At 43.3% G+C, this 71,709-nt stretch overlaps 4 protein-coding genes across 11 annotated transcripts in view; all 4 read left to right on the forward strand.

Moving 5' to 3' along the window:
• The first annotated feature begins 13,939 nt into the window (after window positions 1-13,939).
• Window positions 13,940-48,714, forward strand: LOC137604275 (high-affinity choline transporter 1-like). Of its 7 annotated transcripts, none has more exons than XM_068328318.1 (8): window positions 13,940-14,857; window positions 15,234-15,350; window positions 15,713-15,868; window positions 16,675-16,823; window positions 16,949-17,092; window positions 17,217-17,370; window positions 17,600-17,817; window positions 47,996-48,713. In XM_068328318.1, the coding sequence occupies exons 1-8, from the start codon at window positions 14,674-14,676 to the stop codon at window positions 48,533-48,535; spliced, it is 1,662 nt and encodes a 553-aa protein (XP_068184419.1). In that variant the 5' UTR covers window positions 13,940-14,673; the 3' UTR covers window positions 48,536-48,713. The 7 variants fall into 7 exon arrangements, with proteins under 7 accessions (XP_068184419.1, XP_068184425.1, XP_068184423.1 ...); XM_068328324.1 differs by having other exon boundaries at window positions 13,940-14,164; window positions 47,996-48,712; XM_068328322.1 differs by lacking the exon at window positions 47,996-48,713 and adding an exon at window positions 18,683-20,084 and having other exon boundaries at window positions 13,950-14,857.
• LOC137604012 (high-affinity choline transporter 1-like) lies at window positions 22,911-32,795 on the forward strand. Its single transcript, XM_068327925.1, has 8 exons — window positions 22,911-26,797; window positions 28,697-28,813; window positions 30,281-30,436; window positions 30,559-30,707; window positions 30,803-30,946; window positions 31,054-31,207; window positions 31,601-31,818; window positions 32,268-32,795. Exons 1-8 carry the CDS (start codon window positions 26,614-26,616, stop codon window positions 32,793-32,795), a joined length of 1,650 nt encoding a protein of 549 aa, XP_068184026.1. The 5' UTR covers window positions 22,911-26,613.
• On the forward strand, window positions 34,546-43,416 carry LOC137604014 (high-affinity choline transporter 1-like). Its single transcript, XM_068327927.1, has 9 exons — window positions 34,546-34,729; window positions 35,257-35,373; window positions 36,392-36,547; window positions 36,674-36,822; window positions 36,916-37,059; window positions 37,167-37,320; window positions 39,309-39,526; window positions 40,731-41,174; window positions 43,408-43,416. Exons 1-9 carry the CDS (start codon window positions 34,546-34,548, stop codon window positions 43,414-43,416), a joined length of 1,575 nt encoding a protein of 524 aa, XP_068184028.1.
• A 21,721-nt stretch (window positions 48,715-70,435) lies between the features above and the next one.
• Window positions 70,436-71,709, forward strand: part of LOC137603738 (serine/threonine-protein kinase VRK1-like) — a 10,206-nt gene continuing 8,932 nt past the window's right edge. Inside the window, exons 1-3 of one of the 2 annotated variants that reach the window (XM_068327477.1) lie at window positions 70,436-70,446; window positions 71,110-71,244; window positions 71,483-71,538. In XM_068327477.1, coding sequence (XP_068183578.1) covers window positions 71,115-71,244; window positions 71,483-71,538 — 186 coding nt within the window. In that variant the 5' untranslated portion in view covers window positions 70,436-70,446; window positions 71,110-71,114. Of the gene's footprint in view, window positions 70,581-71,109; window positions 71,245-71,482; window positions 71,539-71,709 lie in introns of both variants that reach the window. The other variant, XM_068327475.1, reaches the window with a different exon arrangement.

Raw genomic sequence — 71,709 nt, forward strand, 5'->3', positions numbered from 1 at the left:
TAAGGAAGATTAAAAAAGGGAGAAGCGGGAAGAGAAATAAAAAACTGGACCAGAAATGATCAGCAATGGCCTGAAGGATTGTCAGTTACTTATTCTGTGGTGAATATAGATTAAATCTGGATTAAACCAGATTGAAAATGTGTGGCGTTGAGGTGAAACTGGGATTAAACCAGATGTCAATCTGGTTTGAAATGTATGGAAGACATGTTTAGATCAGAGACGGATTTAAATGTGGATTAAACCAAAGTGAAGGTGAAGGAGAAGAACTGATGTAAATGCTGAGGGTGAAATGTGGAATAAATGTAGTTCTGGATTTATTCCAGATTAATTAATCCAGAGAAAGGAAGGAACGAGACGGGAGGGAAATAGCAGAGAGAAAATGTGTTTGATCAAACAACCTGTCACACACACACACACACACACACACACACACACACACACACACACACACACACACACACACACACACACACACACACACACACACAGTGTGATCAATACGTCAGCTGAACAAACAGACTTCGCCGCCAGAGGAATCCAAACGCACCTCCAGGCGGATCATAGATATCTCTGTCTGAATCCATCTCATATGAACCAGCCACACGTCACATGACCATGTCACATGACCACGTCACATGACTTGTCACACATGTTCCTTTATATATCACACAACCTGCACACAAAGATTTTGCAAAAGATTGTTTACGCTTAAACTTTGCCCTTCAACCCGCCGATCAGACGGGACAGCAGTCCCCGAGATGTTAGCAGCCGCTAACAGTTAGCATCCGTTTTACAACATTTAAAAAATGTCAAAATCATTGCTAATTTGATAACTAATCGCTATTGATCTGTTCCGTTTAAGGTCCTCGTCCTGCAGCCTGAACTGAATTCTAAACTCGAGATCAGAGGCAAATTATTTTTTGGTCAAAGTTAAAATGGGTTTAAATACTGCATTCTGGGAAATGTAGTTTTTGGGCAAAGCATGCCTTTGACCTCTTTATGGTCTCGCGGGCCACATAAAATGATGTGGACGGCCACATTTGGCCCCCGCGCCTTGAGTTTGACACATGTGTGTTAAACGGTTACTATGGGAAACACTTCCAGTCTTGGCATATCTTTAAATTCTGATATTTTAATGATATAAAGACATGACTCAGAGCTCCGCCTCTTTTTTTCCTCGTCTTTATTGCTGACTCAATTTGTTTGTATGTTTGATCGATCGATGGATTAAAACACTTTGCGTTCGATCCGATCTGCCCCCCCCCCCACCACCACCACCCTCGGCGCTGAGACGGCGTCGATCCACTTTTGTACGACGAACGTTCACCTGATTGATTTTTCTTATTTCCAAAGGACACAAGAAGATTAATTACCGTTGCCGTGGCCACGAGGAGCCCAGCCTCCGGGGAACACACCCATACATCTTTCTGCTGCCCCGCGTCCACCTAAAGGCCGGTAGCCTGTCAGTTACCATGGCAACTGATTCTCCATCCATTACTTAAACACAGCGGTCTGAGGAAAAGGCCGGTTTTGTGTACGGATTGATTTTCCAGAAGTGGATTAGACTAAAAAAAAATTTTTTAAATTTGAAAAACAAAAATAATTTTATTAAAAAAATAGATTTGATTGATGAAGAGGAGGAGGAGGAAGATGAAATCATTCCTACCCGAGTCGTCAGAAGACCTCCAATCGTTCCCTCAGAGCCCTGATGAGTAGGGCGGTGACGACGGCCTATGTCCGTACGCGTGGGACAGTCAGGTGATTAATGCCCCGCCCCTTCCATTGTGGCGTTAACCTCTGACTCCGACGCCGCTAATCTGTCAGGTGATCGCGGCTCCATTGGCGGCCTTATCCATCAGGCTCCTCCCCCCACGACCTTAATGGATGTTAGAAGTAAAAGTTGTAGAATTGAAACCCCCAAAAAGTTTAATATCAAGAGGAACAGGGGGGAGGAGCCAATGAGAAACAGCCAATCACAGCTCAGGGAAAATGTAGAGGTCGAATAATAAATGAACTTTCAGACAAGGCAAACTAAAACTAGATTATTTACACCAGCTGGAGAGTCAGACCATAATAAAACACGGGAAATTCAATGAACCTTTCAAAATAAAAGCTTTTCCTTCTCTCTCTTTTCACTTTGGCTTAAAGATTTATCGTTTTTTAGGACCTGACTGTCGCCTCAGAATCCATCACAACGTCAATGAGGAACGAGGGATTCGCAGTAATGAGGGAATTTGAAACTGAAGAGGCTTCAGAACTAATTGAGACTGGTGACCTTTGCCCTTTCACCTCATTGATTGATATTGATGATCATGATGTTTTGTTACAGCATTGTCAATAGCGTGCAGCAGATGGTACTTAGTGCTTCACTTTTCATTTTTCTCTTCTTTGTTCTCCAGCGATGACGCCCGAAAAAACGAAAACCTGATACAGGACAACCTGGAAATACGTATCCATCCGCCAACACGTGGTAAAGAACGAGATCCGGTCTCGCTGATGTTGTATCCATCCGCCAACACGTGGTAAAGAACGAGATCCGGTCTCACTGATGTATTCATCCGCCAACACGTGGTAAAGAACGAGATCCGGTCTCACTGATGTTGTATTCATCCGCCAGCGATGATTCTTATCTCAAATGACTCGTATGTCAAGCAGCTCGTATCTCGAGGTTCTACTTTATTCTGGATCACCGGCTCCGAAAGTGTTTCTGCAGATGAACCCGTTCTGCTGTTTAACAACCAGAGGGGGTAATAGAACACCTGACAATCTGATGGAGGGGAGAAGCAAAACAGGTGGCGAGAACATCTCACTGCGAAGACGTGGTGGAGGATCAACCGGCGCCAGACGAGGAAAAACTCCAGAGGTGAGAAGGTGGGGGAAGGGAGGGAGGACGATGTGTAAAAACAGTTAGATGAAGACTGATGAAGACGAGGATGGATTCTCAACCACACTCCTGTCTTTAAACACACATGCTCTGCTAACGTTAGCCATCAAGCATCTGACTGGTACAGGTTGTAACGTGTAGGGGCCTGGACCGCTAACAAGCTAAATATTCCGTTGGGGAGCCATATTTATCGATGATGCAATCTAACACGACCAATCAGATCAGCTCTGTTCCGTACCAGCTATTTTTATTCCGGTTGATAAAAATAGATCCACATTAAACCGGCACTTCTGTCCCAGAATTCCATTCTGGCGCCCGTCAGGGAGGCGGTCCAGTTGGCTCCAGATACGTTGCTGTTAGTAAATTTGGGTTTTATCACTGGCGGTTGTCGCGGTTGGCAGGTGAGCGGCGTCTCGTGTCAGCGAGTCGGCCGAAAAACAAACACTGACAATTCCAAGAATGGCAGACAAGATAAAGGGAATAGAGATGGACTCAAAGGCGCCGGAACCAGTGTTCACATCGCCACGGCGACAGGATCTTATCATCTGTCGATTAAACGCTAATTAAAAAAAGGGAATCAACCAGGACCGACAAATGGGAGGGCGAAACTAGAACGCAAGACGAGGAAGAAGAAAAACAAGCCAACGAAGAAGAGGAGGGTGTTGGGGGGTGAGGAGGAAGGGTGAGGAGGGGGGAGAGTAATGGAATGACGTGAGGAGAAACAATCAAGATGAGACGAATGGAAGGGAGTCGAGTTTCTCCCGGCAAATTGTGATGAATCGTCTCGACGTAGACGAGCAAATGAGGCTGGGTGACATTTCAAAGGATTGGTGGGACGAGGCGGACCTCCACCTCCCCTCAGATCTCCCGCTTCTCTCCATCATCCTGGATTCCTTCTCGCTCTCTTTCATCTCGAATCCCTTCTTCTCTCTGACATCCCTCGCTCTCTTCGGAAGCTTCTCGCCGGCTTTCATCTGCGGAAGCGAAGCGAGAATAACCTCTTCACCTAACAGACAACCTGCAGGGTTTACCTCCCCCCACATGTGTAGGAATCTACTGACGCTAAAAACGCTAATCCGTTCCCGGTAAATGACACACGTGTGTTCTTCACGTCTTCACATCAAGCTGTCACGAGAAGATCCCGGAGGTTTGAAGCTTCATGAACGACGACTGAGAAGAGATGCATCATGGGATTCATTGGGTGTGTGAAACCAATACTGATCGATTAGTTTAAATTGATGGGATTTATATCAATTCATCAGGTTGGGAACAGGAGTGAGGATGAAGTCGACCAATCAGAGGCCTTCGGTAACTTCAGGAAGACGCGTACGACCGTCACAGACGCCATCTTTATTTCACAACGTTCTCCACGTCTCCCCTGGGAAATTGCTAAAACGTCAACTCAGCATTTTCTGCAAGCTTTGACCAATTAGGCTTGATCGATGCACCAGCGATTACTGCTCTAACCGTTGAGGTGGGTTTATAGGGAACTGGGATCACGCCCCCCCCCCCAATCTCCTCTCGCCGCCTGGCCCCTCCCATCTCCATCCTGCGGGCGAGTAGCGGCGTGTAATGGATGATGGCATCTATTTGCAGGCGGGTGCCGGTGGGAAGGAGGGAGCGAACGAGAGATTTCGTGAGCGTAGTTTGTGGAGGAAAAGGGTTTAAAATTAGATTAATCAAAAAATTAAGTCCTAAAAGTCTTTAGATGAAGATAATGCTGGATGCGCTGCCCTGATCCCACCAGCAGGTGGCGCCTACTGGTTAAAATTGAGGTTACAGTTGACTTTAAAAGTTTTCCTTTTCGTCGCGCTGCTGCAGAATCCTCCACACCACCGGGGGGCGCCACTCAAAGGCTTGCCGCCCAAAAAGGCTCAAAACCAAATGCGTTTTCTTATTCTGATAAAAGCCCCGCCTCCCCAACTCGACGCCGTTCGTCCCGTGAATCCGGTTCGGATATTTTTGGAAAACAAACACATAAATAAAGCTTTACTTGTTGGTATAAACATCTCTTCCATCGTGACGGAGCCAGACTAGCATCATGCTAAGCTAATCTCTTAAAATGATTTTTTATAATTAAAAAAAAAAGTAAAAAGTGTTTCAAACAGCATCTTGAATTAATCTATAAAAGAAAAATAAACATCATAGACGCTGGAGGAGATTTAGTTTGACGAGAAAACATTCTTCCCGTTCAATCGGAACGACTTCAGACACGATGGAAACGGCGATGGAACGCCTGACGACTGCAACCCAGATGAAGTCGGATATTTTTAACCTCATCCTTCGCCCATATGTTCGCAACCCCGTTCCCCAGCATTCCCAAACTACGGTGGCCCTGATGGATCATGGGAATTTAATTAAGATTTTCAACGCGGCTGGAGCGACGCCTCCCATCCTCCCTCCGTCAGCATCCGTCCTCCATGATCAAGCAGCTGTTTGTCAACAGGAAAGTGCTCCTGGGTTGGGTTTCCATGGTGACCAGCCTCAACTTCTGTCAAGCTTAGATCGCACACACACACACACACACACACACACACACACACACACACACAAACACAACCACATAACCACACACACACACATGTCAATGCATTGCTAAGTGAAAGCAAAGGCAAATGGTATTGATTTGCCCCCCCCCCCACCATCCAAGATGAGGTAGAGGAGTAGCCCGGAACAATTACCACTCCATTACGCCGGGGACGAAGAGCGATAGTGACCTGGATCACACTTGACGCTGGCTCGCCGCCATTCATTGGTCACCATCAACACACACACGCTCCACGTTTGTGGTTGGGGGGGGGGGGTTGTGATAATTTATTACCACTGGGTTACACAGGTGGGAGTTGGTATTAAATTGCAAGCCGATTTATTTAATCAGAATTATAAGTGATCACGTGACGATGTGGCCCCCGGGTCCCCCAGATACCCTTGATCTCCAGGCAGGAGTCCCCCCTTTCCTTTAACTGATGACGTCATCGACCTGGAGGAGAAACAGCCCCTGTGGCCCTGACGCCATTTATCTCCTACACTCTGCTGCCCTCTTGTGGCGCCTTGTGGTATTACAGGAGGGGAACTCCACTCCCTCTCGCGAGTGGCCCCTCATGACGTCATCACACCCACACGTCACCCCTCAGATATCATGGTTTTGATCGTTTCAGATCATAACGTGCAGCTGATTAACACCGGATCAGGATCAGGAAATCCTTATTTGGGCATCGGTGGAACCCGGAAGTCTCACCTGGTTGGTGCTGGTAGGGATGTTCCCTTTGCCATGGCAACAGATCATCCGCAGAAGAAGAAGTCCTAACTTCTTCACACCTTCATCAGGAGCTGTCAGATAAACCGGAACCTGCGTGTCAAACAGTCACACATGAATCCAGGTGTTTGTTGGTTTGAATCCCACTTTGGGTTTTTTTTATTATTATTTATGTCTCGGAATCACAACCAGGATGTTAAAATCACCTTTATAACCTACATTTTATTTAAAATAACAAGACAAATCAATCATAATGGGAACATTTCTGTCCAAACAAGCAAAAATTGATCATCTGGACCTGCTATTATGGTTTACTGAGGACCCCTAGTGGCCACCTTCAGAGTGCCTGAACAAAAACGCTTATTTGTCACATTGACCACAGGCCTTGTTTTAGTCCAGGCACTGTGAAAGCCACATAAGTGGGTCCTGAGTGGAATAAATCTGGAGATAATAGCCTGTTATCAGAGAAACGGTCACCTTTGTGTCAGAAACTCAACCAGGTGAGCATTTAATCCCAGAAATTCGGTCCATTTCATTAAAAAAACAGAACTTCCACTTCAACTTTGATTGATTTTGTGAAAAAGAAGTTCAAACAACTGATTTTATTGTTCAGCTGCAGGTTTTGGAGATTTTAGTTTATGTTTAGGAGGAAGTAGTTTAATGTTAAACTGTTAGAGAGTTTAAGAATCTGTATCATAACCCTGCGTATAGGTTGTTAATGAACTACATTATTATAGTATCATGAAAACTGATGTTTGTGAGTGGTTTTTGTTTTATTTTGTAAATTTAAGCCCTCTTCCTCCTCCAGTAATCACATCATCAGTTACAGTTGGAATCAAACTGCGTATAAATAGCTTTTTAAAGGTAATTTTAATGTTATTTTGACGATAATTTATCCCTTGTTATTATTAGGATGGAAAGAAAAGCCAAAACCTCTGGATCATACTTCTTTTTTTCCCTCCTCTTCATCCTGAATGAATCTGTCTCCTCTTTCGCCGCTCTGTTCTTCATCTTCCCTCATTACGTTTTCTCAATTTCTCATGCAGGCATCCCCCATTTCTCTTAATATCCCGTCCCGGCCGTCACCTTCCCTGCTGTCCCTCAATCACGCCGCTGATTGATCTTACGATTGCGAGTCTGCAGCCATTAAAGGCTGGCGATACAAAGGGGCTAATTTATGTAGCCAATCTAACGTTCATTTGTCGAGCATCACTCATCGTTTGCGGCGCCTGCTAGACACGCCGCTGCCGGCCTCTGACGGCCTGACATATGGCGTTGTGTTGTTTTGATTGCAATTAGGGGGATGTGTCTGGTATCAGAGGAGCGCTGGATTGTGGTCACCGCAGGACGGCTACGCCTAGATGCTAACACAGAGAGAGCTTCATTGAAAGTGTGCTCTTAAAAGATATTAGTGAATTATAGTTTTATTAGGTGGGTCCTTATCACTGCTCTACTTTCATTCCGCTGGTTTGTCCCCCAACCCCCATCACCGCCCAGTTTCGAAAGATCCACCAGTGTTAGCATTCATCGGGTTCGCCAGATTCATCGGCCGCCGCCACCACTGCCAGGAGAACGAAGGAGAAGGGGGGTGGGTTATCTTTCTCATTATAGATGACTTTTGATCACTTTAGAACATGGTCCTGAGCAGCAGCCGGACATTTTTGGAGCCCAGATGTTGGTGGTGGCGGTGGCGGCTGATGGCCCCGTTGAACCTGATGAATGATAAAATTAGTGAATCTTTGTCAACTGGGTAAACAGAGATATTAAGATCAGGCATGTCAGAGGTTTATTTCCAAATGGAGGACTAAGTCGACAGCCACCCACATGATGGGTATCGGCTTCTTTATGCTAACATGCTACGCTAAATAGCAACAAAGACATCACCCTACCACCTCTTTCGTCCCGTGTTCCTCCGCCGCTCACCTCAGCATCTGTAACCACCGACACCGAAAATGAGTCCATCAGAATCCGAGACAGATTGGCCACCCCCAAGTCCCAGGCGCCCGTGACCCCCCCCCCTCCCTGTGTCACCCCCACCCCCTGAAAGACAGACTCATTGTGATTAAAAGATGATTGGCGGCTGTGGTTATTAATTCTAATCTCGGGCACATATGCAGGGTGGCGGACAGAGGGCAGCGGCGTGCGCCAGGCGGACGCCACGCGGAGGCTAATTCACTTTGACACGCTATCAGAACGCGGTCACACACACACACACACACACACACCCTCCCGACACACACCTTCTGTAAGCCTCACACACTTTCCCTTTTAATGCGCAGGAGAAGGCGAGGAGAGAAGGTTATCCTTTGACAAGACGTGCACTTACACACGGATTTCACAACACTCCGACAAAAAAAAAGTGGCATTTCCTGAAAACCATTAAGGCGCTCGCTGCCTTAAAGTACATCATTTGAAAGCAGAAGCAGCATGTGTTAAGCAAATCAAAGGGCCTACATTTACCACTTAGAGGCAGAAAAACTCAAGTGATGGGTTATTTTTGAAGACATATTTTCCTCCCTCCAGGTAAAAGCCTGGAAGCAAACGATTTCTCGTTTGTCTTAATAAGTCTCTCCTCAGGTGAAGATGTCTCCTCGGAGGACGGGGGAATTACAGCGGCAATATTACAGCGGGGATGGACCGAGTCCGATCGGTCGTTAAGATGATGTCAGAGTGGAAATAACGTCGGTTTAAAAGCACGCACTTTGGATGGCCGCCATAAAAATTTCGACATTTGCTCGATAATTGATCGAAAAGTGCGCTGATGAGTCCGTGAGTCCGTCCGTACTGGACGTGGAAGTCTGGACGCGTGTTTTTGCTGCATCCCACAAACATTCCTACCTTTTATTAGCCCCAACATTCAAATTCAGCACTTGCGGATAATTCAACGTCGGTTCTTCGCCGATTCTCCACGTTGGCGCCCCTGTTCCGCCTGCAGAGGGCGTTGCTATATCATGCAATCGAGGGTGCGCTAGTTTTTGATGACTTGAAACATGCGAGTGTAGTCTCACTTTATCCGGTCTCCTCTGAATGCACGCATGTCAGCCTGCAAGCACTTATCTAGCTCTGCGTCTGTGGAGCATGAACGTTCTTCTTGATGAGATGAAGACTCAGGAGAACCTCCTGACGGACTCTGAGAGGCCGGTACCACGCGGGTGTTGCCTGACCACGTCCAGAGGTGTTGGTTCCACATGGCAGGCCAAGGACAAAGGACTTCCTGCACACTTTAAATCCCGACAAGCTAACTTGTGAACAGAGACTCACTTCTGGATTGTTTGTCCTGGAAAGTTCCAGAACTTGTTGGACCTGTGAACACAGAACCCATTAAAGCGGCACCGTTGGCCCATCGGTTATTCTGTTGTCACCAAGCAGCTGTTCAATTTGGGTAGAGTTCAAATAGCGACTCAAAGCCGTCCCAGGGTATTGTCCTTTGTTACCTGCTGTCTTCTCATTGGTTAGGGGGTGCTGACATCACGCCTCAGTGTGGCGTGTTCTCTCCTTGTCTTCAGGTGTTACTGATTGGCACCAATGGAGAGAAGACAGCCAATCAGATGCCGGGCTTCTTATTAGCGATCGATACAAATACGCTGATACATCCGACCTTCTTGAACAGGAAATCTTTGCCTTAAACTCTTGTTCTGTGACTCATCGTCCTCACCCCCCTTCCTGCTGGTCTTCCTCACCCCGTCTTGGGGGTGGGGGGGGTGGTGGGGTGGGGAGGTTGTCGTACAGATCATCACAAACACGTCAACAACATAAAACAAATTCTAATTCAACCAGAACAAGCAAGGAACGACGGTGAAGACGGAGAGGAACATCAGGTGGAGAAAGCCGAAGCCGACGGGACACGCGATGCCCGAGGAGCAGAGAGCGATCCTTCATTTATTCGATTAGCTAACGAGGCGAGGGAGCCAGACGCAGACGGAGGATTGATGGCGGGGAAAAAGTTCCCTCAGCAGGCAGGCGGCGCTTACTCAGGACTTTTTACTCCGGTTTCTCGTCGTCTTTTGCCTTCTTTCTGGAGTGGAAAGAAAGGAACCGGAGGAGGTGGAGACCTTGAGACGATCCAGAGTTGGACACGGTCGCCGTTTAGGAGTTGTAAAAGTTTGAAGAACTTTTCTGACAAGCGGAACTTATTCTTTTCTGGAACTCTGGATGGATACTTCCCTGTTTCTCGATTCTGTATTTGAAGCTAAGCTAACCTCCACTTGTCTCCATTCACGTCGTTAGCATTCAGACGCGAACTAGCGCCATTTTTTGCATCGTCTCCCATAGCCGCAAACGCTGAGCAGTTGATGCTAAAGCAGCTAGCCGACTAGATGTCAAGACGTGTCAAAAGCAACTTTGGGGTGGGGGGTGGGTAGGGGGTGAAGCGTTGACCCTTGACCTGGGGTCAGACTTTGATATTTAACCTGACATTTCAAAAGAAACGTCGTCTCCTGCCGCCGATAAAGGTCGGCGCCGCCGTCCTGTCAGGGGGAGGCCGTGAACTCCGGCGCCAAAGACGGACGGGACGGAGGGAAAAGGACACACACACACACACACACACACACACACACACACACACACACACACACACACACACACACACACACACACACACACACACACACACACACACACACACACACACACACACACACACACACACACACACACACACACACACACACACACACAACCTTGAAGGGGCGTTCCATTTGGGCCAGTCTCTTGCAGCCCATCTGTGCTGGGAACTGGAAACAGTTCCAAAAGTTCCCAGGAGGGTTGTCTTGTCCCTCCAAGGACACCGTACCTGGACTGCGTCGTCGCTCTGACGACACTCCATCCTCTTCCTCACTCTTTCACCTTTATGTCGTCTCTTCTACCCTTTCACTCCCCTCCCTCACCTCCTCCTGTCTCTCTCTCCATCCTCCCTCTCTTTCTCACACTTCACCCACTTTCCATCTCTCCTGTTCCTCTTCATCACTCCCTCCTCCTCCTCCTCCTCCTCCTCCTCCTCCTCCTCCTGCTGTGTTCCCTCTTTATTTACCGCTGGACCCGCTGAGTTTTCCAACAGGCGTTGGCACTTTGGGCTCTGATGGATCGGACTGCCAGCGGACGAGTGTGATAAATGGCGAAGTGATGGATGGATGTGGCGGGGCAGAGGAGGAGACATCGCGAAGCAGTTTCGCGGCTCCTCGCCAGGCAGCGGGAGGGGCCCGCAGGCGGCCATTTTGTGCCCCTTGACGTGGAGTTGAAGTTTAATGAGGCCAGGTGATTAGACAGCAGAAAGACGGAGGAGGGAGGGGGGATGGAACGGCGGAACCGAGGCTCCCAAACAGCGTGGGTACGCAAACGGAATCCGTCCGGTTCAGGTGCGTATCGTAGTAAATGTGGCTCGTGGTTGTTTTTTTTTTTTCATAATTAGGTGAATAAAACTCCTTATTAACCCTCGCATATACCAAAACTAACTTCCTGTTTTATCTTGCATTGAGTTTGAGGCATTAAGAAGTCCCCTTCTGGCCCTGTAGCTGTAATAGCATTCATCATCCAGAAGAGATCTCTCTTGCACCGGTTGAGCGTTTTCTGCTCCGAGTTTTAATTTCTGATTTATGACAGACGGCGTGTGATCACATGACCGAAGCAGAGAAACCGGCGCCCTGTGCACACACCACCAGGGAAATGATCATTTAAATGCAGACCCTCGGAGCTGGTTAAAATACGACTCAGGCTCTTCTTAAATCACACCTACGGCTGTAGGATAAATATGAAATTGTTCCGTTCAAAGAGCAATCACATTACGGTTCGGCTGTAATGATGATCAATAAACAATTAAAATTTCAGTCGGGCCATGTTGGAAATGAATCCTCCGCCAATAAAACCTGGAATGCAGGAAAAGTGATGCGGCTGAAACGGCGGATCAGACGTCGGTATTAAAGTCATGCTGGGATAAACTTTAGAATAATTTAATGCTTAATAAACCTGGCTGCTCGCGTCTGATGATGAAGAGGAAGCAGGACGTGAGCTTCGTCACTCATCACCCAGCTTTGGCCTATAAAAACTCACTTCCCCCTAACGGTATGCTGATATCATGTGGATCACTTATGGGATTGAATGCTGGTCATACGTAGCAGCACTTGTTCCGCGCCACAGCCGTAAACGTGTCCGTCATCGGATAGTTTATATGACGACAGCTCGGATGCTGTAATGGGAGGCTTCCTTTAGCTGCTCTTATCTGGCCACTAAAGTAAATAAGCAAACATTAACGATGACAGAGATACCTCCCGATGTCGGCTTCCTCTTAAGTCACCGTTTAACTACAGTACAGACAAAATTTACGCAAAAAGATATCTCCGATGCCGTCGGGCATCCAAACATGACGGATACAGAGGTTTCTGGATGGGAGGCGACCAAATAAGTTGGTATACATGAATGTAAATACAGCATCACCGGGTCTGGGTAGGGGGCAGTGGTCCTATAATTCAAGTAAAGCATGACAGATTGGTATGAAACCAACAAAGAAGAAAAAAGACATCAAGAAAGGTGTGGACCCAAACTGATGATCATCAGATGACCGACTCGTGGAGAACAAACGGTCAACGGATTCAATTGGGTCATACTGTATATCGGTATGGCAATCGCACCAGGAGTTCCTGTCAGTTGTTGACGTTCATCCTGTACCTTTGTGCCAGGTCTTGAGGCACATTGTTTATCAGCTGTTGCAGGTCTTCTGTTGTCAGCATGTTTGGTATGGGGCAAATCAGGCAAACTACCTTGAGGAGTCAGCCAATGATGAAACCGGGATTCCCTCAAATGTGTAAACAAACCGTTATTTGAAATGAAACTGGTTTGTCCTCTGTCGACATTTGGAATGCTATCTCTATTTCATCATATTAACAAAACCAGTGAAGAAGTACATCATGGCAGTAAACATCTCAGGAGTGCTAGCAAGAGTGTTTTTTTTTCTCTCCACCTACTGGTTTTTGGAACCGGAACCTGGGCTTCTTTCAAGTCCAAAAGGAAGCAGAAGGAATTCAGTCCACTGGAATGGAGGTGGTCCTGCTGGGAAACCAGAGCATCAACTGTGTGGTGGGGAACTTCACCATGACAGGCTTGGGGAGAACAGCTGACAAAGACCAGGATGCATCACTACCTGGATCCTCTCAAACCCACCACAGCAGAAATTGTTAGAAAAAGAACAAACTGCATGAGTAAAACTGCCAAAGTCGGACATTTCTCTCCATATCCATAGAAAACAACTGTTTTAAAGACCTCAACATCTCCAATACCCAGCCATCACAATCAACAACTGATCAACAACGTACAACTTAGCAGAATAAGGCCATCACACATCAACACCATCTGTTCACGTTCACCCTTTGGGTATTTACATGATCTGGTTAATAAAGGGAAACACTAATATCTCAAGTATATCCAGACAAAGGAATCGATCAAAACAAAAATGGAAATAATTAATAACCCCCTCAATTATCTCCATTAATAAATTGCGAACATCGATAATGTGCGGAAACAACTTTCTAAATTTAATAAGATCTTTATTTGACTTCACAATAACCGTATGAGTAGAAAAACAGGGAAATTACCTCAATATAAACCCAGGAAGTTCTGTGCCAATCCACTTTCCAAATGACCCAAAACATCTGTTTGAATATAATTCACTATAAGACTCTAATAGGCCATAGAATGCACACAATGCAACCTCCCAAACATCACGACAACCTCCACACCCTCTAGTCCCGCTCCCCTATTCAAAACTTCTCTCAATTTGCCTGTGATCTAAAAGCCCCCTCATATCTTAAATCATGCCCGTGTTATAATCCCACCCCTTTCCTGCCTCCTATACCAGAAGTAGAGGTCTCGAGGTTGACTTTGTTCGCCCTCCTTGGATGAGGGACAAGTCTTCCCTTGTCTGTTGGTAGGTAGCCGCCAACATAGGGTGGATAGTTTGTATTTGTAGTGTTTCTCCTTACGTCTCGTCTGGATGTGGTGATCCACTCGGGAGGTCAGTTCAAGTGGTCTTCCCGGTGAGTAGGGAGATCATAGGAAACCAGGGAATCTTTAATGGCCAGACACTAATGACAGGTTTGTGGCAATCGGATCTAAGAGCAGCTCTCTCAGACAGGTAAGTCCAATCAATGTTTATTACCTACTCAGGTGGATCAGCTAGATGTTGCATGGAAGACAAGAAGACAGTATCCAATAAGGTACAGGCCAGGCTTGAGGTTGTGATTTGAAGTCTAGTCTTTTGGGACAGACAATCGTAACAGGACAGGGACAGAATGGAAAAGGCAAAAAACGCTGGAGAGTTTGCAGTTAGCCCTCTATTTATATCACTCCCTAACACACTGTCTCCCTCCAGCAACAAAACATTACTGGAGAGGTATAGTGTGTTAGGAAGTGATATAAATAGAGGGTTAGCTACAGACCTCAGGCAGCTCTGACATGGGGTGGGGCAAATTGGTGCTGATGAGCGACTGACGGGCAAGGTTGGGCAGGGCAGAGTGCAAATTGTGACGCAGTCAAGAAGTACAACATGACAGTAAACATCCCAGGAGTGTTAGCAATGGCATTTTTCTACCTGCTGGTTCTTGGAACCGGCATCTGGGCGTCTTTCAAATCCAGAAGAAAGCAGAAGGAATGTTCAGCCACTGGAGTGGACATGGCCCTGCTGGGAAACCGGAGCATTAACTGTGTGGTGGGGATCTTCACCATGACAGGTGAGGAGAACACATCTGACAAAGACCAGGATGCAGATTTGTCAGTTCTATTTCTGGTGTTACAGATTGGGAACTTTCCTATTGCTTCACATACTTTCAAATCCAGACCTGTAGTTCCCGCTCAGATACACAGACAGGAAGTAACAAAAAAACCCTTATCCTACTCTTTCCTTATATCTTGGAAGTTTTTCAACATTTAAATTCAACCCAATGCTCCTTTTTCACCATTTGCCGACAGACAAGAGCTTTTTAATCTGCTCACACAAGTACACCCTAACGCACATGCATAAACCTGTGTGGCCTCTCAAGGCCCCCTTACCTTTTTAATATCTCCCTGTTTATGTTAATGCCATCTTTCTGTTACTGCATTCTGTAGCAACATGGGTGGGAGGAGCTTTCATCACAGGTGCAGTTGAGATGATGTACACGCCGTCCATGGGCCTAATCTATGCATTGGTGCTGCTTTCGGGATACAGCTTAACGTTCATTACTGGTAGGTGTTTGGACATGTGACGGAATAACGTGTGTGTAAAAAAGCAATCATGACCTGAAAGTTTCAAAAATGGAAATTATTCATTTTCATATCCTTCGAAATGGGAAATACTCATATTTACAGGATATTGTTAGCTACTTTTGCTTACATGCTAAAATTCTCCAATAGGGAAGCTTTATTGAAGACTAAATTGAAGTAGATTAGATAAATGGATGGATAGATGTTAAGGGAGGCCAGTGCATTCTACTTTGCCCTTCATTGTACACACAGTCCAAGTTGGTTGACCAGATATACTTTGTTTATCCCAAACTGGGACGATCACTGTACCTCAAATTTCTTGTCTGTCTCTGGTTTAAATGAAGGTGCTCTGGTCCTTGCCAAGCCAATGAAGGAAAGAAACTTTGTGACGATGTTGGACCCTTTCCAAATCAAGTACGGAAAAGTGATAACAACTGGAATGAGCGTGGTATCACTTTTACTTGACTTGACCTCAGTGCCTGCAACACTGCTTAGTCTAGGTATATCATATATGTAAATACCTTACATGCATTTGTAACTTTGTGCTAATAATTATATTTTTAGTCTTAAGTGTGTAAAATTATACTATGTAGGTACAATGACAATAATTGAGTGTGCATGGAGTGGTCACGTTGATGCATAGACAGACATCACCTTCATCCAGCCACGCCTGCAAGTCTGAAGCTGGATTCCTGGTTGTACTGATGTGGTTTCATTCCTCAGGCAATGACTGGTTTGTCAAGTGGTTGATCGTATTTCAACCCTGCTCTCCGGGGGTAATCTCTTCTTTACACTACTCTGAGCCAGAGATTGATGATATCTATGCACCACCAGTTCAGGTTCCTCCCAAAATAAGTTGATTTTGGCAGATCTTTTGGCATCTTAACCGTGCACCAGTTGCCTTTCATAAATCTTATTCTTAGTTGCAGGTTGTGCAAGACTGTGGTCTTGGTTCTGCTGTCCTTGATTACTCAAGAACATACAACTGAGTGATATAGATACCAAGAATACCTTGTTGGGTCTCCCAGCTCAAGCTCCACCATGAAAATTCTGGAACTGCATTTAGATTTTGACTCTCTCTTTAAACATTGTTCTCAGACCGTCTACTTTCCCTTGTCTAGTATCTCAAGAATCAAGCAAATTCTGTCCCAAGCTCAATATTGTTGTTAAGTGCTTGTCCATTTGGGTTTGTTGGACCTGCTCCCCCTAGAAAGGGCCATGACACAACTTGTGATTTGGTGATTCATAAATACATGAAGTTGAATTTTTTCCCCACTCACAGATCTAATATATTGATTTGTAATAGGAGGAATCATGAGCGTGGTTCTGGATTTGTCCAGATCTGTTTGCATTTGGATCTCTGCTGCTGTCGTCATCACCTACACATTGATGGGAGGTCTTTACTCTGTGGCCTACACAGATATTATACAGCTGGTCCTCATAGCCACTAGTTTGGTGAGTTATTTCTACTTTTGCATGTTAATGAAATGAGTTTTAATTTTAAAGGAAAAAAAAAACACTTGCAACTATCACGTCTTTAACATGTTTAGTTTTCGTCTTTGACATTTGTGTCCCTGCAGTGTATCTGTGCTCCCTTCGTATTAATGAATCCTGCCACCATGGACATCAGTCAGACTCTCATGAACAACTCCTTACACGCTCCCTGGATTGGTCAACCAGACCTGAAAAAGACCTGGATCATAATTGATGACGTCTTATTTTTGGTAGGGAAGTATTGCAACAAATATCAAATAGAATTCCCTTGTACTACAGAATATCAATAAACACAATTTACCCTATGTCCTCACCACCTTTTAAACTAAGTTACCGACTTGTTTCCCTTTGAAGGCCCTAGGTGGCTTGGCATATCAGAGCTTCCACCAGAGGATTTTGTCAGCCTCCTCCTTATCCACAGCTAAGACTTCCTGCTTTGTTGCTAGCTTCTTGTTATTTGTATTTGGGATACCTTCTATCCTGCTCGGAGCAGCTGCTGCATCTACAGGTAATGATACTGGGGGTGGGTATCAGATAAAGTACAAGAAGATACAATCATCATACCCTTTTCCAACACTGAATTTTGATAACATGAGAGTTTGGTGCCCTCTGGTGGATGTTGTATATCTGTTGGCCCCTTGGTGAACACATGGAGTAGAAAGTAAAGAGCTGGCTGTATATTTGTGAAATCCATCTATCACTTTTTTTTTTTTTCCTAAATTGGGTCCTTACCTCAGACTGGAACCAGACCACCTATGGTTCTCCATCTCCATTTGAACGTGGAGAAGCAGCTATGATTCTACCCATCACCCTGCAGCACCTAACCCCGCCCTTCATTGCCATTATTGGCGTGGCATGTGTGGCTGCTGCTGTGATGTCATCAGGCGACTCCATTTTACTTTCTGCAGCTTCTGTCTTCACCTCCAACATCTACAAGAACGTCCTGAGACCTAAGGTGAGAAAATGTACCTGTCTGTCAAAATCCCAACATTCTAACAAAATAACTAGGTTGAAAGGAGGTATGAAGCCTTCATTCTTAGATGATAGAATATGAATGAATTTCCCATGAATCACTTTAATGTCTAACAGTTAGACCTCATCGTGGTGTCATTTTTGTTCAATAATTCGGAGGATAAAAACGCTTAAATGTTTTCATTCTACATTAGAAAGAATCCTTTAAAATGGTCTTGAAGTCTACCCTCACACTGCCCTGCCCTCCCCCCACCACCTGACTACCTATCTCTCCCTCCGTCAACTCAGGGACTACGCACACGTCACTTCCACTATGAGATTAGAGTGAGATGTTAACCATCCCTTGTGTTTCGTCTTATACTCCGTGCTGTACTGTCGGATGTACTGTCTGTTTTGTACTACTTGTTGCACTGCCTGTGTTGTACTGCCTGTGTTGCACTGCCTGTGTTGTACAGCCTGTGTTGTACTGTCTTTGTTGTCCCGTGTTGTACTGCCTGTGTTGTACTGCCTGTGTTGTACTGCCTGTGTTGTACTGCCTGTGTTGCACTGCCTGTGTTGCACTGCCTGTGTTGTACTGCCTGTGTTGTACTGCCTGTGTTGCACTGCCTGTGTTGCACTGCCTGTGTTGTACTGCCTGTGTTGTACTGCCTGTGTTGTACTGCCTGTGTTGTACTGCCTGTGTTGTACTGTCTGTGTTGTCCCGTGTTGTACTACCTGTGTTGTACTGCCTGTTGTACTGTCTACCGTGGGTCAGAGAGGACTGCAATTTCATCTGTGCTGTATGTCGTGCATGTATGGTACATTTGACAATAGAGCTGACTTTGACTTTTTTCCTTCCTATCCTTCAGGCATCAGACAGAGAGGGTCAGTGGGTGATCCGTATTTCTGTAGTGGTCGTGGGTGTGGTTGGTACATCACTCACCCATCTGAAAAACAGCATCATTGTATTCTGGTTCTTTAGCTTTGAAATGGCCTACATCATCATCTTTCCTGAACTTGTCTGTGTCCTCTTCTTTAACATTTCCAATGATTACGGGGCTGTTATGGGTTTACCAATGGGAATGCTGATAAGACTGCTCAGTGGAGACCCTTTATTAGGATTGGAACCAATTCTACATTTCCCAGGATGCACTCTGGAGAATGGTGTTTACGTCCAGTATGCTCCTGTCAAGACCATCTCAATGCTGACTGCCATTGCTGCCATCTTGTTGATCTCCCTCCTTGCGTCGGTCCTCTTCAACAGAGGTGTTTTACCTGAGAAATGGGATGTGTTTAAGGTGACAACTCAGAAGGTACCTGTACCACTGACACCACTGGGTGGTGCCAACGAAGAAGACCCTCAGTGTTCAACACCAATGATTAGCTCTAGTTGTTAGTGTTACGTTAAATAGTGTCTATTTTCTGTTTGACAAATATTGGAATATTGGATGGGTTAATGACATACAGTCAGTCAGTTGGGGAAAGTCTATTATTTAAAATTGACTAAGGAATATAAAACAACAACAATTCAATTTACCTTTGGTTAGATTTTTCAGTAGTTCATGTAAAATTTCTGAGATTTTTTCTATACACGTAAGAAGATTATCCCCCTCCATGTGTGAAAGAACAGACAAAAAATCTTCACACAAACATACATTTCTTGTGTGTTTATGCTAAACTCTGTCAGGATGCATAACGCTGGTGAAAGGAGACAATCTATCATCTCTCTGTCACTTTGAAATCATTCCCGATGATCTATTTCCACTTCCGGAATTGTTATTTTTATTTTGTTGTTCTTCTTATTTATTTATTTATTTAGTTTTTTTGGACATGTCATTACAACAGACTTCACCACCTTCGTCTCATTTACAACATCAACAACATCTGGAAAAACAGGGCTGGTGGGTAGAAGTCTTTTGGCTTGTGAAGTCCCGTCCCCAGAGTCAACCAAACACCCCATTACATGATGTTTTCTACCAATTAATACAATAAATACATTACATTTTGACAGTTATTGTGGCACATTGTTGTTTCAAACCGTCCATTCAGTTCTAATAGACATACGGTATGTGTCTTCACACGTCTTCATCAGTTCCTTTAGTGAACATACATTGTTTAGTGAAGTTGAGTAGCTCTGATGTGACCCAGAGCATGGTCACATGGTCACATTGGCATTCTTCGAAGGAACAACAAGTTCTGTCTATTATAGATGGTCAAAACATCTATAATAGACTTTTGGTTAACTATGTCAAGAGTTAACCAACATTTCTATGAGTCCTGTAACCTTGCAATATCAATTCTTTATATGCATTTTTAATGGCAGACAGGGTTCCTAGACTCCTAACTTCCTTGTCCAAATTGTTCTATAGATTGACACCAGTTGAAAAAATAGAGAATATTTTTAATGTAGTTCTTGATTCATTCTGTAAAATGTTGTGTTTCCTCTCAATTGATAGTTGGACTCACTATTCTGGAAGTGTTCAAGTAAATTTTGTGGTAAACATTTGTTGGCCACCTTGTACTTGCGTTGGGCAGTGTTATCGCTTATGAGTTCATGTAGCTTAAATAATTTGGATGTAATGAATAATTAATTTGTGTGTGCTTTATAATGGACATTGTGAAGAATTCTAATGGCTTTTTTCTGGAGTAAGAATAGATATACTCTACCATGTCCCAAGGTAGAGTTGACACATTTCAACGCAGCTCTGCTATGGATAGGTGAGGGGTGATACTGTTGTTTGGGAGGTGTAGGTCCACAGCAGATGGTCCACAGTGGATGGGTGGATGAGGGGTGGAACAGTATGGTGGCACGGAGGAAAAAGGAAGCTGGACCCCAGCCGATGATTGGGTTAGCGGTGGTACTGGTGGGATGGGAAGAGCAGGTCCACAGCAGATGGGTGGATGAGGGGTGAACCTGGGAAAAACCTGTGAGGACATAGAGTAGAGACTCCAGGGAAGAAGTTTAGTTAGTAGGGTGTGATTGGAGACTTGGAGAGTGAGATCAGAGAGGAGGAGGAGTAACAGAGATGGTTGGAGAGAAGGAGGAGAGAGGTACTCAGTGAGTCTGGATGCTAAGTCTCCAGCAGTGTAGGTCTATATGAAAAGAAAAACAAAAAAACAAAAACAAAAACAAAAACCCCCCAAAAACGTAGTAACCCAAGTTGCCTTAATTGTAAAATTTATGAAAAAGAAAAGTTTTAAGTCTAGTCTTAAATAGTGAGAGGGTGTCTGCCCCCCGAACTGAGGTAGGGAGGTGGTTCCACAATAGAGGGGCTTGATAGCAAAAGGCTCTAGCCCCCGTCCTACTTTTGTAAATTCTAGGAACCACCAGTAGGCCGGTATGTTGAGAGCGTAATGCTCTAGATGGAGCGTAATGCTCTATATGGTACTAAAAGTTCCTTCAGATAGGTCGGTGCCTGGCCACGAAGGGCTTTGTAAGTGAGGAGGAGTATTTTAAAATCTATCCTAGCTTTCAAAGGAAGCCAGTGCAGAGAAGCCTACACAGGAGAAATATGGTATCTGGTACTGGATCCTGTTCAGAGCCTGGTCTCTGGCACTGGTCCTGGTCAGAACACGGGCGGCAGCATTCTGAATTAGCTGAAGAGTCTTCAGCGACTTTTTGGGGCAGCCTGAAAAAAGTGCGTTACAGTAATCTAGTCTGGAAGTGATGAAAGCGTGGATTAATTTCTCTGCATCATTCCGTTTTAAAATATGTCTGATTTTAACAATGTTTGAGATGGAAAAAGGCCGTTCTAGAAACCTGCTTAATGTGTGTGTTAAACCAGAGATCCTGATCAAAGATGACACCTAGGTTCCTCGCAGTGGTTTTGGCCTCAAACGTGATGCCATCCAAGGTTATTACATCACTGGGCACTACATCCCTAACAGTTTTTGGGCCGAGCACAATGACCTGTTTTATCAGAATTGAGATGCAAAAACTTATTTGTCATCCAATCTTTAATCTCTTCGATACACGCCTGTAATTTTCACAACTGATTGAGTTCATCAGGTTTAATCGAGAGATATAATTGCGTATCATTGGCATAACAATGGAAATTGATGGAATGTTTCCTTATCAAATTACCCAGAGGAAGCCTGTATAAGATAAACAGTATTGGACCAAGAACCGAGCCTTGAGGAACTCCATAGCTAACTGTGGTCAACTGAGAGGAGTCGTTATGAACGTGCAAAAGCCTTCTTGTGCTGCTCTCATCTGGCCGCTTCAGTAAACATGCAAATATTAACTATCGCATAGATATCTCCTAATGTGGACTTCACCTCCATCTATCTCCCTCCTAGTCACCTCCTCTAAATGGTAAATAAATACAATGCAGATTGAGCAACAAAATCATGCAAAAAAATCTTTCTGGTGTCATCGGGCATCCAGACATGACAGATACAAAGGTTGATGGATGGGAAGCGACAAAAGTTAACATGCATGAATGTAAATGCAGTACCACCAGGTCTGGATGGGGGGGCAGTGGTGCTACAATACAAGCAAAGTACGAGAGATAGGTATGTATCCAACAACAAAAAAAGAAGATATTACAAAAAAGCACTGATTCAAAGTGATGATCGGAGGCGTTCAGAACGAGCCGTCAGGTACCATCTGATAGGCAACCCACCCATGGAGACCAAACAGTCTGGGACAGAAGGGCAGACAAGTCTCCAAAAATACATAAAGTAATTTGCCAAATGAGTCAGAGATGCCCAGTGTCCATCACACCAGTACCAGTAATTCATGTGTCATGTGTCAGTTGTTGACATTCCTCCTTCATGTTTATCCTGTTCCCTATCTGCTAGATCTCGAGGCACATTGTTCATCAGTCAGGCAATATTTTCTTGTCAGCATACTTGATTAGGATGAATCAGGCAAGCAACTCCAAGGAGTCATGCCATTATTTGAAATGAAACCAGTTTGTCCTCTGCCAACATTAGGGAAGGTATTTCTATTTCCTCATGTTCACATGTAGAGGAAGCCATTCAAGTAGTAGTACACCATGGCAGTAAGCATCCCAGGAGTGATAGCAATAATATTTTTCTACCTGCTGGTTCTTGGGACTGGAATCTGGGCTTCTTTCAAGTCCAGAAGGAAGCAGCAGGAATGTTCAGCCACTGGTGTGGACATGGCCCTGCCGGAGCATTAACTGTGTGGTGGGGATCTTCACCATGACAGGTGAGGAGAACACAGTCAACGATCAGAATGCGAGGTTTTGCCTTCTGGTTATGTTGTTATGATTTGGAAACTTTGAAATCATTACTTACTTTCAGTTTCATTCTCCTAGTTACTGCTCAGATTCTCGGATTGATCATAGAGCCCAGTGGACTTTCAAAGATGGGCTTCATTTTAGAGATGTGGAATGTGAGGTGGATTTGCATGGCCTAGGGTATTCTTAAACAACAGCTGCAAGGTTTTTGATTACCAGGATGTTGAAAGAACCGATAAACCTAAATACTAGCTTGGCATCCACTCGAAGAAGTGAGTCCGGGGTGAACAGAAGTTGGTTGACCAGTCCGGTCCGCAGTTGCAGCCTTAGGTACTTGTAATTACCTACCACCTCTATCTTCCTGCCTTTGATGACCAGACTGGGGTCTGTCTGTCAGGCAGCTGGTGATTCACCTTACTAGGTGGGGGTCCACAGTCATTGTGGCCAGTTTCTCCAGCAGCATCCAGGGCCAGATGGTGTTAAAGGCACCTGAGAAGTCAAAGAAAAGCATCCTAACAGCCCAGCCCCCAACCTCCAGGTAGGAGAGTGCATGGTGGAGGAGGTGCAGGACAGCAACCTGGGAGCTGGAGAGGGTCCATAACAACCCGCACCTGGGGACGCATGAGCTCCAGAACCAGATGCCCGAGTCTTTGTAATGCAGGAAGAGTGACTGGTCGGTAGTCTTTGAGCTCTGTGGGGCATCCCTTCATAGATATAAGAGCCTTCCTCATCTCTTCCTTGATCCCACTCCTGAATGCCTACATTTCCCCGCTCAGGACAGCCTTGACCTTCATGGTTACCCAGGGTTTTTGTCGGTGTAGCGCTTGACTGTCCTGATGGGGATCACTGTGCACACAGAAGTTCATGTAACCTGTTAACTCGTTGGCTGCCAGGGCTTTGTAGAAATTGCTCTTCTTTGTAGGACTTTCTCTGATGCTTCTGACATTTTCTTCCTGTTCTTGACCAATCGCAAGATGCTTTGCTCCGAGCAACACTGTATTCATTCACGGGTGAGTGCTGACATACACATATTTTGTTGAATCTTAGCTGCCGCAGGTTTTCCGTACTCTTCTGATTCACCATCCTTTGTAACTGGATTCATTGAAGTCTGATTGTCACTGACAAGCTCCGCCTATTGAAAAACATAACTGACATCACTAGACGTCACCAACTTTGTCACCAACTTAGTCTCTCAATCACCAGCTACCGAATCAGCGTTCAATGATCTAAAGAGCCCTCCACCTGACCCTCCTTTTGTTGCTTAAGTATTCGAACCCTGCCTTTCCAGTTGACTTTGTCAGACTTTCCATTTTTTTTACAACCAATTTTGTGATTAAGTCTTCTGCCTGTCAGTTTTGTATTATCTGCCCGTTTATGAACCCTACCTGTACCTGGACTTGCTTTTGTCTACTCAGCTGTCTTTAAGTGAATCTTTATTCTGATTCGTGATCTGAGTCAACACAAAAAGGTCAACACCAACTATGATTTCTTTATTCATTGCAAAGAAGAAAGTCAACATATGTTAATAGGAATGCAAACAAATAAAGAAAAAACCATGGCCTAAATTATTAACTTCACATTTAACTAGTCAAAACGTAGACCCCGTAGCTACATGGGTGGGAGGAGCCTTCATTGTTGGTACAGCTGAGATACTGTAAATACCCTCCATGGGCCTGACACAGGCTTTACCTCTGATGCTTTCATTGAGCTCAACTTTCATTTTTGGTAAGTGTGTGCACATCTATGTGAAGTGCATGGGTCAAACAAACAGCCTACACAAAACCAGTCTAAAGAGACAATCATCACTCCACATGTCTTTTGAACTTTAAAAAATAAATAAATTTGTTGCTAATTTAAACATTTGGAAAAGCTTCTTAATCTCAGTGGAGTAGGGATGCGGGCTTCTTGGTTAAATAAAGGTAAACAATAGGTCAACCTTCCCTTTCTTTGGGATAGAGACGGTAGACTGGCAGACAAGGCAAATGCACTTCAAAAATGTCATAGTGTCCCAATCCGTATGAAAGTGTTACGTTTTTGTTGTCTCACTTGGTCCAGCACTCCCACTCATTTTTATACTTTTTCCTCAGTTTAAGACAAAAAAAACAACAACCATGGGCGAAAAGTTATACGTAACTCACGAGCTGACTCCTTCTGTTTGAGTTTCTAGCTCTCGCACCGCTGTTTGTGCATGTGTGGTGACCTAAATTTAAGATATCTATGTTTTAAATGTCATGCAATCACCTCGCAATTGATGTGTTGAGCACCCCAGTTAACAGAAACCATGGTCATGCAACTAAATATTAGTTTGTGATTTTCAGGAAAAAAATCTTCGAGGATTTCTTAGTTTATACAAAAGATTTTTGATTCTGTACATTATATTTCTTGACTTTCTGTAAAATATCATCAAAGACAATGACTTTTTCCATTTTTCTTGATTTAAAATACGTATAATGTGAAGTGTCCCCAAGTCATTTGTGTCTATTCAAATAAAAAGTATTTCAGGAACTCTCATTTTTAGACACACTGCTATTTTTATGAGCATGACTACATATCCAAACATTCCAATCATAACCTGTCAGCATCACCAGTCATCTTCACTTGTGGTGTAACAACATATTTCTGGCAACAGGAAAAACTTCAAGCCGTTCCAATAAGTCCAGTTGACAGAATCTCCATAGACTGGGACTAAAATATTAGAGTTTAAGTTTTTTAGTTTAAGCCCTTTACTCCTCTAGGGTGCATAGGCCGTTGATAAACGCTCTTCATTTCACTCGGTTTGTAGCTGTACTTTCGAGGTCTCTCCAGTTGAGCCCACTCTCTACCATTTCTGCTTCAACGCTTCTTCCCCAACTGTTCCTGAGGTGACCTCATTTCCTTTTCCCTTGGGGGTTCCATTGCAGAGGTTGTTGGGCAATGTTTGTTGTGGGTTTTCGGAGGGTATAGCCGATCCAACTCCACTTTCTCTTCCGGATTTGTGTGCCAATGGGATCCTGGTTTGTTATTTTCCACAGTTACTTTGTCTTTCCACCAGATGTGAAGGATTCTTCTTAGGCAGGTATTGATGAACGTTTGCAGCTTTTGCGTTGAGAGTTTCACAACACATCACATGTTTCACACTGGAGTTAAAGATGCACAATTTGTGTTGATAGAGATGTTTTTTGAGCTGCAGATCTTTCTGAGCATGTTAAGCACTACTCTAGCCTTGTCAGTTCTGCTTCTTATGTCAGCATCAGTACCTGCGGTGGTGTCCACCACACTGCCTAGGTAGGTAAATGGTTCTACCTCTTCTAGGCCAGTGTTGTTAATGGAGATACGGTAGTTGGTTTTGGCATGGAGCTTGGATCACCTGTGAATTTGCTGTATTGGGAATGAGACCAAGTTTTATTGCAGCTTTTGCAAATCTGTCTTTTCTTGCATTTGTTCTTGTGTATGTGAATGGAGAGCTATGTCATTCGCAAACTCAACAACCAAAGAATAAAGGTTACAAAAAGGAAAAACTGTAAGACAAACCTTTTTGAGTAACTGTCGGAACATTTCTCTGTGTCAGTCTCTCAGACGTCTTTGTTAGATTGTCAGGTACAGGTTAGTCCACCATGGCTGTGAATGTTCCAGGATTGCTAGCAATAGCGTTTTTCTACCTGATGGTTCTTGGAACCAGCATTTGGGCATCCTTCAAGTCCAAAAGAAAGCAGAGGGAAAGTGCAGCCACTGGAATGGACATGGCCCTGCTGGGAAACCGGAGCATTAACTGTGTGGTGGGGATCTTCACCATGACAGGTGAGGAGAGCACAGCCGACAAATTCACAATTAGAACTTTAACCAAATCCTCCAATTTCCTCTTCACTAACACTCCTATTATTTCTGCCACTGGTTTGTCTTCCCATCTGTTAGCAGGATAACTGAACATGTATTGTAATGATATCTGTTGGGGTGGTAAATTCCAGCCTCAGCATCATCCTGATCAAGAATGTTTTCAATAAGAGGTTTTGGTACTGTAATAAGGTTACATTGACAAACAAATAAACTGACAAACAAATAAATAGAAATGAGTCTGGTTCTTGTTCCATAGATTGAATACATCACAAACGTAAAGGTACTCTTGCCTGAACGTTTGATTTCTGGTAATATGGAAGTATTACTGTTAAGATTGCTTTTCCAAATCAGTGCACTTAGTTTCCTTACCGAAACGGGGCGGAGCGGCAGTGGCTCAGCGGTAGAGCAGACGTCTTGAAGTCTTGGAGACCAGACATCGTCCAGCCATCGGTGGTTCGAGTCCCGCTCCCACCAGGACATCTCCGGAGTGTGAGCTGATGGTGGGAGGTGTCAGCTCACCTCCCAGCCGTCACTCTACCTACCCCTACTGTTTGTTGTGACTAATTGCATGCCTACAGGACCCAAGTGTGCTGTGTTTCAGGGGCCTTTATATAACCATATATATGCATGATTTAACATATGTAACTGCATGTCGTGTGTAGTGAGGAAGATAATTTCCCCCTTGAGGGACAAGAAAGTGGACTTTCTTCTTTCTTCTTCTTCTGAAATTACCCTCTGCCAAGGGATACAGCTAAGTTACTTGTACAGCACGTCTTCAGGCTACATGAAATCCCTGTGGATGTGGTGTCAGACAGAGGTCCCCAGTTCACCTCAAATTTTTGGCATGCTTTTTGTAATCTTCTAGGTGCCAAAGTAAGTCTGTCTTCAGGTTTTCATTCCCAGTCAAATGGCAAGTCACAGTGAGTCAGAACCAGCAGATGGAGACAGTGTTGTTGTGTCTGACATCACAGGACCCTATAGGCTGGAACCTCCAGCTGCCGTGGGTAGACTAATCCATGAACTCATCCTTTTGACTGGCCTGTCCCCATTCCAATGCTGCCTCAGCTATCAGCCTCCTTTGTTCCTGGTCAAAGAGGACAAGGTCAAGGTTCCCTTAGTCCATCTGATGCTGTTGCTGAACATGGTGGTGGACCTTGGGCGGCATTTTTTGCTCACAGACCAGAGCGAAGCATCAAACAGACCATTGCCACACCAGGGCTCCCTACTACTCCCAGGGGTAGTGGATGCAGCTTTCGACCTGTGACCTTCCTCTGAAGATGACTTCCCCAAAATTACTGTCAGGATTCTGGTCTTGACTGTTGTTTTTGTCTCCTGGGGTGGGGTAATTCTGGACTTGGTTTGTTTTGGAGCCAGGTATTTATCATGTGCCCAGAGACATGCTCATGTCTTTTACTGGGCAACTTCCTGCCTTTGTTTTTTTCCCTCCACCTGACCCTCCTTTTGTTGCTTAAGTATTTGAACCCTTCCTTTTCAGTTGACTTTGTCAGATCTTGACATTATGTCCCACTTGTTACCTGACTGCCAAGTGAGTAAAAGAATTACAGATTTATAATTTTTACCGGTTAAAACCTATTTTGTGATTAAGTCTTCTGCCTGTCGGTTTTGGGTTATTTGCCAGCACCTGTTTATCTGTATCTGCCCGTTTATGAACCCTACCTGTACCTGGACTTGATTCCCGTTTTGACTTATGACACAAAGGTTAACACTAAATATGATTTCTGTATTCATTGCAAAGTAGAAAGTCAGCCTGTGTTAATAGGAGTGCAAAGAAATAAAGAATAAACCATGGCCTAAATTATTGACTTCACATGTAACTGGTCGATGAAATGTCTTCTCCCGTAGCTACGTGGGTGGGAGGAGCCTTCATTGTTGGTACAGCTGAGATAGTGTACATGCCCTCCATGGGCCTGACACAGGCGGTGCCTCTGATGCTTTCATTGAGCTCAACTTTTATTTTTGGTAAGTGTGTGCACATCTACGTTAAGTGCATGAGTCAAACAAAAAGCCTACACAAAACCAGTCTAAAGAGACAATCATTACTTTTTTCATTTTATATTTGCTGCCAATTTAAACAATTGAAAAAGCTTATTAATCTCTGTGGAGAGGGGGTGGGGGCTTCTTGGTTAAATAAAGGTCCAATAGGTCCACCTTTCCCTTCTTTGGGATAGAGACAGGAGACTGGCAGACGAGGCATATGCACTTCAAAAATGTCATAGTGTCCCAATCCGTATGAAAGTGTTACGTTTGTGTTGTCTCACTTGGTCCAGCTCAGCCACTCATTTTTTATAGTTTTTCTTAAGTTTAAGACAAAAAAAAAACATGGTCTAAAAGTTATATGTAAGTTGCTAGCTGACTCCTTTTTGTTTGTGTTTCTAGCTCTAGCAATGCTGTTTGGGCATGTGTTGTGACCTAAATTTAAGATATCTATGTTTTAAATGCCATGCAATCACCCTGACTACCGTTGGGATCGACCGGTTGATCACAATTGATGTGTTGAGCACCCCTGATGTACACTGAAAAGCATTAGCCACTCTTGCTAAAGAATTCCAATGTGGTAGCTCTCCGAAAAAGACAGCGAATGGAACAATTGAGTAGCCTTTCATTACTGAGTGAAGTTGCCAGTGATAGATTGTATGTGAATTACATTTTGGCAACATCAAGTTGCGCTGTGCTGTACAATGTTGATTCTCAACATTGCAGACCAGGCCTATCTACTATTGACATCCCTCTGCCTGGGGCAAATAATTCTGTGGTAACAATGAGCGTTGGATTTTCTTCTAAAGTAGATGGAATGCAAAATCCATTATGTCTGCTGGTATGTCAGCTATCTTTTAATACCCTAGGTAAAGAACTCTGACTGGTTTATGTGCAAATCAGTGTCAAATCTCATGAAGGCCTGGGGAAATCCAAGACAACAACTACATGTTGGTCTGCTGAAGTCAATGATGTTCATCATTGAGAATAAATCTATAAATCACAGACTTGGAAGCCTAATTCAGACTTGTCCAGACTGTTTGCATGTGGGAGTTCCACGATGGAAGTCGATCTGTAACCTGGAACAGTGACTGAGCAAGACTATTTATATACTGTAAATGTAGACTAACAGCCTGAACCTACCATGTTGTGTAATCCGATATAATTTACGTAGTCAGATAAATGCCCTTATGCCACAGGCAACCTTCCAACTGAACTAAGTAATCGCAAGTATGAACAGGCCTTATTGATCAAGAATGTACCACCAATCACTATCCTTCTATGTCAATAAACCTGAAGTCAAGTTGATATACACGAAGAACTCAAACTTATCTTCTATGCCAGTTCAAAATCTACAATTTTACTATTTCTTCGTAAAGGAATCATATTATGATCATAATAAAGTCTTTCTTTTTGTCTAACTACAACGTTCTCTCTCCTTTTCAAATGAAGGAGCTCTTGTCTTGGCAAAGCCATTGAAGAAAGGGAACTTTGTGACAATGCTGGACCCATTTTATATGAAGTATGGAAACGGGATATCGACTGGACTGAGCCTGGTATCACTTGTAATTGATATGATCGTGTTTCCAGCAACACTGATGGGTTTAGGTACAGAATATGCAAGAAAATCCATTCTTACTGTGTGGATATAATGTCAATTCTACAGTGGATATAAGGGGATAAAAATTCACACAAAGACTTGATCGAAAGTTCATCTGATGCGTTTACAGGAGGAATTATGAGCTTGGTCCTGGATTTTAGCTTCTCTCTTTCCATCTGGATCTCTGCTGCTGTCGTCATCACCTACACAATGATGGGAGGTCTCTACTCTGTGGCATACACTGATATCATTCAATTGAACCTTATATTCATTGGTTTGGTGAGTCTGTTTAAAAAAAACTCCAAAGGATAGATAACTTGAGGTAACATGTTTGAAATGTCTCTTGTTCACCTTTGACATTTGTGTCTCTGCAGTGCATCTGTGTTCCCTTTGTTTTAATGAATCCTGCCGTCATGGACATCAGTCAGACTCTGATGAACAACACCTTCCATGCTCCCTGGATTGGTCAACCAGACATTAAAAGAATCGGGATTATAATTGATGACTTTTTATTCATGGTAAAGAAGTAATGGACGTTCAAACATAATTTAGTCTTGTCTTAATCTGAATGTTGATAAATGAGCAATGTTCCTGCCCTTAATCCACTAACTAGTTTACTTTTAAGGGTCTTGGAAATGCAGCATCCCAGACGTTTCAACAGAGGATCTTGTCAGCTTCCTCCTTAACCACAGCCAAGACCTCGTGCTTTGTTGCTTCCGTCTTAGTACTTGTATTTGGGATACCTCCTATCCTGCTTGGAGCAGCTGCTGCATCCACAGGTAAAAACGAGGTAAATGAGGGATGGCAATTAAAAACACCTTGAGAAGATACTCTCGTGATTTCTTTCTTTCCCCAAGGACGTATCTGAAGGAGTTCTTCACAGCTGTTCCCCCAAGTCTAGATTATTGGCAGAGAAATACTGCAAATTTTTCCTAGATGAACTACAGTATTTTGTCTAACTGGTATTTGGAACAGTCAACACTGTGGTACAGAAACATGGCAGCTGCCTCACAGATGACCAGTATGCACCACATCCTGATAGAAAATCAGTTTGAATAGTTAATTTAGAAATGAAAGACATCCTTAAATGAACTTAACACCTCAAGAGTAAAGAGATCACTCAAACAGATCAACCCGTCATTTTAGACTCTTCTTTTGGGTCCTTACCTCAGACTGGAACCAGACCACCTATGGTTCTCCATCTCCATTTGAACGTGGTGAAGCAGTTTTGGCTCTACCCATTGTCCTGCATCACCTCACCCCGCCCTTCATCTCCATTGTTTGTGTGGCGTGTGTGGCTGCTGCTGTGATGTCATCAGGCGACTCCATTTTGCTTTCTGCAGCTTCTGTTTTCACCTCCAACATTTACAAGAACGTCCTGAGGCCTAAGGTGAGAAACTTTACCTGTCCTGAGTTTGGTTTATCTGCCGTAACAATGGATCAAATATGTCCAAAGTGGAGGAAAATCTGAGGCTTGAAACAGTAGTCCTTGGTCCATCTTAATCATCATTTCCATTTGCATTGTTTGTGTCAGGTTGAATGATGGATAACTGTGTTCCAGTTTAATGTTAAATTAATCAGATGGCTTTACTTGGACCTAATATGTCTAAAACATGTACGTTACGCAGTTCAAAGTGGTTATCGGTTGGAATTCCTCAAGGTTCTGGACTGGTGCCACTTTAGTTCCTGGAACATATGAAATACGTGACAGTAGCAGTGAGGTATAGACTGCCAATATATGTGAATGATTCCACTTTGCTGGTTTCAGGAAGGGATATTTGGAGCTACAGTCTCAGTAATTTGACATTTATCCATTCATTCTCTTCCTCTTGTCCTCAGGCATCAGACAGAGAGGGTCAGTGGGTGATCCGTATTTCTGTGGTGGTCGTGGGTGTGGTTGGTACATCACTCACCCATCTGAAAAACAGCATCATGGTATTCTGGTTCTTTAGCTTTGAAATGGCCTACATCATCATCTTTCCTGAACTCGTCTGTGTCCTCTTCTTCAACATCTCCAATGGTTACGGGGCAGTTATGGGCTTACCAATGGGAATGCTGATAAGACTGCTCAGTGGAGACCCTTTATTAGGATTGGAACCAATCCTACATTTCCCAGGATGCACTCTGGAGAATGGTGTTTACGTCCAGTATGCTCCTGTCAAGACCATCTCAATGCTGACTACCTTTGCTGCCATCTTGTTGATCTCCCTCCTTGCGTCGGTCCTCTTCAACAGAGGTGTTTTACCTGAGAAATGGGATGTGTTTAAGGTGACAACTCAGAAGGTACCTGTACCACTGACACCACTGGGTGGTGCCAACGAAGAAGACCCTCAGTGTTCAACACCAATGATTAGCTCTAGTTGTTAGTGTTACGTTAAGTCATGTATATTTCCTGTTTCATAAATATTGTTGAAATATTGGATAATATCTTCTGGGTCAATGATGCACAGTCAGTCAGTTGGGGAAAGTACGTTATTTACAATTGGTCGAGGAATATACACAGTTTGACAAATACACCTCAAAAATAAAAACAAATCACTTCAACTTTGCTTTGATTTTTCATGTCTGTCTGTCTGTCTATCCAAAAGATGATCCCACTCTGACATGTCAGAGAAAAACATGCATTTCCAGTTTGTTTATGCTGTCAGGATACATAACACTGGTGAAAAGGAGGATCTATTGTCTCTGTCACTTTGAAATGATTCCCAAGGCAGTTAGGATGAATATTTTACTTACAGTTATGCTCAGAATTTTAGTCTAAGGGCCACAGACAGTTTGTCAGACAATCTCCAAACACTGAAATGAAGCCACAGGACAAAGTGAAGATGGTGATGCATGATTGTGCAAGCATCATGATATGGGATGTTTATCATACTATTTTATTGGTCCTATTTATCAATTACCGGGGATCATGGATCAGTTTGAGTCCGTCAGAACACTGGAAGTAGTCATGTTGGTGTATGCTGAAGAGGAAATGCCCTTTAAATGTGTGTTTCTACAAGAAAATGACCCCAAACGTACCCGCAAGCCAGCAAAATCATGGTTCCAGACAAACAAAATATTCAGACCTCAATCACATAGAAAAATTGTGGGCTGACATAAAAAATGCTTTGCATGAAGCAAAACCAAGAAATGCATGTTGTGTTGTGGGCTGGAGTATCTGTTGACTGGTGCCAGAAGTTGATCGACTCCATGCACCACAAATGTGAACCAGTTATCAGAAACCATGGTTATGCAACTAAATATTAGTTTGTGATTTTCAGGAAAAAATCTTCAAGCATTTCTTAGTTTATACAGATTATACGATTTTTGAGTCTGTAGACAACATTATATTTCTTGACTGTAAAATATTATCAAAGTCAATGACTTTTTCAATTTTTCTTGCTTTAAAATATAACATGAGGTGTCCCCAATGCATTTGTGTGCATTAAATTAAAAAGTATTTGAGGAACTCGTTTTTAGACACGCTGCTGTTTTTATGAGCATGACTATATATTCACACATCCTAATCATAACCTGTCATCATCATCATCAATCATCTTCACTTGTGGTGTAACAACATATCTCCTGCAACAGGAAAAACTTCAAGCCGTTCCAATAAGTCGAGTTGACAGAATCTCCATAGACTGGGACTAAAAAATTAAAAAAAGGAAAAAAAGAATAGATGTCTTCTTGTCATCGGAAATTTTCATGTTGAAATTCTCCGAGATAGTGCATCTGTGGGAAACAGTGGAGTATTAATGACAGCCTGACCAGGAGTGTTACTCATATAGTGGACTGCTGGTCACTGATCCTTGATCTCTATCTAAACTTGTCATTGGAATGGGCCTGAAAGGTGAGATTCCTGAACTGGTCTTACTGCTGTGAGGAACACACACTCAGAAGTGATATCTCTCCATGCCACATGTACTAAAGACATCAGAGTTATCACACCGAGTCTGGAATCCGTCAGAGAATTCACAGGTCTTGTGGAACGAAGAAGACCTTCCCTGTCAATTGTCGGCTCCAACTTTAAGACACGCCTTTTTGAGTCACTGTTGGAATATACTGTACTTTACGTGTCTGTGTCAGTCTCTCAGACGTCTTTGTTAGATTGTCAGGTACAGGTTAGTCCACCATGGCTGTGAATGTTCCAGGATTGCTAGCAATAGCGTTTTTCTACCTGATGGTTCTTGGAACCGGCATCTGGGCATCCTTCAAGTCCAAAAGAAAGCAGAGGGAAAGTGCAGCCACTGGAATGGACATGGCCCTGGTGGGAAACCGGAGCATTAACTGTGTGGTGGGGATCTTCACCATGACAGGTGAGGAGAGCACAGCCGACAAATTCACAATTAGAACTTTAACCAAATCCTCCAATTTCCTCTTCACTAACACTCCTATTATTTCTGCCACTGGTTTGTCTTCCCATCTGTTAGCAGGATAACTGAACATGTATTGACATGATATCTGTTGGGGTGGTAAATTCCAGCCTCAGTGTCATCCTGATTTAGAATGTTTTCAATAAGAGGTTTTGCTGCTGTAATAAAGGGACATTGACAAACAAATACATTTACAATTAAATAGAATAAATTGATTTCATTGATTATGTTTGGAAGAACCTTGGATTCCAGCCATGACACTGACAAGAAAAAAAAAAACACTTTAATGGTGCGATTTAGCAAAAATTAATTTACGAATTTTAATATGATTTCTATACTCATTGTTAAGTAGAAACTCAACATCTGTTAATAAGAATACCACCAAGTAAAGAAAAAAACAATGAATAACACAATGAGCGGAATTGTTGAGATCGCATTAACTGGATGGTGAAAATGTCTTCTCCCCGTAGCCACGTGGGTGGGAGGAGCCTTCATTGTTGGTACAGCTGAGATAATGTACACGCCCTCCATGGGACTGACACAGGCTGTGCCCCTCATGCTTTCAATGAGCTCTACATTTGTTTTTGGTAAGTTTTTGCATATCTGACAGTCGGGGCGGCACATGAGCTTCTACCAGCCTGACATTAATGAAGTCTATAACAGTCAAATAAAGAGTTTTCCTAAAATCAGTGTTTTTTAAGCAAGGCAAAAAGACTGAAATACCTGAGTCTGACCCGAGGGAAATTAACTGCATGGCGGATGAATTGCTGTCTTCGTGCAACAGCAAGTTGTGCTACCCTATACGGTTCTGAATTTCCACATTGCAGAACGCATCTCTCTGCCATTGACATCTCTCTGCCTGAAGCAAATCTGTGGTAGCCAATTGAATTGGGCATGCTGGTATGTCAACTTTCTCTTAACGCCTTAAGGTTAAGAAATGTGACCGGTTTATCAGCAAATAAAAATGTAAAATGTTGTAAAGACCTTGGGAACGTCCCAAATGACAACTACGTGTTGAGCTATTGAAGTCAGCGATGTTCATCATTGACAATAAATTCATAAATTACACTTTAACGTGTCAGACTCGTCCAGGCTGTTTGTTTCTCCTCGGGGAAATGTAATTTCCCCGAGGGGATCAATAAAATATATCTTTTTCTTCTTTTTCTTCTCAAAGTTCCACAATAATCTTGAAAGTCGACTAGAAACCTGTGACACTGCCTCAGCAAGACTATTTAGATGAATGTAGCCTGACAGTCTGAACCTACCATGTTGTGCAATCTGATAGAATTTGTGTAGTCAGAGAAATAGCTCGATAGCACAGTGTCAGGCAACCTTTGATCACCACTAAATACACGAAATAAGTACACTAAAAAGTATGATCTGGCCTCAATGATCACCAATCATTGTTTATGTATGTAAAAAAAACCTTGTCAAGCAACAGCCACTGCACAAGTTGATAGTCACCAATGAGTCAAACTTGTATTGTACTTATGTTATTTGAAATTCTAGAAGTAGGTTTTCTAGGTACATGAATGGTATTATGATCAGAATCTTAGAGCCTTTTTTTTGTCTAACTGTAACGTTCCCTATCCTTTTCAAATGAAGGAGCTCTGGTCTTGGTAAAGCCGTTGAAGGAAGGGAATTTTGTGACAATGCTGGACCCGTTCTACATCAAGTATGGAAAAGGGGTAGCAACCGGACTGAGCCTGGTATCAGTTGTAATTGATATGATCATGTTTCCAGCGACACTGATTGCTTTAGGTACAGAATATACAAGAAAATCCATTCTTACTATGTGGATATAATGACAATTCCATGATGGATATGAACTGAAAATATTGAAACAAAGACTGGATGCAATGTTTAGCTCATCTGATGCGTTTACAGGAGGAATCATGAGCTTGGTCCTGGATTTTAGCTTCTCTCTTTCCATCTGGATCTCTGCTGCTGTCGTCATCACCTACACAATGATGGGAGGTCTCTACTCTGTTGTCTACACTGATGTGATTCAATTATTCCTGATATTCATTGGTTTGGTGAGTCTGTTTAAAAACAAACAAGGGGTAAATAACTTCAGATAAAATGTTTGACATGTCTCTTGTTCACCTTCGACATTTGTGTCTCTGCAGTGCATCTGTGTTCCCTTTGTTTTAATGAATCCTGCCGTCATGGACATCAGTCAGACTCTGATGAACAACACCTTCCATGCTCCCTGGATTGGTCAACCAGACATTAACAGAATCTGGGTTATAATTGATGACTTTTTAGTCATGGTAAGGAAGCAATGGACACTCAAACAGTTTAGTTTTGTCTTGGTTAAAATATCAATAAATAAATATTGCTATCTTGAAATTAATCCCCTAACTGGTTTACTTTTAAGGGACTTGGATATGCAGCTTGCCAGTCCTTTCAACAGAGGATCTTTGCAGCTTCCTCCTTAACCGCAGCCAAGACCACGTGCTATGTTGCTTCAGTCTTAGTACTTATATTTGGGATACCTCCTATTCTGCTTGGTGCAGCGGCGGTGTCCACAGGTAAAAACAAAGTAAACTACAGGCCTTTTACGGCCTGTTAGGCTTATTAAACCAGCCTGCAAAACTTGTTTAAAGTGCACATAATCCTCAACATATGAACTTGCGAACATTCTGTGATAAGAACAAATGCGTGCCACCATATCGACCTACTGTAATTCCTCTCTCTGCCTCAACTGCACAGCTGCTAACACGCATCTCCAACACTCATTTCAATTATAAGGAGCAAAAGTTTACTGTAAACTAACCTGAATTCCAAATGATCACTAAATCACGAGTGATGATTAACGTACGTTCATAGTTTAGTATGATATTACATGTTTATGTGTTAATGCAGAATGTCATTGCCAAGTTACCCTGAGCCGTAAGCTCTCATTTGTTTTGGTTGTGGGAAGTTCGCAAGACCTGGGAAACGGGAAATCGAGTGTCTGCGAGTTAGTGATGAATGGGAGTTGTGTCTGTTTGGAGTTCTCCTGTAAATAGATGGATAAAGTCTGCAACTTCCATCTCAATCGCAATTGTAGTTAATACCCGAGGTATTAATACCAAGGGTACAATATTGTATGCTTTTAACAGTTTTCTAGTGATTTAATGAGTCCAATATTTGTGGTGGACAGACGTAAAGACGAGTAAAAATGACATAAACTTGAGTTTTATTTTACCATGTCTTTTTTAAAAACTGACGCATAATCGAAAACGACTTATCTCGAAATGACCTGTACCTATGTTTTATTTAAATATGTGTTGTTTATATGTCCAGTAGTTGTTCAAGTTTTGAGGAATAGTACTTTCATAGTTAGAGGAGTAATAGCATTTAAATTACAACAAATGTTGATTATGGATTGTAATGTATGTAATAAACAATCACTTACAATTCTTTTTGCTTTGACCTTATCGTCTCCTGGGGCAAGTTACTCTGTTGTTGGTTGAACAAATGAAACATCCCAGCCAAAGAAAACAGAGGAGACTGTGTTTGCCTTTAATTTTTCAAAACAAAGACGTGTTTGCTTCAGCAATGCGGCTCAGTCCAAAAAAGGCTTTGCCTTTGCCTGTTTCATGTTAAGCTTGGTTATCCCGCTAAATTTTCCGCAGGGGGACAAAGACTACCGATGCAGTCTACAGTTTCAGAAATTGGAGACTGTCTGGGAGACATTAGCTTTCGTTAGCTATTTTTAAATGGTTGTTTTGGAAAGTGGGATTACCTGTCTGTTTGTAACTAAAGAGTCAGTTTCCCACAGGTTTAACGAACTCTGGAACAGCCACTGTTCACGTCAGACACATTTTTCCATGCCGCCTCTATGCTATGTGTCTGAGTCAACAGGGAGTCCACAATTTACTAACACAATAGGCTCCAAGAGACTGTTCTGAAGCCGAATTGTTCGTAAATTGCTATATGTTAAATCTCAATCTGTAATTGTATGAACAAACTGGGCGAAAAGAGGGAGACAAGTGTTGGAGATGCTTGTATGGAGCGATGCTGCTTGGCGCGAGTTGTGGCAGAAAAGGGAACAAGTCAGAAGGGATGTGCGGTTCAAAACACGAACTTGTGAACACAATACGGCATTTTATGAACATTTAGACGTCGATCAGGTTGTTTTTAATCTATGAATGATTGCAGTTGGATGTTTGTACTCAGGGAATACCAGGTACATCCACCGTAAACAGCCAGAGATGGGCCTGTACAGGCGGTGACAAACGGAACTCATTACCTTTTAATGACTAGCCCAGAGATATAGCCCATTCTTAACAGAGCTCATTTGAGCAATTTTTAGACTGCCAAATTTCAGGATCAATTTGGGACAATTCTTTCCAAATACAGTGTAGTTGAACGTCTGACAACTGTGTGACAATGATGAAAAAGATTAAAATATGGGATCTTTAATTTAGAAAATAAAGACATCCTAAAATGAACTTAAAGTCTCAAGAGTAATGGGAACACTCAGACAGATCAACCCGTCATTTTTAACTCTTCTTTTGGGTCCTTACCTCAGACTGGAACCAGACCACCTATGGTTCTCCATCTCCATTTGAACGTGGTGAATCAGCTGTGGTTCTGCCCATTGTCCTGCATCACCTCACCCCGCCCTTCATCTCCGTTGTCTGTGTGGCGTGTGTGGCTGCTGCTGTGATGTCATCAGGCGACTCCATTTTGCTTTCTGCGAGTTCTGTCTTCACCTCCAACATCTACAAGAACATCCTGAGGCCTAAGGTGAGAAACTTTACCTGTCCCGAGTTTGGTTTATCAACCATAACAACGGATTAACTAAATTGAAAGGTGAGGAACTACAAAATTGTTAGAAACAACAGCCCTGTGTCCATCTTTGTCATTTCCAATTGGACTGTTTATGTGCAGTTGGATTTTTTTTTTGTCCTGGAAAGGAGAGGAATGAAGGTTAGCCGCAGTAAGACAGAGTACATGTGTGTGAATGAGAGGGACCCAAGTGGAAGAGTGAGGTTACAGGGAGAATAGATCAAGAAGGTGGAGGATTTGAAGTACTTAGGCTCAACAGTCCAGAGCAATGGAGAGTGTGGAAAAGAGGTGAAGAAGCGTGTCCAGGCCGGATGGAATGGGTGGAGGAAAGTGTCAGGTGTGATGTGTGATAGAAGAGTTTCAGCTAAAATGAAAGGAGAGGTGTACAAAACTGTGGTGAGACCAGCGATGTTGTTTGGTCTAGAGACAGTGTCACTGAGGAAAAGACAGGAGACAGAGCTGGAGGTAGCAGAGATGAAGATGCTGAGGTTCTCTCTGGGAGTGACCAGGAAGGATAGGATCAGGAATGAGTACATCAGAGGGACAGCACATGTTAGAGGTTCTGGAGATAAAGTCAGAGAGGCCAGACTGAGATGGTTTGGACATGTCCAGAGGAGAGATAGGAGAGATAGTGAATATATTGGTAGAAGGATGCTGAGTTTAGAACTGCCAGGCAGGAGGCCTAGAGGAAGACCAAAGAGGAGGTTTATGGATGTAGTGAAAGAGGACATGAAGGTAGTTGGTGTGAGAGAAGAGGATGAGAAGACAGGGTTAGATGGAGGACACTGATTGGCTGTGGAGACCCCTGAAGGGAAAAGCCGAAAAGAAAAGAAGATGTACTGTTGGATTTTTCTTATGTTAAACCCTATATAACTGCTTTAGATAACTGTGTCCAATTGTTTAATGATAACTCAGTCAGATGGTTTGAATCAGACACATGTCCTTTAGCCAGTTCAAAGTGGTTATTGGCTTGAGTTCATCAAGGTTCTAGACTGGTGCCACTTCTGTTCCTGGTACATATGAAATACCTGACAGTAGCAGTGAGGTATAGACTGCCAATCTATGTGGGTGATTCCACTTTGATGGTTTCAGGGAGGGATATTTTGGAGCTTGAGTCTGTCATTGACATCTATCCATTATTTCCCTTACTCTTCTTCCTCAGGCATCGGACAGAGAAGGTCAGTGGGTGATCCGTGTTTCTGTACTGGTCATGGGTGTGGTTAGTACATCACTTACCCACCTGAAAAACAGCATAATGGTATTCTGGTTCCTTTGTGTTGAAATGGCTTATATCATCATCTTTCCTGAACTCCTCTGTGTCCTCTTCTTCAACATCTCCAATGGTTACGGGGCAGTTATGGGCTTACCAATGGGATTTCTGATAAGACTTCTCAGTGGAGACCCTTTATTAGGATTAGAACCAATACTACGTTTCCCAGGATGCACTCTAGAGGATGGAGCTTACATCCAGTATGCTCCTGTCAAGACCATCTCAATGCTGACTACCTTTGCTGCCATCTTGTTGATCTCCCTTCTTGCTTCGGTCCTCTTCAACAGAGGTGTTCTACCTGAGAAATGGGATGTGTTTAAGGTGACAACTCAGAAGGTACCTGTACCACTGACACCACTGGGTGGTTCCAAAGAAGACAACTCTCAGTCCTCAACACCAATGATTAGCTCTAGTTCTTAGTGTTACGTTAAGTCATGTCTATTTTCTGTTTGACAAGTATTGTAGAAATATTGGATAATAGATTTTGGTGATTTGTATATAGTCAGTCTTATGCAGAAAGTGCATTTCAGTCGTACATTGAAATAAGCGCTACTTGACATACAAGTTTTTTGAGATATGAGTCGTCGCATTGTCCATATTTTTGTTTGACATGCAAGGGAAAATAAGCCATACGAGCCATGCTTCTGGACACCACCGCTAGTTGGAGAATGGATGCAATACCAGCTGAAGCCGGATCTCGTTTTCGTTGGTGGAATGACGATGTGGCTCGTGTTATACTTTTTTGTCATTGTTTAATCATGCGGAGAGGAAGTATGATGTCTGTTGGTTTCTAATAAATATTTTTTTTCATAATTAAAAGGGGTTTGGGATATCTTAAAAGACTGGAATGGATTAAAATGATTTTAGTCATTTTAAAAGCGTGTATTTCCACTCTGGAAATACTATTCCTAAGGTGTGGTTTGGAGGACCAATTTATTGTATATGCACACGACTCAAATAGTCAAGTATTAATGACAGCTTCACCTGGGGGGTTTTTCAAATAGTTGAGGGCCGGTAACTGACCCTAGATCTGTAACTAAATGTGTACATCAATTGTTGGAATGGGCCTGAAAAGGTATTAAAGCTGAAGTTGTCTTACTGTAATGACACACAAAAGTGATATCTGTCTATCAATAAGAATCTTAGCCATAATTTCCAAAGTAGCAGAGAAAGGGGTTACCGCAAAATTGAAAGAACGACTTTATTCACCACGACTTATTGCTAAATCACCTAATTTAAACTTTTCAAATAGCGCCCTCTGTTGGATGAAATCATAACTATCAACCAGAAAACAGGCGGTTGATTCACTATCTTCATATCTCACTTGTTCTGCTGCAATTCTGCAGGGCTCAATATTGGGCCGTCCATTTATTACGCCTGCATGTCACTAATCTACCACGTGTCTGCAGAAATATTAAAATGCAACTATATGCTGATGATGCTGTATTATACCGCCATGCCAGCTCAATCCAAGAAGTGCCAGTGTCCCATTGGCTCAAATACTGTTGTGTGTACCTGAATAGAAAAAACAACAACAAAAAACCCCAAAACTGTCTGTATGTTGTTCTCCTGACAGCCAGCGGAGGGACAGAAACCTTCAGTCGAGAGGGATGGAGAGAGACTTGAGGTGTTTTGAACATCAGGGTAATATTTGGTTCCAAGCCTAATTTTAAGCAGCATGTTTGGAAGGTTAAATACAGAACACACTTTAATTTATCACATTTCAATGTAAGACCCTCTGTGACTATGGAGACAGCAAAGACTTATATGCAGTGATGCAGACCCTAGACCTTTTGTGAGAGCCATTTTGTGAGAGCAAGTTAAGACAGATCAAGTCTCCTTTTCAAGAGAACACTTAGTATACAGGTTTTTTTTTTAAATTTAGTGCTCTATCATAACTAAAATTGTGAATAAGCGGAAAAACATCCAATGCATAGTTTTTAGCAGTTTTTGGAAGTTTGTCTCATATTTAATGTTCTGAATGGTCTAGACCCCCACTATTACAGAACTTCATGAAGAAACAAATCCTCTAGAATAAACACCAGAGCACCAACTAGACATGATTGTGAAATAAAATGATGCAAGACCAAATCTGATCTAATGGTGGGGTCCATCAGAGGAACGACCACTGAATGATAGAGACTGTTCCACTTACACTACTTCTATAAAAACCCTCAAATAATGCTAAGTAGAGACCAGACCTGGTACCATGCTTATTTTGTTGTCTTTTTATTTTATATATTTTAAACGTAAATTGGAACCTATTTTTGTGTAAAATCCTTTTCTGGGAATTTCACAAGCCCAATGGCGTCTACCCATCAGCCCTTTTATTTTCGATTGTTGTTGTTGATGTTGCAAACGTGACGAAGGTGTGAAGTCTGTTATTTTAGCATGTCCGAAAACCCCCCCCAAAAAAACAACAACAACTAAATAATTACATAATAACTTACAAGTCTTGTTGGAATAGGAAGGTGTATCCTTCGCTTGATTGCTCACTGTAAATCTCAGACACACCTTTTTCGTCACTCTTGGAATGTCCATATTTCTGTGTCACTTCTTTGTGTCTCAGTTGGACTGATAGGTACAGGGTAGTCCGCCATGGCTGTGAATGTTCCAGGAGTGATAGCAATAGGGTTTTTCTACCTGATGGTTCTTGGAACCGGCATCTGGGCATCCTTCAAGTCCAAAAGAAAGCAGAGGGAAAGTGCAGCCACTGGAATGGACATGGTCCTGCTGGGAAACCGGAGCATTAACTGTGTGGTGGGGATCTTCACCATGACAGGTGAGGAGAACACAGCCGACGAATTCAAGATGAACCAAATCTTCCAATTTCCTCTTCACCAACACTCCTATTTTTGCTGCCACTGGTTTGTCTTCCCATCTGTTAGCAGGATAACTGAACATGTATTTGAATGTATTATATTTTATAAAGTCCAGCTTAAGCGCCGTCTGGATCTAGAATGTATTCAATAGAGGTTTTACTATTGTATTATAAGAATGACAAGATTTGATCTTACAAATTCATGCATGACGCCGATGCTTGAAACGACAATGATGACACACAGTCTGTTTGGATTTAATAGAGACATTCTGTGAAGCTTTTATATAAATGTGAGTCAAATGTCAAGAGAGACGAAGATCAAAACATAAAGGATGCATTACAGTTAAATATATATGCTTAACCAGCATTAAAATATGTTCTTGCTTAAAATTCTTTATTGTCACACCTGCAAACCAGAAATTATCTGCAGGACAATCTGGCAGACTCTAGAACCGTGTACGACTTGACAGGCCATCAACAGCAAAGGGTATAATAGAGTTGGATACTTGTTCCACAGGTTGGAAGCAAGAAAAATGAAACACGTACTTCTGCATGTTTGAAATACCACTGTATGAAAGAAAGCCAAACCGCTGCATTAAATAATCATAGAAGTTCAAACGTACCTGAAAAACTAAAAATAAACTAAAGAAACTATTGATTAGACCAGGTGGGCAAACCTTGTGACTGGTGGGGCACACAAAGTTCCAAAATTTGACAAGGGGGCCAGCTGAGGAGCAGATGAATGGAGTTTTTATTTGTACGTTTGTAAAAACCATTATATAAAAGGTTTTGACCTTTAACAGGCAGCAAAGTATACATATGGAAGGCTTATGCAAGTTGATTTGATTTTTAAAAGCATGTTTATTCACATAAAAAAAACAAATTACAAAATAATCACATTCACACAAAATCCAAAAGAGATTCACGCGAAAAGGAATTCACATTCATAAACAATTAATCGTAGGAAAATGATAAACAAACTAAACAAAATTTATCATCTTTGCTTGAGCCGTTGCGGATGTTTGTAACGGTCTCATGGAGTCCCGCTCAAACACTGCAAGTCCGGGCCGCAGAGAGCCGTCATGTTCTCACTTATAATAAGGATAGATAATGATATCTATCCATCACAATAACTGGTCAATGAAAATGTCTTCTTCCTGTAGCTACATGTGTGGGAGGAGCCTTCATTGTTGGTACAACTGAGATAGTGTACCTGCCGTCCATTGGACTGACAGAGGCTGTGCCACTGATTCTTTCGTTGAGCTTTACTTTCATTTTTGGTAAGTGTGTGCATGTGATAGTCGGGGCTGGGGAATCTTTCGAACAACAACTACGTATTGAGGTACTGAAGTCAATGATGTTCACCATGAGAATAAATTAATGAATCAGAAACTTTAACACCTAATGCAGACTTGTCCAGGCTGTGTCTATCTAGAAGTTCCACAAATGGTCCTGTAACCTGGAACATTGCTGAGCCTCCCATGTTGTGTAATCTCGACTCTAGTCAATAGTCACAAATAACTCATATATACATTGTTGTTATGTTCTTTGAAACTCTACAAGTAGGTTTTCTTGGTAAGGAAATCATGTTATAATATAACGGTCTTTTCTTGTTTGTTTGTCTAACTACAGTGTTGTCTGTCTTTTTCAAATGAAGGAGCTCTGGTCATGATAAAGCCGTTAAGGGAAGGGAACTTTGTGACAATAGTGGACCCGTTCTACATCAAGTATGGAAAAGGGATATCATCCGGACTGAGCCTGGTATCAGTTCTAGTTGAAATGCTCATGTTTCCAGCGACACTGATGGGTTTAGGTACAGAATATGCAAAAAAACAAACAAACCATATTTTCTGTGTGGACATAATCACAATTCTATAGTGGATACGAACTGATAATATTCACACAAAAACAGGATATATATATAAGTCTTGCTCATCTAATCTGTTTACAGGAGGAATCATGAGCTTAGTCCTGGATTTTAACTTCTCTGTTTCCGTCTGGATCTCTGCTGCTGTCGTCATCACCTACACGGTGATGGGAGGTCTCTACTCTGTGGCATACACTGATGTCATTCAGTTGACCCTTACATTGGTTGGTTTGGTGAGTCTGTTAAAAAACAAACAAACAAGGGGTGAACAACTTGAGATAACATGTTTGAAATGTCTCTTTTGACATTTGTGTCTCTGCAGTGCATCTGTGTGCCTTTTGTTTTAATGAATCCTGCCGTCATGGACATCAGTCAGACTCTGATGAACAACACCTTCCATGCTCCCTGGATTGGTCAACCAGACATTAAAAGAATCGGGATTATAATTGATGATTTTTTATTCATGGTAAAGAAGTCTTATCTCAATCAGAATGTTGGTAAATAACAGACGTTATCGTCCTCTTGAAATCAATCCTGTATAACTGGTTTACTTTTAAGGGCCTTGGAAATGCGGCATTCCAGTCCTTTCAACAGAGGATCTTGTCAGCTTCCTCCTTAACCACAGCCAAGACCTCGTGCTATGTTGCTTCTGTCTTTGTACTAATATTTGGGATACCTCCTATCCTGCTTGGAGCAGCTGCTGCATCTACAGGTAACAACAGAGTAAACCAGGGGTGACAATGACCAAAGACCTTGAGAAGATACTCTCATGATTTCTTTCCTGCAGCAAGTACGTATCTGAAGATCTTCAGCACTGGACAAGTCTCAGCTGTTCATCTAAGTTTAGATCAATGATCATTCCAAGATTAATTATTTTGTCTAGCTGGTATTTGGAACAGTCTACACGAGCAGGCACGAGCTAACTATGGCCTGCGGGCCACGTACGGCCCCTTAGGGTCTGTAATCCGGCCCGCCAAATTTGTTTAAACTATAAACAGGTGTACCTCACCCTACGTCCTTAATTAGTTTCAGGAGACACGTGAAAAAATAGCTTGGCTCCAAGCTAAACTGAAATGAACCCTTCTCAGTTCTGTACTGTGGTTTATTCATGAAAGTGTTTTCAATAATATTTGAGTAATACAAATAAACGTTGTTTTTTAAAATACAGTACAGAAAATAATTGAACTTTGAAAATAAAATTTAACGATGTTTACCGTACATCATGGGTCCTTTATTCATGAACGAATGATAAAATAAAAGCCTTTTCAAGTTTTAAAGACATGTAATGGAATTATTATTATCAAGTAAAATAACATTAACTCGATTTTTATTTTTCCTTGCACTTTTTTAAAAACCGACGTTTAATCGAGAATGACATAACTCGAAATGATGTACGCCGAGGTACCTGTAATTAATGTTATGAAATAAGCACAATTGCAAAAGTAATTTTTTAAAATAAGAATTTCTTAGGCTATGCTGCCTGTGTTAAGTACAAGACCTTTTATAAAGTGGTCCAGGTGTCAGAATCTCTGCCCACCTCTGGTCAAGATTAGGGTACAAAAAATGTTAGTTGCCTCATAGACAACCAGTATGCAGCACATCCCTATGGAAAATCAGGTTGAATAGTTAATGTAGAAAATAAAGACATCCTTAAATAAACTTAAAATCTCAAGAGTAATGTGATCACCCAGACAGATCAACCCGTCATTTTTGACTCTTCTTTTGGGTCCTTACCTCAGACTGGAACCAGACCACCTATGGTTCGCCATCTCCATTTGAACGTGGGGAAGCAGCTTTGGCTCTCCCCATCATCGTGAATCACCTAACCCCGCCCTTCATCTCCATTGTTTGTGTGGCGTGTGTGGCTGCTGCTGTGATGTCATCAGGCGACTCCATTTTACTTTCTGCAGCTTCTGTTTTCACCACCAACATTTACAGGAACATCCTGAGGCCTAAGGTGAGAAACTTTACCTGTCCTCTGAGTTTGGTTTGTCAGCCGTAACAATGGATCAATTGCACGTAAACCTCGGCTTACGTCGTTGGTGTCAGGAGACACGACTTAAGTAAAGAACAATGTATATTGAATTTACTTCTTGAAACAGCAGTCCTCAGTCTAGCATGATTTCCATTTGGATTGTTTAGGTGCAGTTGAATGTTACTGTTTTTAACCCAACATGACTGGGTTGGATAACTGTGTCCAACTGTTTAATGGTAACTTAATCAGAAGGTTTGAATTATAGGTAATATTTCTGACACGTACATAATCTGGTTCAAAATGGTTACTGGTTGGCATTCCTCAAGGTTCTACATTGGTGCCACTTGTGTTCTTGGAATTTTTGACTGATATGACAGTAGCAGTGAGGTATAGACTGCTAATGTACGTGGATGACTCTCAGGGCGGGATGTTTCGGAGCTAGAGTCTCTGTCATTTCACATTAATATATTCTTTACCTTACTTTTCTTCCTCAGGCATCAGACAGAGAAGGTCAGTGGGTGATCCGTGTTTCTGTGGTGGTAATGGGTGTGGTTGGTGCGTCATTCACCTACCTGAAAAACAGCATCGTGGTATTCTGGTTCCTTTGTGTTGAACTGGCCTACATCATCATCTTTCCTGAACTCATCTGTGTCCTCTTCTTCAACATCTCCAATGGTTACGGGGCTGTTATGGGTTTACCAATGGGATTACTGTTGAGACTGCTCACTGGAGACCCTGTACTAGGCTTAGAACCAGTCCTACATTTCCCAGGAAGCACTTTGGAGGATGGGGTTTATGTCCAGTATGCTCCTGTGAAGACCATCTCCATGCTGACTACCTTTGTTGCCATTTTGTTCTTTTCCTACCTGGCTTCTGTCCTCTTCAACAAAAGTGTTCTACCTGAGAAGTGGGATGTGCTCAAAGTGAAAGCCCAGCACTCACCAGTACCACTGTCACCAGTAACTGAAAAGCAAGACAAGGAGAATGAGACATTTCTCTCTGAGAGGCATAACAGCAAATCAAATGATGGCTGAAGTTTTTGTTTTTAACATTTCATTTCACAAGTTGGAAGAAATTGTTGAAGTGCTTTTCTTGCCGTTGTGTTTATCTTTCTCAAAGGCAGATTAAGGGTTTGGTTTTCTCTGTCCTTTATTATTGTCGCCGCTACATTTTCCCCTTCGTTTCATCGTTTCTTGTTTTTTTTCTATTTCCAACCCCCTTACTCCACATGAACACACTCACACACACACACACACACACACACACACACACACACACACACACACACACACACACACACACACACACACACACACACACACACACACACACACACACACAGTGTGATGAGGATGTAACTTTTCGTGGCGGCTAGCTGTGAAGAGAGTCACCTAATTAAAAAGATCATGAATATTCATGAAACACTTGTACTGCTGCAGCTAATTACATATTCAGAGGTTCGGTCGCCAGAGCTGGTGTGAGCGGACTGATTCAACTCCGACACACTGAAAACTCAACAAAACACAAGCGTCGATGTTTCAGCTCGTTGCACCATCGGTGTCTAGACGTAAATTCCACTGACTCCTGGATGGATTATGAACTCGCTTGTCATGAAAGTGTGAGGAGGCGAAATCGTGGTACTTGAATTGTGGAAATCTTTCCGCACCAGGATTGCAAAGCAATCGGGTTTGATGACATATTTCTTTTATTTGACCAAGTAGCTGACACCTCTTGAGCATTACCAAAGTGCTCTTGAGCAAGCAGCTCGTTGTGTGCTGTGTGCATGCTTAAACCCCCTTTGTGTGCTCTGGACTGTGTGTGAAATATATACTGTATAATAATAAAGAATTTCCCCGTGGGGATCAATAAAGTGGCTTTTTTCATTTCTTTCAAACACGACATCATTCAAAGTCCGTAGATGAACTACAGCCAATCCTAAAGTTTATGCTACCCTATCGTGAGTTTAGAATACTTGAAAACATCCTCTTGCAGGCATCATTATATTTATACCTGCAAGTCATAAAAGTGGGAATCTTTACAACATGAGAAGCTAGTTGGGTAGGAGCACACCATGGTCAGTCATGATATCAGAGACTCTTGACTTGATAGGAACATCACGAAAGCCTTGAACACGCTTCTACTTCTTTAGCTCAAGCTACAAGCTACTTATGCTACATGGGCATTAGGCCATGCAAATCAGCATTGATGCTAATGCTGTACTCTGCAGTTCTTTGCAAAAGACACAAGATACGGTTCTCAAAATGTAGTTTACATATTCATCCTACATTATATTATGTATGCTCAGCCTCTTGGAGGTGGCTTCTGGGCCAGATGTGGCACGTGGGCTGACAACTGAATAGGACAGGGATTAGCTTACGGTGTTCTACCTCAAAGGTCAGCACTGTCAAGATAGTTAGGAATTTTTTAGTAACACTAATTCACAAGTTAAAGCTCTCCAAATTTGTACTTTTGTTTTGCAAAGATTTCACCCGTGAGAGAATTAATTTGCTGGGAAAAAATTTAAATGTGTGATTTGCTGTGGTCTAAGGTTGGTTCTTTTGTAGGGAGGAAACTTAAGGTGTTGAAGGAAACACAGTTATTATTTGTTATTCCTGTTTCAGACAAAGAGGAGAGAAAGAAGAACTGACTTTAAGCGGACAGAAAGACGTAGAGTAAAACGGAGAAGATGGAGCTGGTGGTGACGGGAATTACAGTGCAGAGTCTGATGGTTCGGCTAATCACCAATTTGCCCTGCTTAATGTGGAGCCCCCGTGGCAACAGGACATGTTTTATTCAGTAATTTATTACATCCCGATCCACGCTGTCTGATAGTTAGCACTTAGCACAAAGTAGCGCTGGTGCTAAGCTGGAATGTCTTCACAAGCTAATGGTTAAACATAGACTGGGAGAAGTTTTCGATGGTTATACCCTCGGGCCAACTTGTGATGTTACAAGTAAGAGTACATTCCAAACGACTGCTGTCATTCACCGATGGAATGTTGTTCACGCAAAACCGTTGGAACGAAAGTCAGGTTGGGAGATCAAAAGAGTAAGTTCACACTTCACAAAAGGATTACATGTACGGCTATGCATGACTAAAAGGTCACGTGTTATCGACAGCTCTGTCTCACATTGACTTCTCTTGATGAATTAAGCTAACCTGGCCAGACGTCAATGGAGCAGAAGTCAATCAAACCGAAGATCAAACCTTGTTTTTACGTCTGTCAAATGCAGAAATGACTTAGATTTTCCCTCTTGCATTGTTGAATCAGTCTCCCGTGAAGCAGTCGACACATAAAAAGACTATTTCGTGAAGCTTTATTTGGTTCTGATCCTCACTAGTTCTGTCTTCAGGATAAGTACTGGGTTTTATTTTTGCATTCATCAGCCGATTCCTTTAGATTGTCTCCACCTTTACAATGGGACACTTTCAAACAAAAAAAAAATGCAGATCTTCACCTGTAAGTGTGGAAAAAATATCTCATTTGCAGATGCAGAAAAGGTACGTGTGAAGACTTTAACACGTAGCAGAAACTGAAGTGAGCTAAAGGTTACCCTGGAATATGTTCACTTTTTAATTTCCTTTGCTCGAAAGTCCTTGAAAAAGCACAAACGTGTACGATGAGGGGGCGGGGGGCGGGGGAAGAAGAGGAAACGGGGAACTCTGGATTTAAGAAGAGTCCTTGCAGAGTGACTCGCATATCTGAGCACCAGGCCTAATTATTTTTTGCTGTTCGTGCTGATGTGTTGGTGTGTATGTGTCAGAGCGCGAATGTCTGTGTGCTCACTGGGCATTTTGAGGGGGACATGCTGGCCATATGGAAAAGACAATGAAGCAGAGTAATTAAAACAGAACAAAGAAGAGAAGCGCTGGCACCATAATTAGAACACTGATTAATCAGCTGATAATTTTATCTTGATTAATGTGACTGATTTTCTCTTCATTTTGACCCTAGCCAGTCAGGCCCGGTCCAATTAAATTTAAATTATGCGTCGGAATCTGTCCAGTCCAACCCCCCCCACCCCCCCACCCCCGCCTTTCCGTGTCCCACCAAATACACCACAAACACACCGCGCTGTGGTGCGTACACACACACACACACATTTCATGCGTACAAGCATGTACATACAAATGTTTACACACCAAGACGCTCGAATTTTATCAATTTATAATGTTGGAAAAAATGTGTTTCCGTCAATGTGGGAATACAGAATGCCGCTAGTACCTGTTAGCCGCTAGTAGCTGTTAGCAGATAAATGTTGCTGCATTTGGAGTCAATGATTTGTTGTGTTTTAACGTGCATGTCCGCGATGCAGTTCCTTCCCCGTTTTGGCGATGACCTTCCGGCGGGAATCGTTTCGATCCGGTTGGTCAGTACGTCGCCAGATTTTCCCGCCGCGTTTGAAGCAAAAAGCCCGGCGCTCGGAAATAAATCAGATTATTCTGCAGATCTTCCCAACTGACCGACAATCAGAGCGTCTTTGTCGGAGTTCTGATACAATCAAGTCACAGTGCTGATGAATCACTAATTTGGACTCGCGATTTGGACTTGTCAGTATTTCTCGAAAAGGTTTTTTTTTTTTTTTTGCAACTCCTTCAAATTTCAAACATTTTCACGGAAAACCCGATCATATCGTGAGCTAGTCGCACCCTTTCATTTAAAGTCAGTGCTGACTGAAGAAGCGATTCGGTTCGCAGAGTTGCGGACGTGGAAGTCGTGGACGAAGAGTCGACTAACTCTGGTGTCTGCAGGCGCCAAAACGCCTTCCTCTGATGCCCCCGCGGTGGCAGGTGCATTTATTCTATCAATTAGAAGAAGAGGGAGAAAACAGTTGGATGGCTAAATGAAAGAGAAACTGCCCCCCTACTTTTCCCTCTCTTCATCCATCCCTTGGCCCCTCCCCTCCTCTCTGGCTGTCTTTTTATTTCTGGCCACGACTCAACTGACTGGCCGCCTGCCAGGGCCTGCCGAGTGACTTTGGGCGCGGCTGCCAAGGCGTGCGAGCCCGAGCCACCCGGCCCCTCCTGCGCCAGCGTTGGCGGGGGCCGCCGCTGTCATCCGTGGCCCCCCCCCCACCCCACCCCCAACCCGTGGGAGAAGGCAACCCAGGGCGAGTGTGTTAATGCTTTCAGATCTGGTTAAGAGCAGGGTGACAGATCTTTTACCTGGATGGGAGGTGAGGAAGAGGAGGAGGCGAGGCAGGTGGGGAGGATGAAGGGATTAAAGGGCATCTGCTCCCCTTCTAACAACCGTCACACAGGAACAGGCTGCAAAGGCCCCGTGCACACCTTCGTTCAACAGTCGTGTGAAGCGGTGTGAACAGATTGCAGAATTAGCTTGCTGCCAGTGATCTTCATCACCTCCCTGCACGCCGCCCTTTCAGTGTCACGTCTATATTAGCTCTTATGTCGCACGCTCAAGCCTTCCTGACCCACACATGTGAAAAGGATGGAGGACCAGTCTTACTTTCCTTCTACTTCCACTGGCAGAACTCCTTCCGAACTGCTGCTAAGTTGAAGCTAACTGTCCAAAATCCAACAAAGTCTTTAAAAGTTTTTTGATGTTTATTCTAAATAATTCCTACAAAATCTGTGACGTGATGAGAAAGTAGCGTAAAACTCAACGAAATCCCCATCGTCCTCAGATGTTAGCGTGCTACGCTGAAATGCTAAATAAGATTTAGCGATAAACGCAACGAAAATCTCTCTCATAATGATCAGTATTATAAATCCTACATGCTTACATGTTCATACTGTTTTTTGTTCTTATGTGACATCAATATATTGATCCAACACTGTCGCAAATTCTTGGTAGCAATTGCCAAACCACACACTCCAATCCAGGGGTGTCGAACTCATTTCCACCGAGGGCCAAAGGGCCAGATGTAACTTATAAATGTAACTAAATGTAACTCAATATAATGTAAAATAAATGTAACTACTCCTTTATGTTAAATATCTGAATTTATTATTTATTCAAGCAAAAAAAAATTAGTTGGATAGAAAAAAAAACATGCTTTCTTGTTTCTCTGCTCTAACATAAATCTTTTTAATTTGTCAGCTTATTAAACCCACAGAACTCCATCAATCAAGGATCAAACTATCAATGAGAATAAAGAAAAATAACATCAGACACAAGTTAGGACATTAACGATTTATCAAAGTTAGAAATAAGTTTAATTACTGCATTGTGGGAAATGTAGTTTTGCTCAAAGCACACTTTTGACCTATTTATTTTTAGACTCTGACCTTTTATGCTCTTGCGGGCCACATTTGGCCCCCGGGCCTTAGAGTTTGACACATGTGATCTAATCTATCCAAAACGATATTAGCATTTCTTTGTGTCGGTGACAAAGTTAACCAGCAAACAAAATATTCAAGTCCTTTCCAAATAAGACATCCTCCAAAAAAAAGAAAACATGTCGTTCCTCTTCTTGACGGCAACCGTCGCCGTCGCCCATCCGAGGTCCTGGCGGCACTGCGCCCACCTTGAGCGGCGATTAATAAATGATGAAACGTGGAAATTGATCAAAAACATGAACGACTGCGGCGATGACCCGGTGTGACAGCCCAGAGATGGGAATTAGGAGCCAAAGTGCCAATAAAGCCGGGGGGGGCTAACGAGCCATGAGATTGAGAGTGACGTGGAAAGAACAGGTGCACGATTATTTACCATAAATAACCGGACCGCCCCCAAATTCGCCTGTTCAAAATAAAACCAAATAAAGTAAAGCCTTTAAATACTTTAATCTTTCTGTTCCTGGCTGTTCCATCATGGATCCAGCCCCCCCCCCCCCCGCCATCCTTGACATTCTTCAGATGTCGTGCGCCTTCCGGCGCTGTACCGGCATTTTTGGCGGGCGCAGGTGTGGCGGCGCGGGCAATAACAAGCGCTGAGTAATTACCACCGCCATATCCATAACAGCCCTAAACCCCCAAAGTGTGCTCAGGGTACCCCTCTACCCCCGCCTCATCTCCGCCTCCCGCCATCCTCTCCAGCTAAATCATAGAACTGGGCTCGGGTCCAGGGGCCTCGCCGAAGCCGCCGCCGCTGCCCAGTTTGTAGCGGGGAGGGAAATAAAGCCGGACGGGTCTCTCGGGAAGCTCTAATGTCAGCGTTAATTGTGAGTTATGGGGAAACATGGCGAGAGCGCAGAGGTCAGGTCTGTCAGCAATCACACACTTCAGGCGGAATTTAGCACAACGCTTCCTGTTTATCTCCCCATCAATGGGGGGGGGGCGGGGGGGGGGGGAACGCGAGGAAATTAGCATTAGCACGCCGATCTGTTTCAATCACGCTCCCCGCCTTACGCCGCCTCCTTTGGTTTGGAGATGTCGCCCTCTTGGTTACGGAACGAGTTTCAGGCGAGCGGAATTTGATGGTGAGTCCTTTTATTTAGAAAGCTCGGGGAGAAATAACAGGGTTTATAATACCGCTATCGCCACGGCAACGCTCGTTTTAATGAGAGCGTCTCGACTCAAAGGTGGAATGAGAGCAGTAACGGCGCCGATGAGGGGCCGTTCTTTTTGCCAGCGAGTCATCGCACCGCCTGAACTCGATGTCATTGTTCCGATATTTCATTAGCGACGTCAGCGCAGAGACAAATTAGCTAAAAACAGACGGCGGCAGGTCGAGATGAGCGCCAACTTCCTGTTTACAGACGTCCGGATGGACGCTGATTCGAGTTACAATCTACGTCTTTACTCCACCAACGACAACGAGATCCGGTCTCACTGATGTTGTATCCATCCGCCAACACGTGGTAAAGAACGAGATCCGGTCTCAGATAATATATCCATCTGACAAGCATGGTTCGTATCTCGAACTTTTGATCATATGTCGAACAAAGCGATGATTCGTATCTCAAATAACTTGTATGTTATAGTACGATTGTACTCAAAAAAATACTCACTTTTGTACGTCGTAACTCAACTTACACAAAAATTCAGAAACTATTCTGAAAGTCACCCCCCAGTGTGAACTACATAAGGATTTATACTCTGAATTAAACTGAAATAAAAGTTGACATGAAAACTAATTTTTAGGCAGGAAAAAAACAAACAAACTTGGATATGTTATCCGAACTGCGCCCCGCCCCTCCCCGTCACCGCGATGAGGTGACCCGCGTCAGGATACAGTACATGAATAATACACAAAAGGACACACAACTCAGCTGCCCCCTGTGCCCTCTTCATCCTCCTCTTCATCCTCATTGTCTTCCTCTTCTCCTCTGTTTTCCATGAATAAAGCATTAAAAGGACGAAGGGCTTGTTTGCCTGTCGTTTGCCTGCTTCTTCCCAGGCAAATTATTTTTCGGTGTTTGACAGATGGGTCAGGCGAGGAGGCGATTTCATTTCCCTTCGTTTTTTTCGACTTTTTTTCTTTAAGGGTGCACTTTACTGCAAATAAATAAAAACCCAAAATAAACATCCGACGGCTACCGGACGCGGTAACTAACGGGGGCAGACAAGCGTCGAGTTTTGTCGAGGAGGAGAACTCATTTGAAAGGGTGACATTGTGGAAGGGGACGCGAGCGCAAACTACGCCGGACTGTTAGGGTAACGATCAGCAGGCTGTCATTTGTTCTCGGCGAACACAAAAAGCCCCCCCCCCCGTCCCCCCCCTTAGTTTGTTTACCCCACCAGATGCCACCAGAGAAGGGAAGTCCTCGCTCAACGACGGACTTTTTCAAATAAATTGCAGCATTTTGTTTCGCGACGCGTCTCCACCAGAAAAATGCGACGTGTTTTCAGTTCCAAAGACAATTAAAACTCGCAATCTATAATGAAAGAAATAAGGGGCTAATGAAGAGGCTCAGACAGAGCTTCGCCGACCCCCCCTGACCCCCCACATGAAAAGGGAAGCGTTCGGCAGAATGCCTACAAAGCGCCGTCCCGGCCTCTTTGAAGTGACGCGGAAAAACTCGCCATCTGGCGCCATCATCACATTTTCACTTTGACAATCCTCAAATTCTCGCACTTTTAAACCAAGAGGCGCGCTTCTCTCCTCCACAACACCTCCACCGGCGAGCAGGCCGCCGCAAAGGATCATGGGTAAGGGGGCGAAAAACGGGACCTGACTTGAGTTTTTTAGAGGTTGGAGAGACAGGAGGGGTCAGGGTGGAGTCGTCTGATTGGGTCAGGTAAACTGGGAAGCCAATCACATGAGGCCATGTGTGTGTGTGTGTGTGTGTGTGTGTGTGTGTGTGTGTGTGTGTGTGTGTGTGTGTGTGTGTGTGTGTGTGGAGTGACATTATCAAGTGAAGGTATTTTATTCATGTTCGTATCAGTGTGTTTGTTCGACTGAGCTTTACATCCTTTTCTGTGTGTGTGTGTGTGTGTGTGTGTGTGTGTGTGTGTGTGTGTGTGTGTGTGTGTGTGTGTGTGTGTGTGTGTGTGTGTGTGTGTGTGTGTGTGGGTGTGTGGACTGGGGGGGGTTGAATTGATGAAGTGTCGGAAGAAAGGAAGGAGGAAATAGAGGAGGGGAGGGGACAGCAGGTGTTCTGACAAGGACAACAGCTATCACACACACACTCACACACACACACACACACACACACACACACACACACACACACACACACACACACACACACACACACACAAAAGCAATAAACACACACTCAACACACTCGGAAAACACAAATACATGAGCTGTATGTGAGATTTGTCCCTTGCAGTCACTAATGTGGTCAGATTTTACACACACACACACACACACACACACACACACACACACACACACACACACACACACACACACACACACACACACACACACACACACACACACACACACACACACCTCTTTACCGTTTACTTTCTCTTCTCATGCCAACGACTTTCATCCCTTCTCCTCCTCCGTCCATCCATCCGTCGTCGTCGCCCCCCCGCCCCGCCCCCCCCCTCATTACCTTAATTAGATCCAGCAGATGAACATCGTCTGATGGGGGGGTTGATGGGGGGGTTCGGCCTCCGTGATGCAATAAGGCTCATTTGCATGGGTGAAGTTAATTGCGGGAGCGGAGCAGGTGTACGGCAATCACCATCATCACACCGCCGGTCACATGACCCTCACCTGTGACCGGCGCCACACACACACACACACACACACACACACACACACACACACACCAACACGGGTGCGCGGACACGTGTTGGGCCGACCTGCCTTTGTTTTGGAATTTGAAATGACAGAAATCACGCGTGTGCGTCACGTGATCGATGTCGCGGTCGGGACGATTCATCCGCCGCCGCCGCCGCCGCCGCCGCCGCCGGAAGTGAAAGGAAAGAAAAGTGAAGCTAACGAGTTTGTCGCCGCCGTCTGACCTGAATAATTTATAGACCTGGGTCGCGCCTCGGTGCGCCGGCTTGACGGGAGTCACACTTTGGCGTGTTGCGAGGGTTTTTTGGGGCAGACGGTGTGGCGACGACGGTCGCACCTCCGCCAAACCGTGTCGGATGTATTTCTCTGTGCATATTTAGCGCGGCTGGATTCCATACTGTTTCGAGCCATATTTAGACGCGCTGAGGGGCGGAATCACACGCTCCAGAAGCGGGGATAATTCTCCGACAGGAACACGGCATGATGGGAAAGGGGGGGGGGGCGCGAGGTTAGGTGAGGTGGGGTGGGGTGAGGGGGACGGACGCGCCGCTAACATCCGCATCATCTTCCTCTCGGTTTCGGAGAAAGTCGAAGGAGACGGCGGATGTGGAATTCCGAGGTTGCTATGGAAACGGCCAATAATCTTGCAGCTTTAGCTCTATGCTAACACCTCGCTAGTGTAAAACCAATTGGTTCACGTCTTTGTTTCCTCTCCACACCCCCCTTCCCATCATGCCCCCCACCTGTCAGCCTCCCCCGGGTTTAATCTGACCGGTCGCCGCGGTGACTGATTGACCAGCCAATGAGCTCTTTATTGGATGCAAGGCAAACAAATTGCAGTTTGACGCGTTTCCTGAGTTATCTAATGAGAGCTGGGATGAAGAATATCACTTTCCGCTTCTGCCCCCCCCCCCCCACAAAAAAACCTCCCCCTACAACCCCCCCCTCCCCTCACAGCATGGGCTAAACCCAAAACAAGGATTGGACCTCTGCCAGGCCAATCTCCATCACCGATGCACCGGAGACGAGCCGGAAGACGGCGCCTTCGAAAAAGATGGGGGGGGGGGGTAATAGTCGAGTGTGGAAACGATACCGAGCTTTGTGGGATCAGAATCCCCCCCCCCGATGACGCTTCCCGGACTAATTGGTGTTGATTTCTCGTTCTTAATCAGACGGAATGAAGTCTCCACGACTGTTCCGTCGGACTCAGGCGCCCGTCTCTGAAGAACGTGGCGTTCTTTTTGTTTTCGGGGTGACTCAGAAACAAACCGAAGGCGTGACGCCGCTGCTCTTTGTTCGCTTTTTGTTTTCCACTCATTATCTCCTGCGGAAACCCCCCCCCCCCCAAACATTTAATTTGAAGTATTTGTGAAAATTTGCAATCAAGCTATGTTAGCGTTCCCCCGTTTCCTGACAGGAAGTGACTGGAATATTCATTTTAAACCCCGTTTTCTGCAAAGTTAAAATACCGAACAACAGCAGCCACTGGGTGTTAGCGGCTAGTAGCAGTTAGCTGCTAATAGCGGTTAGCGGCTAACCGAGAGAGGAAGATATTATCACATCTTATTCATTCATTCATCTTCAGTTCCCTCTTCTTCTATTGTTGGGGGTCACAGGGGTTGCTAGAGCCTATCCCGGCTGACTTGGGGCGAGAGGCAGGGTACACTCTGAGCGCGACGCCAGCTCACCTTATTATCTTATTATCATCACCGCATATCTCCTCTGAGGACCAAATGTCAAGTTAGGAGACATCATTTGACCCCGTGACCTTTGTTTTAACTTGCAGTCGCCATGGTAACGCAAACCCGGCTAACTGAGAGAGAAAGACATTATTGTTCCATTTTATCAAACCGGACCTTAAAAAAAGTGACACAAGAAGTTCCGTCTGGTCTTTCCGGGTCGAGGAGCATCTTACACGACTGCCGTGTCGTCACGGCGACCGTCTCCCAGTAGGATCACATGAAAGCTCATCCCGAACAAACAGTCGCGGCGTGTTTTTTCTGATTTATTAGCCGAGCCCTCCCTCCTTGTTCTCCTTCTCCTCCTCTTAATCTTTCATTATTGTCTCCCCCCCCCCTCTCCCCCACCTCCTCACCCACACCCACCACCTCCCTCTGCGTTACAGTGTGTGTGTGTGTGTGTGTGTGTGTCACATGACGTCCCTTAATGACAATCTGCCATCTCACACGTCTCCCCCCTTAGCTTCTCCCGTTGATGATGGGTGATGCTTTCCATTTGTTGCCCTTAATACAGACTTAACATCAGATCAATACGACTTTAGGAATTATTATGAATTATTTGCTCTGCAGCTGCTTCTCTCTTCTCTTTTTTTTTGTCTCCCCTCTCCTTAACAGGGGCTACACTTGCTCATTAGCATGCCATCTTTATTAGCCGGGGCCACCGGTGTCTACTTCTGCTCACATGTGTGTGTGTGTGTGTGTGTGTGCGTGTTTTGGAGTGTGTACTTTAGGTGTGGTGGTGTGTGTGTGTGTGTATAGTTGTGGTATAATTAATCTGCTTGCCCTCAGCTCTGATTAAGCTCAGATTCTTCCACACAGCTGAACACCCTTCACCTCCCGTCTCTTTGGCTTCTGCTCATCAACACTGCTGAGAAACACACACACAGTCAGATAGGATGATTTGTGTTTCCAAAAAGAAAAAGAAAAAAAAAAGGGGGGGGTGGTATTTAAATATTTAAAAAAAGAAAAAAAAAAGAAAGGGGAGGTTTTTTTTTGCAAAATACAGGTATATATCGTGAAAATCCTCATGGGAGGTGAGAAAAGGTACATAAAAACGACATGTACGTGCACATGCACATGCATATGCTCATGCACGTGCACATGCATATGTTCACGCACGCGCACGTGCACATGCATGTGCTCGTGCGCGTGCACACCGTAGAAACACAACAGAAATATAATTCCTCTCTTTCACGGACGTTGCCCTTTCCCCGATATGAGAAGTCAATACACTCCGTTGTAAAGATCTAATAAAAAGCTGCTTTACGTATGTGTGCGCGCGCTCACACACACACACACACACACACACACACACACACACACACACACACACACACACACACACACACACACACACACACACACACTCTATCCTCCACCCCTCAATGTAATCTGTAATAATTGCAGCCGTAATAATCTTGCAAACACAGAGAAAAGGTCAAGTCTGGGAGGTGAATACAGGGAGGAAACAAGAGGAGAGTGATGGAGAAGAATAAACACAGACTGAAGGTCGTTTCCCGCTTTGGCCACTAGTCTCTGCTGTTGCATCAAGGATGGATGGATGGATGGATGGTGTTGGTGGTGGTTGGGGTTGGACGACACACACACTTTCTCTCCTTCTTGAAAGCCTGAGGTCTCCCAGGCGGCGTCGGATTCCGGGTGGAACCTCAGGCCCCCTCGCACCGACAGCTGTATGGTTCCGTTTGCACGTCGTTCACCACAGTCGAGCTCCACTGAGCACGAGAACAAAAGGGGGGACACTCGACTTAAAGCGTGATGTGGAGCATCAGACGTTATCACAGTTACATAATGTTTACAGCCGGCTCTAATAACGGGGGATGGAAGGGGAGGATGGAACCCCCCCTTGCCCACACACACACACACACACACACACACACACACACACACACACACACACACACACACACACACACACACACACACACACACACACACACACACACACACACACACACACACACTCATTTTCACACTCGCTCAAATCACAGCTTCACTTCTGCATCAGTCTGGTGTTTTATTTCCATCCTAACTTCATCCGTCATTTGTTTTATTTGATAAAATATATCATAAAAGAGCTTTTTAGGAATCATTAATGCAGAGTAATTTGAGGGCAAATTAAATATGAATAATTTTAAATGGTTTAAAGGATTTTTTTAAAGTCTTCATTAAAATATGAAGTAAAACCTCAGTTGAAGAGAGACTGACATGTAAATAAGCTTATTTGTCATCCTGTAAAATAAATGTCAAGAAAATGACATTAAATATTTATGTCGTATATTTGATTTATTATTATTTTTTTACAGTTTTTATTTGAGAAATTTATTTATTTCTGTAGATTTATAGAATCTCCATGACAACTGGTTAAGATGATGAGACACGCAAAAAAAAAAAAAATCCACAGGAGAACATAATGATTTAAATTTTAATTAATTTTTTTTTTTTTTTCCAGGTATAACACGACTCGTGATCGCAGCTCTAAACGGTTTTAAAAGCTTCTGGTGAATGAATTGTGCGTCGGTGCCGTCTAAATAAAAGCAATTCTAAATCTGCTCCCTTTTACTTTTCTGAATAACAAAACATAAAGACATCTCATTAAAATGAAAAACTAATAAGCAAAGCCTTTAATAAGGGACTCGTCGTTTTCACAAGAAAACGTCTAAACACTTCATGAATGTTTTATTGCTGAGGATTTGTGTCTGTTTGTGATCAAATCATTAAATTTGATGAGCCACCAAAGCCGAGTCTTTGTGTGAAACCCACTTGGCAGCAGGAGGAACGTGTCATCAATCGCTCGCGTCGCGTTTACGCACCAGATGCTTCATGGGGGAAGTTAGCATTGTTGACAAACACGTCCGTAAACAAATAATCTGCTGACAAATGTTACATTTAAAGGGACCTAAAGACTCTTAAAGACGCTCGGAGTGGCGACGCTCAAAAGAATTTAATGTAAAATGGGCTTAATCTGAAAATCCAACTTCACTGACGATACATTATTTTAATAGATGATACATTATTCTAATAGATTATACATTATTCTAATAGATCATACATTATTCTAATAGATTATACTAGGAAGAAGAAGAAAAGAAGAAATGTACTTTAATATTCCCCTTGGGGAAATTATTTTTCCACTCACATTCTATATATTTTATATATACAGTATGCATTGATCCTAATTGATGATACATTGATTTTAAGAGACGATACATTGATTTTAATAGATGATACATTGAATCTAATTGATGATACATTGATTTTAATAGGTGATACATTGATCCTAATTGATGATACATTGATTTTAAGAGATGATACATTGATTTTAATAGATGATACATTGATCCCAATCGATGATACAATGATTTAATAGATGTTACATTCAAAGTGTTTATTGTCATGCATACAGTAAAGAAACAAGGTTTTCCTGTACAATGAAAAACTAATTTTACCATCCCCACGTAACGCCAATCGATATCTGGATGAAGTACACTGATTCTAATCGATGATATATTGTTTCTAATAGATGATGCATTGATATTAATAGACGATCCATTATTTTACATTATACATTAATTTATTGGCTTATTTCACATGGTTGTGCACTTTGGCTGTGAGTTGTAAAAAATGTACATCATGTGTAAATGAAACCAAAAATCATAAATGATCATTTCTGCAGACGGTCTCTCTGTTTTACATCATATGTTGTTTTCTGGACTTTTGCTTGAAATCCTAGACTCCTTTTCTGAGACGATGGTGGATTTATTTCCCCAAACAGATAAATGCTTCATCACAGATTAGCAGCAGCAGCGAGCTGCTTTTCTGTATTTTGCTGCAGGTTTTCTGTATTTTGCTGCTGAACTGCTGAACTTCCTCCATCGGGTGGAGCCGGTCAGATGTTATCCTGGAGCCGACGAACTCTGGTGGCGAAGACGGGATCGAACCAGGGATGGTTTCTACCTGTGTACAGCAGCGTCTCTTTGATGGTTATCACAGCCCGCTAGTCGACGTCCTCCTGAAGGCGTCATCGAGTCACGACAACCAATCACAGCTCGGCTTTCATGGAGATAACGTCTAGTCTCAAATTGAGAACAAGCACAGCTTCCAAATGACGTGTTTGTGTTGTTCTGAATAAAGAAATGATTTGAAACAAGACCTTTGTGATTGCGCCTCGATGATAACCTCATGGGGATTAACAAATAAGAAAAGAAAGCGAGAGAGGGGGCAGGCAAGCCCCCCCGCCCCAACAGGCCGACACTCAGGCAAACAAGGGGCCGTGGCAGGAAGCAAACAAACTCTGAGTTTCACATCCGTGTCCGTCCTGAACATTGCAGAACCTTCACCTCTCCGTCGACACACACCGTCTGCACACACACACACATGCACACACACACACACACACACACACACACACACACACACACACACACACACACACACACACACACACACACACACACACACACACACACACACACACCAGCTACAGGCAGAACTTTGTTTCGAGTCAAAACTTTTTTTTTACGGTGTGGAAAAGGAGGAAAAGAAAAGTCAGGCAAGGCAAATATCACACAGCGCTGATTCACCGTGTGACCAAACACCGAGCTCAAGTTGAGACTAATGAAGTCTTTAATTTGGTTATAGTTTATTAATGTCAGAGACTCTCCCCCATTAATCACATTATAACGCCTCTGCTTGTGCGTGTGCTCACGCTGACGTACGTGTGTGAACATATGCCTGTGCATTTCTACGGAGCGCCTGCATGTATGCACATACAGTATGTGTGTGTGTGTGTGTGTGTGTGTGTGTGTGTGTGTGTGTGTGTGTGTGTGTGTGTGTGTGTGTGTGTGTGTGTGTGTGTGTGTGTGTAAAGAGAAGTGTGTGACTCTCCACCAGCAATAATATTGCATATATTTTAAAGGACCGTCATTATCGCCGCGGGTTACCCCCCGGCCCCCCATCTCCAACCCCACAAACCATTTTCATTCCAAACTCATTAATATGCAAACTTATTCAAATGAGATTGTAATTAAGCATCTACTGAGTGAGAACCCTTTTCATGATAATTTATGATAAACTCCTCAGCACCTTTGATTGAGATTGATTTTTGGCGCCGGCAAGGCGACCTGAATACAAAGCTACACCTGAGAGACCCGGAGGGAGAATAACACTTTTAAAACAGCAAACTTATTTCATGGCTGATTGTGCCACAATCATCTTGGAGGAGTAACAAAGATCTATTTGAATAATGCATTCCCACTGTGTTGGCGACGTGCTCGGCTCAAAAAAAACAAAAAAAAAATAGAGAGAGGCAGGAATGAAACTTATCTGTTGTTGCATCAAGGTGACAAAGTGATGTGTTGGACGTGTGCGTTTTATTTTATAATGGAAACTAAACCAAGCAGAACTCTGTTTACCTGCAGATTTATTTAAACGACTACCAACCTATTCTGACTTCCTGTTTGTGAAGTATTGGCTGTATTTTTTTTTTGTAGATGCGACTTTACAGCATAAGTCCACATTGATTGTTCACATAATAAAACGGTTAAAAGATGATGCGGTGGAGACGAATGGCAGGTCGCGGTTTAAACTGCGTCCAATCAGAGATAAGCATCAACCTCAGTGGAGGAACGTTCTGGGGCAAATAAAGATGAATTCAAATCTAATGGAAGTCTGGTTGTCTTTTACTGAACATAAATGATTCTTAACCCTTTAAACCCAAACATATCATATTTGATTCACTCCACCTTTCAGGATTTTGGGAGTTTTTTGACATAAATTTGAAATGCATCTGCATTTTCCATGTGAAAAATTTCTGGATTTTGCCATAATAATACAAATTATATTTATTTATTATATATTTATTTGTTAATTATATATTTATATATATTTATTGTATATTTATTTATATTTATATATATCATTTAATAATTTCCTCAAGGGGATTAATAAAGTTTATTTCTTCTTTTTCATTCAAGCTCATATATACAATTTTTTATATATATTCTTTACATTTCCAGAAGGTTTAATTTGACTATATTTTGTCCAAAAATTTTGTCACTATAATTTCACGATTCGGGCTTTAAAGGGTTAAAGCTGGGGACAGTTCTTTCCGCTAACTTACGCGTCTCTCTTTTCGTTACGACCCCGAAACGCCCGTGACCTCACCCCGACCTCGAGCTGCGGCGACCGCTGGTTCCATCTCCAAACCCTCTGGAGGACAAAGTTAAACCTAAACTGTACTTTTAGACCCTGTCTCAACCGAATTTTGTCAGCTGTCGTCGTAGCAACTGAAGGCCGGCTTGCTAATCGTTCGTATCGCCGTCTCAGCTTTGCTCCGAAACAGGTTTTGTATTGAAATCCAAACAAAAACCGGCTCGGCGTCCTCTTCAGAAGTGCACGCGACCCACATCAGGATCCAACGCCCGCAGTTTGGGAACCAGCGGTTTGGATGCAGATGGTAATCGCCTTTGTAATTAACACCGTGTGAGCACCGCTGGGGGACGAGGAGGAGGGAGGCATTGTTGTTTGAGGACCCACATCAAAAGCGAACGTACTCCCTGGCAAATGATCGCCGCGTAATTGCCCCGCGGTACCCGCTAGCCGTATGACCGCGCTCTCCGAGCTAGTTAGCAGCCCCAGGTGAGAGAACAGGAGGGCCGGATCCCAGTAGTCTGAACACACACACACTCACACACTCGGGCATAAATTGGATCCAAACTTCGGGCTCAACATCAGAGACGCTTTTGTATTTTCAAAAGTATTATTGTTTATTGGGGTCAGCGATTTAGGGGGCGGGACTTGGGTTGAAACAAAAGAGAAAGCAAAAGTGCTGTTTGTTTGTGCAAACTCTAGTTAGCATAAAGAATAAATCAATAAACTCTCCTCTGCCAGCGGAGCTCCTTTGTTGTTTTTGCCGGATGGTCGGCGTCGTCACCAGGAGGGGGGAAAATAGGTGAGCCTTGTTAGCGCGGGCCGGCAGCCTCTCTCCAGGTGTTCGCGGAAACGCTTCTGAGACGTGGGAAAGGGAACATTTGAACAATTCTTACCGTGAAGAGTGTTTCATATAAACATTTTCTTTTTTTTTCCTTTTTTTTTTGACACTCTCACACGTTGTGACCTTACACCCATGTGCCGGTACTTTTCATAGATTTCCACATCGTATTTCTTCACATAGTTGGAGGATAAAGTTGGAGTTTTGCCCTTGAAACACTATCGCCTCTCCTGTGACATGTGACGTCCAGATCGGACTGTGATTGGACGGGATGCTTGACCTTTGAGCAAGCATGCTAACAATCGCTAACTGTTCCATCCGAGGTCGCCGCATCTTTTCAAATGCTGGGTTTGTGTGAAAAAACCAAAGAAAATCACAATTAAACATCGACGTGTTTCTGATTTCCACTCACAGTCAAATCAAGAAACATAAGTAATAAATGATGTTTGGTTTGGGGGGGGGGTTTAAATTTCAATTTAGCCCCGGGTCTGCAAGCCATTAAGGCCTAATCTGAATCCTGGTCAGTGCTCGCTCCCCGGAGCAGAAAATATGCTTTTATTAGCATCAATTTATACCCAACACACACACATGTTGGCACGCACCCAGCCCACGTCCGATAGTGGCAAAACAGCGTCTCATTACCGGCCATTAGATTTGTATTACTTTCATTTCGACTGGCGATACGTCTCACATTCGCGAACAGAACAAAGTCGTGGCGGCGGCGGCGGCGCGCGATTGGACCTCGAGGACAGGCGAGGCCCCGAGAACAAATGATTCGTAAAATGAAACAATCTAGAAATGTCATTTATGATATGGGGGGGTTTGGGGGGTGGGGCAGAACGTCGGTGACGACGCCAAACGTAGCGCTCGCTAATGTGCTGACAGGTGTGTCGACGTGAGGTAATTAAACGGCGTTTGAATACGGCGGGATCGACCAGTCCGGCGTTTCGGAATGTGAATAAACGAAGGAGCGAGCAGGAAGTAACACACTGAGTGTCTCCTGACGGACGCAGCGCATTAACCAGCTCATTATCGGACTCCCGCCATATGGACTCAGGTCGGGGGCGGGTCAGAGAGGCGTCCGCCAGATCCGCACCCCCGTAATTAGGACGATTATACCGTCTCCATCACGAGGGCCGGTTACACAAAACGGTGTCGCGCCCTCGCCGAGATTGGTGTCACCGAGCGATGAGAGGAGACGGCGAGAGGAAAACGGCGGGCAGCAATTACCCCCCCGTCCCCCCGGGGTGAGAGGTGGGCGAGAAAGAGAGAGGAGGGGTAGAGGGCAACTGGAAAGAGAGGAGGCAACAGAGACAAAACTGTCCAGAGATGGAGGGAAGCCGGGGTCGCGACCTTGAACCGATAGAGGTTACAGCATCAGTTAACATGGTTGGATTACAGCATCCGACCAAACGAGCGAGAGGACTTCATGATTCCGTCGTTAAACTATTCTGGAAACCCGGTTGAAGCATTTGAGGTGGGATCTGGTTGAAAAAAGACTTTTATTTTGAAGAGGAAAAAAAACAGTTCACAACACTTTTATTATTTAAATATCTCCAGGATGGAATGCTCCTTCATGGCTCCTCACATTCCTCAAAAGGCATCAACACATACTGTATTTTGCACACTATAAGGCGCACCTTCAATGAATGGTCTATTTTAAAACTTTTTTATATATATAAGGCACATTGGATTATCCAATCCAATCCAATCCACTTTATTTCTATAGCACAATTTAAATAAACATAAGGTTTCCAAAGTGCTGTACAGTAACTAGATAAAAGACACAACAGACGCACCATAAAACCATGAACATGTGGTTAAATAAAATATCAAATAAAAATCCAAATAAATTTTTTTAAAAGAAGTTAAAAGCGTAAATAAAATCAGATAAAACCAATTAAAAATAATGTGAAATAATACACAAAACACTCTAAAGGGTGACAAACGCCACTATAAAAAATTGAGACAAGGGGTTTTAGGCGCGCCTTATAGTGTGGAAAATACCGTATTTGTTGTGCAGATAGAAAAGTGAAGGTTTGGAAAAATGAAAAAAGTGTAAATCTCGAAAATAAAATTTGCATAATGCGAAAATAACGACATATCCATCTGTCAGAAGATGGACGGAGCAATCGAAGCGTTCCATGGGCGTTAATACAGTAACCCCTCGTTCCTCGCGGTTAATGCGTTCCAGGAACCACACGAGAATAACGAATTCCGCGATATATCTACGAACTATTTATCTTAGTATTTACAGTAATTTAAATGTTTATGAACCCTCCCCATACTGATATTAAACCACCTTCTATCTGTATTACCTTTTCCCACACTCTGATAGACTGTTCAAAGCACTTTCGTGTCTCACGGAAGTCCGAGTCTCACAAAACGTCGCTCACTTCCGGATCACGTGACTACCTAATAAAAATCCGCGATGAGGTGAAGTCACGCGTGTTGTTATCTCCAGGTAAACAGCTCGTCTTCAATCCAAATCAGATCCCAGTTTCTCGTTGCTTTTTTCCGAGCCAGAACGTGACGTTCAGCCAGTGATGTTTTATTTTCTGTCTCTCATGGCAGAATCTCGGGCTCTTAAATGAGGCCCTGAGGATTCCTGGCAGATCGATCGACTTGGCTTGCAGGTGCTCTCCGACAGGAACAACAAGAGACGGCATTTCCCCACTCCTTTCATCAGAATAAAACCAGCCTGATTGGGATCTTTGAGTGGAGAAGATATGTATGTGTTTCTGTCGAGCGGCTCCGGCGTTACATTTGCTCCTCCAACCTGTGTTCATTAGTCAGGTGCGGTATCGACCGTGTTGTACAAGCCTAACCGGAGATCAAGCTGCGTAGCAACAGGGATGCTTAAATTCCTTAAAACAAACTGGTATTGATTGGTGAAAGTAAGTTGAATAAGGAGGATACAAGAGGCCCAATCACACGCCGGAACCCGGAACCACCTCTGCAGCTCTTCACTGACCATCTGGAGGATTTCAGAACAGTCGGGGTCCATGTTGGTGCAGAGTGAACCGGATCCGTCAGAGTAGGCGTCCAGGATGATCCCTCTTGTCAATGCATCACAAATAACATCAATACCATCGCCGAGGAACACGGCACAATTCTTTGAATTATTGGTTCTGTAAAGCAAAGCATGAAGACTACAAATAGCACTGAATAATGAGGAATTTAGAAATGATCAAGTCTTCATTGTAAAGGAAGAAGGACACCCCCTGACAGGAGCAAGAGTTTATTATGTTCAGACAATAAAATAGCACAAAAAATCAGTATCTTTGTTAAATTTCAGATTTGATGTCTTTTGCTTCCTGTCTTTTTGGTGTTCATTACACTAAAAATCATCAATTCACACGACTTAAAGGATGATGATACTAAAAACAGGTACTCTTTTTTGTCAACGCAACTGGTGATCTTGAAGATTTTAATCAACCACATAATATATTTAAGAACATCTTAGATGCGTGGGACAGAAATGTGATGCCTCAAATCAGATGCTTGGTTTAAAAATCTATGAATTCTTCCTTATATTTGATATTCTTAATATTTATATTTCATCTATTTAATTTTATTTATTTTATTTTTATTTATTTTTTGGATATATTTTATACATATTTTTATGTTTACTTTTTAATTTTTAAAAAATATTTCCTTCCTTTATATTACATTTCTTCAATTGCTCCTTGGGGCTAAATAAAGTTTTTTAAATTGAATTAGATTTTGACTGTTAGGTTTGACACGTGACGAGTAACAGGCACGTGCTTTAACGTGCACGTTTCTGTGTCAAATTATCACATTTAAGTCAGAAGAACATGTTTTATATATTGTGTTTTTATAACGCAGCTTTTCTTTAGATAATAAAAGCGTCCAAACAGCTGATGGAGACGTCAGAAAGCTGTCAGATTCACTTCCTCCTTGAACACATATAAACAGAACGTTGATTGGTCAGTTTGAGGACTAATCCCGCCTGTTCCCGCCTGTTCCCGCCTTTGCTGCTTCGCAATTGGCTGCTGGGCTGTAGGGAAACTTTTCCCTGCCTCCCATTGGCTGTGCGGCGTCACCGGCGCTACAACTTTCAGGAAGCGGTAAGATTTTCCGCTCCGCACCGGATTTCGGAAATTTTACGGAGAAATCTGTTAATTATGAGCACATAAAACAAATTATCCACATTTATAGTCAGACGGAACACTCAGCTGATGAGGGACAACTACGGAAGCCGGTACGTAGTTTAACATTTAAGTTTAGCTAGGTTAGCTGTTGGCTAAAAACGCTGATGGACCGTTATCGAACGGAATTATCGATAATTAATTGGCTATTTTCACCTAAACAAACCATGTAAAGTCTTCTAGGGAGGATCCACACTTTATTTTAATTTGTTTAACGTTATAGCTAATATTAGCACAGACACGACAGGTTGTTTATCGTTAGCTAAAAGTTTTACGATTTCCACGGTCTCTGTGTAATGACGACCCCATTGCAACAAACCTGTTTACTGTTTATTATAAAAATTACTGTTTATTGTGTTTTTTAGTTTTATTGTTGATTTTCTTCATATTGATTCTGGTTTTTGCTGTTTGCATTTCCTTTTTGTGCACCAAACCCATCTTTTCCACCAATGCTGCTGCTTTTTGTGCCTTCAATTGGCCTTTGGGAACAAATAAAGTTTTTTTGAATCAATTTGAATTAACTGGCTAGAAATAATTTAGAAATGATTTAAGTTTTTCTTTCTCTTTCTCCTTGAAACCCAGTTTTCATGGCGCCACCAAGAAGGAGGGCTTTACCCAAACCGCTGCCCGAGGGCTTCGTTCTGACCGACACCGAGAAGAAGACGTGGAGGCTGGGGGGCATCATCGGCCGGGGGGGATTCGGACTCATCTATGTCGGTACGGACCCAAACACACCCTGTGATCCATCCTGGACGAGAAATATCTCCATCCTGGATGAACTCTAAACATCCGGTTATGTTTTGTTTTTCATCTCCCGGTCTGACCTTGAGAAGGTCGTCCATGAAGGTCACATCCGGGTCGTTATTGAGTCTCGTCACTGTTAGGGTTCATTTTAGAACGTTGTCTTCATGATGTTCTCATGGATGTTCTTTAACTGTCTTATATTGCCTTGAAGCCTCGAGGGATGTGGACAGACCTGTGGCTGCTGACGCTGAGTTTGTCGTGAAAGTGGTGAGTGTATTTTACCACACACACACACACACACGCACACACACACACACACACACAGTTTATTCACCACCAGCTTGCTCAAAAAATACATGTTGAAATCGTTCTGACTGAATATATTTAAATTCATGGCAACATGCACAGGTCGTCCTCAAGATACGAACAAAGATAGAT

The sequence above is a fragment of the Antennarius striatus genome, chromosome 11 (assembly GCF_040054535.1).
Source record: "Antennarius striatus isolate MH-2024 chromosome 11, ASM4005453v1, whole genome shotgun sequence".
Taxonomy (NCBI): Eukaryota; Metazoa; Chordata; class Actinopteri; order Lophiiformes; family Antennariidae; genus Antennarius; species Antennarius striatus.

What these genes read in the sequence shown, in the direction of transcription:
- LOC137604012 (XM_068327925.1), top strand. Translation starts at nt 26,614, where the DNA reads ATGGCTGTGAATGTTCCAGGATTGCTAGCAATAGCGTTTTTCTACCTG. An exon ending in GGGGATCTTCACCATGACAG is followed by an intron (nt 26,798 to 28,696) that starts GTGAGGAGAGCA and finishes CTTCTCCCGTAG; the next exon opens with CTACGTGGGTGGGAGGAGCC. An exon ending in AGCAGCTGCTGCATCCACAG is followed by an intron (nt 31,208 to 31,600) that starts GTAAAAACGAGG and finishes TCCTTACCTCAG; the next exon opens with ACTGGAACCAGACCACCTAT.
- LOC137604275 (XM_068328318.1), top strand. Translation starts at nt 14,674, where the DNA reads ATGACAGTAAACATCCCAGGAGTGTTAGCAATGGCATTTTTCTACCTG. An exon ending in GGGGATCTTCACCATGACAG is followed by an intron (nt 14,858 to 15,233) that starts GTGAGGAGAACA and finishes TGCATTCTGTAG; the next exon opens with CAACATGGGTGGGAGGAGCT. An exon ending in TGCAACACTGCTTAGTCTAG is followed by an intron (nt 15,869 to 16,674) that starts GTATATCATATA and finishes GATTTGTAATAG; the next exon opens with GAGGAATCATGAGCGTGGTT.
- LOC137604014 (XM_068327927.1), top strand. Translation starts at nt 34,546, where the DNA reads ATGGCTGTGAATGTTCCAGGATTGCTAGCAATAGCGTTTTTCTACCTG. An exon ending in TCCTGATATTCATTGGTTTG is followed by an intron (nt 36,823 to 36,915) that starts GTGAGTCTGTTT and finishes GTGTCTCTGCAG; the next exon opens with TGCATCTGTGTTCCCTTTGT. An exon ending in TGCAGCGGCGGTGTCCACAG is followed by an intron (nt 37,321 to 39,308) that starts GTAAAAACAAAG and finishes TCCTTACCTCAG; the next exon opens with ACTGGAACCAGACCACCTAT.